At 39.8% G+C, this 72,089-nt stretch overlaps 2 protein-coding genes across 4 annotated transcripts; one reads left to right on the top strand and one right to left on the bottom strand.

The window, feature by feature from the left end:
- Window positions 1-311: 311 nt before the first annotated feature.
- On the bottom strand, window positions 312-6,148 carry nr4a2b (nuclear receptor subfamily 4, group A, member 2b). The gene is made up of 8 exons (XM_017480738.3): window positions 6,003-6,148; window positions 5,798-5,870; window positions 4,704-5,557; window positions 2,918-3,047; window positions 2,649-2,812; window positions 2,349-2,551; window positions 2,040-2,218; window positions 312-1,912 (listed from the first exon to the last, which is right to left on the bottom strand). The coding sequence occupies exons 3-8, from the start codon at window positions 5,553-5,555 to the stop codon at window positions 1,677-1,679; spliced, it is 1,764 nt and encodes a 587-aa protein (XP_017336227.1). The 5' UTR covers window positions 5,556-5,557; window positions 5,798-5,870; window positions 6,003-6,148; the 3' UTR covers window positions 312-1,676.
- Window positions 6,149-14,964: 8,816 nt separating this feature from the next.
- On the top strand, window positions 14,965-55,187 carry gpd2 (glycerol-3-phosphate dehydrogenase 2 (mitochondrial)). Of its 3 annotated transcripts, XM_017482213.3 has the most exons (19): window positions 14,965-15,064; window positions 19,344-19,448; window positions 22,695-22,703; window positions 24,677-24,848; window positions 26,428-26,552; window positions 27,592-27,689; window positions 30,787-30,950; window positions 34,549-34,713; window positions 35,562-35,706; window positions 36,160-36,353; window positions 44,378-44,512; window positions 45,227-45,402; window positions 46,956-47,087; window positions 47,913-48,071; window positions 49,466-49,578; window positions 49,658-49,736; window positions 50,643-50,741; window positions 51,298-51,452; window positions 52,596-55,187. In XM_017482213.3, exons 2-18 carry the CDS (start codon window positions 19,350-19,352, stop codon window positions 51,421-51,423), a joined length of 2,190 nt encoding a protein of 729 aa, XP_017337702.1. In that variant the 5' UTR covers window positions 14,965-15,064; window positions 19,344-19,349; the 3' UTR covers window positions 51,424-51,452; window positions 52,596-55,187. The 3 variants fall into 3 exon arrangements, with proteins under 3 accessions (XP_017337702.1, XP_017337701.1, XP_017337703.1); XM_017482212.3 differs by having other exon boundaries at window positions 51,298-55,187; XM_017482214.3 differs by lacking the exon at window positions 22,695-22,703 and having other exon boundaries at window positions 51,298-55,187.
- The last annotated feature ends 16,902 nt before the right edge of the window (window positions 55,188-72,089 follow it).

Raw genomic sequence — 72,089 nt, 5'->3', positions numbered from 1 at the left:
TTGTGTTTATTAATTTGAATTTCATTAGCCTGTCTATATAAGTTAATCAAATGAGTTCAGACAAAGCAAATGTTTAGCTCTAAACAGTGGGGCTCATAGAGCTGGAGATATGAAATGTAGACATTTTTAATGATAGATATTTATATAAGATATTTAGCCTAAAGGAGCCGAATATTGGCCAAAGAATTAAAGCGACTTGTTCATTTTGCGCAAATCTTCTGACAGAAAATAGCGTGAGATTTTGGTTTGTTTGTTTTTTTTGGGTTTTTTTTTTATTTTATTTTATAGATATAGGCCTATATATAAGAAAATATAAGTCATATTTATTAATTCACAAGTTTATTTAGCAAAGCACGAGAGATTGGTATTCATATCGGCTTCCTTTATATAAGATATACACAATGCAGAGATGCAGAAATGACATCCTTAAAAAAAAACAATAAACAAACAAAAAAAATTACCCCGTCGCTATGATGTTAATGATAAACTGAAAAGTAAAATATTATTAAAAAATTATTTCAATATGAAATGAAAAGTGGTTTAAGAGCTCATCATGTCCATGCCTAAAAAAGGCGATGCGGTAGAAATGACAAAGCTTTATACACTGTTAAATCATAAACACAACAATAACAAATAAAAACCTAGGTAGATTATTTAAAGGAATAATCGGTGTAAGTGTTGTCTGTCTTCCTTTCTGATTTCTTCTCTTTCATTCTTTTTGTCTGAAGGCGGAAACGCAAACGACGCAAACGACTCAAACCCGCCTTTCATTAGACGCGCTTTTTTATTTAATTTAAATCGGGGCTTTTGAGAGATAAAGCAACATCTTTTCCAGAGAAGGAAAGTAAAGTGTTTTATCGTATTCAGGCTGTGAGTATGGCCTTTTAAATGAGTGAAATGGCATAAAGACTTTAAATCGGGGGGGGCGCAAAAGCTGCGTTCATACAGTATCATCACGTGGTCACATTACCGCGGCAATAACACCAGGTTTCGCACCACAACAAAAGAATCAAAAAGCAATAAACTAATATGTAACAGTTTATTTGCCAAATAAATGTAGGTATAGGTAGTGATGACTCCACTGTGTGTGTGTATAGTCAGAGGAATCTTAACTCAAAGTTTCTGTGATCTCTAAATTAAAAAATATGACTGCTTTTTTTTTATCCATTCCTGTCATAATTCACTTTTTATAACTATTTTGTTGAGATAAATTAGTCAAATAAGTTGTGTAATCCAAAACAAAACCTGTTTCGTCCTGTGCTCTCTCTCTTTCTATAAATGCATAGATGCATAACGATAGCTTAAATATTTTTCATCTGCATTATTGTATTATTGATTGGTTTTTAATTAATAACCCCTTAAATTCCCAAATCCAAGCTTATTATTCAGTTATAAAGAATATTATTATGTGATAGTGAAAGGTATGCAGGTATGGAGTTATGAAGAAGACGTTTGGAAGTTTAAGGGGTAAATAAATGATTAACAAGCTCGTATGATTTCCTTTCCAAAACTAGAACAGAAAAATAACCAAAAAAAAAAAAGGCTACTCCTTAGATCTGCTTATAGCTCTTGTGCTGTTGTGCTGCAGACTTCGTAGATGCTTTTAGTCCAAGGAGAGTGGAAGAAAATCTCCTCTGCTTGAGTAATGTATAAAACTCTGATAAAGTTCCATGTGTTCAGAACGGTAACGTGTCACGAAAGAGCTTCTCGATGATGGCGGGCGTCGGAACCAAGTCTTCGAGCTTCAGGTAAAAGATACGCTGAAGTCCTTGTGTGCACAGCGTGCGTAGCTCGGGCAACTTGGCCAGCAGTTTCGAAAGATGGCCACTGCAGGTCACGTGATCCTTCAGGCAGGTTAAAATCTTGCTCTGAAGCTCCTCCATCTTTTTGGGCTCCTTGAGGCCATGCCTCTCTGTAGAATTTTTTTTAAAGAGAGAGAGAGAGAGAGAGAGAGAGAGAGAGAGCTTTAATGTGACATAACGAGAAAAGGAGGGAGAAAAGGGAGAAACGGTTGTGTGGTGCGAATTCCTTCAAGTCACCTGTGATTATAGTGAGAGCAGCCATGCAGGAGAACACCGGGATGTCAATGCGCATGCTCTGGAGGCTTGAGGAGAATTCTGCGATCGAGTCGATCCACTCTCCGAACGCTCGCATGCACTGCAGCCTGTGCAAGACGACGCCGCTGCAGAAAACAAGCTTGTCCTCCATCAGGTTGGATCTGGATGGAAAAATTGCACGTGAGAAGCATCGTACGCTATTAGCTTGAGTTTGTGATTGACAGACGACTGTAAAGCTGTCAGAGAGAAGAGCAAAGAACTTAAACGCAATAACTGCAATATAAATGTCACCTGTACGCCAAGCGCAAGACGAAAAGCTCCAGGAACGCTGAATCAAACAGCAGCTCCTGGTCGCATTTTGGGAGCTCGGTGAAACCAGGCATTTTCTCCGCCCAGCCACGGATGATGCTCATGGAGCCCATTAGGAGGTCGTAAAACTGCTGGATGTGAAGGGTCTCGTCTCCGGCGCTGTGGTAGTCCGGGTTGGGCTGAAACTGGACAGAAAATTATTCTGTCATTCTGTAAATTTGATTGTTGCCAAATCAACAAACAACGCATTTACTTTTTCTTATCATTAGCTTAGTGACTCACTTTGGAGTAATCCAGGCGGCCTGCGGAGGGGTTGGAGTCCATGTGGGCCCTCACCAGAGCGCTCAGCAGATTGGCAGGTGATAAGGAGGCGGGGATGTCCTGGGGGCCTTTGGGTTTGGATGGGAGACGACCTCGTCGACCTTTTAAACTGTCCGTTCTTACGACTATAAATTAGATCCCCCCCCAAAAAACCCTCATGAGACTAAAACCAGGATTTTATTTATCGCACGCACATGACGAGAGGATGCTATCAAGAATGTCGGCTGTACCTTCTTTTACCATCCCGACGACGAGGCACTTCTGAAAGCGGCAGTACTGGCACCGGTTCCTCCGCCGCTTATCGACAGGGCAGTTTTTGTTCGCCAGACACACATATTTGGCGTTTTTCTGCACCGTGCGCTACAGAAAGACAACACCAATTAGTAAGAACTTATAACTTGACAGAGCACAGTTTCATCAAAAGCAAAAGAGGCTCTCGAGTCTGCGCTCAACAAAGCAAAGCTGGCTAATACATTCAGGAGCAGGACGGGGCACACGTCGGGTAAATACAGAATCGTGGATCGACATAATTCGGGGGTCCCACGGCACTGACTCTATGACCTCTCTTGTCGGATTAGCGCAATTATCCCATCACGGCATGGCGAGCTAAAGAGGCGGCTGGGAATTTCGTTCTCCCTTTACTCCCCCCACACCCCCACCCCTTGTCGAAACATGAAATTTCTATTTATGAAATGAACACAGTCACATCGCCCAGGTGCTTAGAGATACTGTAGACTTTTCCTTCCAGCTTTATTCACCTCATGAAGGGAATGATAAGGACATAAATTCATGACATAAATCTGGTGTGTTGAGTGAAGGAAATCCAACGCCAAATCTCAAAACTATGAGTTGGGATTATTTTGGAAAAATTTCCTCCTTTCTTGAGTGCCAACAATTTAGGATTCTTGACATTCCTCTTCAGTTATGTTCTTTGTTTAATAAGATTTAAACCAAGTTTCCAAAATAGATGTTTCTTTTTTAGACTTTTATTTTATTTAAAAAAAACATTTTTTCTTCCAACAGCCTCATAATAAAGAGTACTAAACTGTACTTTTCCTTGTCACCAGAGTGGTACCCACAATATTTTACCTGGAAAGGTGTATGTGTACCTTTAACGTTAACTCTAAAAGGTCATTTTAAAATCCAATGAAATAATTTTTATAGGTGCAATATCTCCATGGAGATACAAAAGACAAGGGACAAGGAAAGGTACAGTTTAGTACCCTTTTTATGCAATCCATTTTTGGCAAGATATCAAATGAACTTCATTATTTAAACTAGCAAAAGTGGACACAAATAGGTTTGCTGATCAAGTTCTTTTTAAACAGATACAATTTTTTGTTATTCTTTTCTATTCTTCCATGAAGTATAGAAAACGCTCAGTTCAGAAATAAACGCTCCAAACAAAATTACTTTTGCGTTTGCTCGGGTGGGTCCATCAAATATATATATATATATATATATATATATATATATATATATATATATATATATATATATCTTTACACCTTTAAAATATTTTGAGGGTACATAACTGGACCGCTTAAGGACCACTTTTACGCACTTTTAAAGCTTTAATTTATAAAAATGAATAAAGGTACACCATGTGAACTTTCCCACGTAAAAGACAGTAAAAATAATAAAGGTGTACCCTTGAGGTATCATGCCAATGCTGAGGAACAGTACCTTTATTTCTTGAATATTCATTTAAAAAGGGGTACTAAACTGTACCTTTACTTGTGTTTACGTTTAAGAGTACACCTTTCGTACCTTTAGTATGTGTCTTTCATCTATCATCCAGTTAAACGTGGATATAACGTCAAAGCTGATTTAAGGTAAATAATAAGTTTTTTGAGTAAAGTTTTAAACGATGCACCTTTCTAGGCATAATGCAGATAATAAAGGTACTCTTAAGGGTACAGAACAACAAGGAAAGGTACAGTTTAATACCCTAGTGTAGCTACCGACTTGTGTTAAAAAGAAGGGGGGAAAAAATGAAAATACATCGGAGCATACCTTGAAGAACCCCTTGCAGCCTTCGCAAGTGCGCACTCCATAGTGCTGACACGCCGCGTTATCCCCGCACACCGCGCACAGACCGTCTCCATGCGCGGGGCCACGCGTGGCGGTCGGAGAGCACGAGGAAGACGAAGAAGAGGCCACGGGGCTCTCCATCAGCATTCGTCCGTGACTGATGTGCAGGCTGTGATGCGCGAATCCCAGGCTGTGGTGTTGTTGTGCGTGTTGCTGCTGCTGAAGCTGCTGCTTCCTCAGCGGCGCGAATCCGTGCTGCGCGGCGCTGTCGAAGCGCATGTGACACGCGGAGACGTGCGCGCTCGACGCGGACGGCTTGAGCGAGAAGAAGCGCGTCACGGCGCTCTTACGCTGCTGCTCCATCAGGTAGCTCGGATGGAAGCCGTGCAAAGGCGACGCGTCGTCCCACGCCGGAGCGAAGCTCGAATGACACGGTTTGTAGTAGGACGCAGCAGCGGCAGCGGCAGCAGAGGCGACGGCGGGGTCCTCTGCGTGCTGCGCGTGCTGTTGCTGCTGCTGGTGGTGCGCGTAGTTAGCGTGCGCTGCGGTTCCGTCCTCTGACTTGACCGAGAGAGATTCGGCGCAGTGGGGAAGCTGGTACAGGCACGGCGGCTTGGCGTCGTAGCTCGCGGCGCCACCGGCTGAGTCGGAGAACGTGCTGAAGCTGGGCAACGACGAAGACGCGGCGGCGAGCTCCGCGTTCGTCAGGTCCATGCTGAACTTCACGAACTCGGGGGTCAGGAAATCGCAGCTGTACTCGCTGTAGCTGTAGCTCTGACACGCAGGACTGGCACCCGGAGGAGAGGTGCCATACTGAGTCTGCACGCAGGGCATCTCTGAGGAAAAGAGCGGAGAGCAGAGGGCAAACAACAAAATCAACTCAGGCTCCCAAACTTGGTCCAGGAGAACCTTCCTCCCGTCCTGCGTGTGTGTAGTGTTCACACAGCTCTAACGCGCAGGACAGGAGGGTTCTACACGACACTTTACGCGTCATAGCCTTGTACAGACATATAGATGGCGTGTGTGTATGGTTTTTTTTTTTTTTAAAGTATTATTATTTATTCCAGTTTACACACCTGCTGATTGGGGTTTTCGTGAAATCGCTGCGGTTCGCTGGCTGCACTGGTGCGTCTCCTAGTTTTTTCTTTCCTGCGGATTAAAAAAAAATCTATTATTCTGTATTCCCGAAATTGTAATATTAAATTCAGATCATTAGTGAGAGAGAGAGAGAGAGAGAGAGAGAATGAGAGAGAGAGAGAGAGCACAACATTTATTCCTTACCTCAATTTCAGCTCCTAAATATTCCTAGCGCTTTGTCCATCTCATAAAGACCTTTACAAAAAGAAATAAATATCAAATAAAAAGCAGGTTGCACGGCGTCCCCGGTGCGTCCTAGCTCCCCGGCGTTAACGCAACTGGCGCTCGAGCGCAACGTGGCTTTGTTTATGGGCTCGGAACGCCGCAGCCCACGTGCCAAAGATGCAGACGTCATCGGCGTCAACCCCTGACGCGCTCCGTGCAGGAGAACAGAAAGCCACTTGTGTTTATGCAGCACTTGTCTTGGGTGGCGCACTTGTTCAGACTAAAAGGACTCAGCTACAGACACTCACAGCAGGGTCGAAATAGTCTGTACTTCTCTGACGCACTACTAAGTCCTCTTTTCTGCCAACTGGAACACGTCCGAGTTGCAAATGATGTTGATCTTGTAGCTATTATACGCATGGACACTTTATTTATTTATTTATTTATTTATTTATTTATTTATTTATTTATTCTTATGTTTTCCCCTCAAGGTTTAACTGCACTCTCAGGTAAAAGGGTACTAGATTGCACCAATCCTCTGGCATGGTGGCTGGCATGGTACCATCAAGGAAGGGTACAGTACACCGCTAGTACCTTTAGTGCACACCTGGGAAAGTACAGTAAAAATTTGCTTTAAGAGTAAAGCTTTGAAGACAACCCTAATTGTCCTTAAGCTCTAATTATGTACCCTTAAAATATTTTTTAAAGGTGAATGATAATAAGGTATAACAGAAGGTACTCTTGATGGCAGTGCCTTTATTGGTATCTTTATTTCCAGATGCATACAGTGTAACATTAAAACTTTATTTTAAAAGGTAGTTAAAGTTTTCTATCCATATTTCTCGAGAACGTGAAAGAAACAGGTGTAAAAGTTAAGGGTACTGAGGAAAAGTACAGTTTGTCTGAGAGTGTGAGGAGTTTGAGTCAGAAATTTAGTGTGGGAGGATTGACAGATACTCCCTTTTTTATTTTCATTCCCAGACGGTGTACGCGAAGATGTAAGATAGTAATAAATATTGTGTAATACCTTGTTTAACCTCTCTGTGCATTTTTTTGAGTACTACAACTAATAATATCATTTTCTTTTTGGTTTTCCTTCACTATTATTATCCAATAATAACATGCACCATTTAAACATTTAATGTTACTTAATAATGATAATAATATATTGGGGGGGGGGGGGTCGACGACAAAACATAACAGAACAAAATGATAGCAGTTCTAAAATTTGCATCTGTTTCTACATGTTTGCGAATGTGTAATAAAATATTCCTATAACTTGCATAACCTCTTTGCACATCTTTTGACACTCTCAGATTAAATCCCCATTAATGATCTACCTAACCTCTCTTATAGATATTTAACATGTACAGACTATTCGGAGAAATCAGAAAACAGATATCAGGTTTTTTTTTTTTTCCAGATGACAGATCTAACATGTTGTTATAAGACCCGTTATAAGACCTGTAGTGTCTGATATTTCACTGTCATTTCACTGCCTTTTATTATTATTTGCATTGCAATTTCACCTTTGAAAATACAGTGAGACGTCAGAAAGATGTGGCGTGAGCTAATACGCTGATTCAGATCCAATCAGTTCTGCATCACATTATATTTATAATTTAGCGGTACTGCATCACAGCTCCAGGGTCACCAGTTTGATCCTGAGCTCTGTTTACCATCTGTTTTGGTTTCCTCTGGGTTCCCCAGTTTCTTCCAACCTCCCAAAAACATGTCAGGCGGATTGGCAATGCTACATTGCCCCAAGGTTTAATTTATTATAACCGTACTATAAATTGTACACATTTTACATCATTACTTCATATCGTTTAGAAAATATGTATTGTAGCTTTAAAGTTTTAAGTTTAAATACCTTTCCAGATAAAAGAAGGACATTAAAGGTATAAAAGATTAAAATGTGGCCTAATAAAATAAAATTCTTGAAGTGTATAACTGGAAAAGAACCCAACAAATATGCCATCTTGGTCAAATTTCCAAGCACACCTTAGACTGGGAAGATTTAAAAAAAAAAAAAAAAAAAAAGAATTCTCCAAAATTACTTAATGCATGTGTTGAGGAAATTCCATGGACAGTTATCCAAGTTCATGTGCTGAACAGACACAACACCCAAACCCAAAGGTTTCAAAATACAATCGTTTGCACTTGGATCAAGTTAAAACAGGATTTTCTTGTGTTTGTCAAATGACCAGTTCCTTTTCTAGAGTGCAGTGTAGATGTGTGTGTGTGTGTGTGTGTGTGTGTGTGTGTGTGTGTGTGTGTGTGTGTGTGTGTGTGTGTGTGTGTGTGTGTGTGTGTGGTTAGGCCTTCCCATGGCTCATTGTGCAGAACAGAAGTAGGTTATGGCCCTTGTATCAGAAACGTAATGATGACGTGTTTGGATGCTTTGCCTCGTTATCACGTTTTAGGGGAAGTTTCAGTAATTTGGGATGTTGTTTAATCTGAGACCAGGCACAGCATTTGAGCTGAAGGCTGTCCATTGTGCAGAGGGAATCCCGAGCTGACAGAGGCCACTTTGTTCAGCCTGTGGCGTATTGCGTCACCAGTGACGTCAACGGGAGATACCCATGAACTGAGCTGAGCTCAGGAGCTCACCTGCATCCTGGCTTACAACGCTGGAGCAAGAAGACACCCGTGTGAGGAAAAACATCAACAGTGCAAAGTGATTTGTGTCACACCTGTTCTTCTGAACGTCACAAATCTGTAATGAATATGAAATGTCACTGAAATTCATTATAAGTCACTTATAAAGTCATTTATGTGGTTTAAATATAAAACCAGAAAACAGTCCACAATCTCAAAAATCAATCAGTAAACTCAAAAATAATATTGTTCATCACAGAGGTGGGTTAATTTGACCCCTTAGATACCTTTTTTGTACCTATTTGCACCTTTGACAGCTCTTTCATAGTCTCACAACCTTGTAGTTTTTACACATGTGTAATGCAGGGACCATATTTCATACATTTTTCATGTGTATAGGGTGAGTTCAGCAGAAGTGGAACATCAGGTAAAGTGGGATAAAGCCATTTCATGCTATAGCTAGTCCTTTAAATATCAAGAGCCAATACATTTTTATAGCCAGGAATAATTACCACAAGCGTCTTTGTCATTGCCTAAATGTTTTCATGTGCCTGACAACATCATTGAGGGCATAATCTGGTTCAAAATCTACCTGGTATCAGCAAGAACTTGGTAAGTCCACTGACAAATGAGAATGGCCTTCTTAAACATAAGCCTCTATAAAGAAGAGAAATCATAAAAACCAAAAGGATATTCAAGCGGAAATTCAAGCCCGCAATTCCATCGATGGTGATGGGGAACGGGAATTCACTTACTAACAAGACTGATGAGCTGGCTGCCCTTGTAAGAAATCTGAAGTTGTATAGGGAATGTAGCCTGATATGCCTTACGGAGACGTGGCTAACTAGCTGCATCCCCACTGTTAACGTTGAACTGCATGGCTTTAATGTGGCTCGTCTGGACAGAGACATTAAACTTTCTGGAAAAAAGAAGGGAGGTGGATTGGTGATGTACATTAACAACAGATAGTGCAATCCCGGCCATGTTACAGTTAAAGAGACTGTATGTTGTAAGGATGTGGAGTTAATGGCGGTTAGTCTTCGACCGTACTACATGCTGAGGGAGTTTTCGCATGCCATTGTTGTCTGTGTTTACGTTCCGCCACGAGCCCTTCCGGACATGGCGTGTGACGTCATTTATTCTACAATTGCAAGGCTCCAAACTCAACACACAGATGCTTTTTTGCGATCTCTGGAGACTTCTACCCTCACTAATTTCTACCAGTTTGTTGATCACCCAACCAGGAAGAACAGGACAATAGACCTCATGTATGCAAACGTGAGGGATGCATACAGTGCCAACCCCCTACCCCCACTGGGAAAGTCAGACCACAACCTCATTTATCTTCAACCATTGTACAAACCAAAAGTACAAAGGCTATCGGTTGTCACTCGCACCTTCAGAAGTGGACAACAGGAGTGGATGAGGCTTTGAGAGACTGTTTTGAGTCCACTGACTGGAGCGTGCTACAAAATGGAGAGCATTTGGAGGAGGTCACACATTGTACAACTGACTACCTGAACTTCTGTATGGACATAGTTGTTCCCACAAGAACTGTACGCTGCTTTCCAAAAAACAAGCCTTGGATAACCAGCAATGTCAAGACCCTTCTCAATAGGAAAAAGATGGCGTTCAGAGAGGGGGATCAGGCAGAGCTGAGGTGCTTACAGGGGGAACTCAAAGCCAGAAAGAAGGTGGAACAGAAGTTGCAGGAGAACAATGTGAAGGAGGTCTGGGATGGAATGAAGACCATCACTGGACTGAGGAAGAGTGGTAGCTCTGTGGAGGGAGACCTGGATAGAGCGAATCAGTTGAACCACTTTTACAATAAGTTCGACTGCCCTGTTCCAGCTCCAATGGCAGTGGACTGTCCACTACCCTCTGCTGATTAAGACACTGCTCGTGCTTGCTTGCCTGTTCAACTCACACCTCCCCCTGCACTTTCGGTGCACCACGTAGCCCCACCATCAAAGGCTGATGTATTCTTCCCACACAAGGTGACAATGAACAATGTGACTACACCGACGTTGGTCACTAGTCACCAGTCTTCAGACACCAGACACCTCCTGCAGGCGCACCCATCCCCTCCCCTCTTCACTCTCCCTCTCGTCTTCCCCCATATAATCACGGCAGATCAAGTTAAAGGACAGCTGAGGAAACTCCGCCCCAGGAAGGCAGCCGGGCCTGACGGACTGCGTCCAAGGCTGCTCAGGGTCTGTGCTTCTGAACTGGGGGAGCCACTGAAGCACATCTTCAACCTGAGTCTTCGTCTTGGAAGAGTTCCAACATTGTGGAAGACATCATGTCTTATCCCTGTCCCGAAGAAGTCACATCCAAGTGAGCTCAATGATTACAGGCCAGTCACTCTAACATCACATGTGATGAAGACCATGGAGCGGCTGGTTTTGGGGATACTTAAACCCCAGGTACGTCTTGCACTAGACCCGCTACAGCTGCATACCAGGAGAGAGTGGGCGTGGACGATGCCATCACATATCTCCTGCACAGGATGCATGCTTACCTGGACAAAGGGAAATGTGCTGTGAGAATCATGTTCTTTGATTTCTCCAGCGCTTTTAATATCATTCAACACCTCAGACTGGGTGACAAGCTCCTGCAGAGGGGTGTGGATGCTCACCTAGTATCCTGGATTGCAGACTATCTGACAGAGCGGCCACAGTTCGTCAGACTGAAGAACTGCCTCTCTGACACTGCGATCAGTAGCACCGGAGCTCCACAGGGAACAGTGCTCTCTCCAGTCCTGTTCACCCTGTACACGTCTGACTTTTGCTACAACACAGACTCATGCCACATGCAGGTTTTCGGACGATACTGAAATTGTGGGGCATATCAGGGATGGGCAGGAGGAGGAGTACAGGAGCCTGGTGGAGGACTTTGTGCAGTGGTGCAAACTCAACCACCTACAACTCAACACTGCTAAGACCAAGGAGATGGTGGTAGATTTTCAGAAGTCTAAGCCTGCTCTGCTGCCAGTCACCATTGAGGGGGTAAAGGTGGAGGTGGTGAACACTTACAAGTATCTGGGAATACATTTGGACAATAAACTGGACTGGCCATTAAACACTGAAGCACTCTACAAGAAAGGGCAGAGCAGGTTGTACTTCCTGAGGAGGCTGCGGTCCTTTAATGTCTGCAGCAAGCTGCTCTGGATGTTCTACCAGTCTGCTGTTGCCAGCGTCCTCTTCTATGCTGTGGTATGCTGGGGAGGAAGCATTAAGAAGAAGGATGCTGGACGACTGGACAGGCTGGTAAGGAAAGCTGGCTTTGTTGTGGGAGCGGAACTGGAGTGTATCACTTCAGTGTCAGACAAAAGGACCTTGAGCAAATTGATTAATATTTTGGACAATGATTGTCATCCACTCCATAACACTATCATAAAGCGAAAGAGCTTGATCAGTTGGAGGCTACACTCACTGTCATGCACAACTGACAGGCTGAGGAAGTCTTTTGTCCCTAGGGCTATACCACTCTTCAATGCTTCACTTAAAGGAAGAGGTGAGATAGACTTCTCTGCATAGTCTATCTGCCTCTTCACCTTTTCATGTATTCTCATACACTTCCATGACCTCTTACAACAACGTTGTGTACTGGCTCACTGTGTGACTGTTTTCCTGTTTACACTGTTTATGGACTATATTAGCCCACATGTACAACCCCTACCTCTATTTCCCAGTCTGTGGATCCTTGATTTGGTATATTTTACTGTTTTTTTATTAGTTATTCTTTTAACATCCTGCTTATACTTTATTGTATGTTGTATTGTGTGTGATGTCTTGAGCTACTGGGACCTTGAATTTCCCCTTGGGGATCAATAAAGTATCTATCTATCTATCTATCTATCTATCTATCTATCTATCTATCTATCTATCTATCTATCTATCTATCTATCTATCTATCTATCTAAATTATATTATTATATTTATATTTAATAAATGTTAGTATATTTATTAAATGATTCTTGGATTGTCAGTTACAAAGAATATCAGTTGTTGTAAACTTTGCGAATTCGTGTTTTAATTATCTAACATGTCAGATAAAGTGGGACCGTAGCTTTCAGGTAAAGTCGGACACTTTTAAAAGCCAGTATTATGGAGTTTGATTATTGATTATCATACAATTCTGAGCTAGCATGTCATGAACCATGTTATAAAACAGTTATAAATTCATATTATATTGTATATATTCTGGTTTTACATTATTAAGGTTTCATGTGGAATCTTGTGGCAGAGAGACGTAGCCTAATTTGAAGAAAAAAAAAAAACTTTGATCACTTTTTCACTTTGCCAACCACCTCTGAGCAGCATCATTCAAATAACTTGTTGTTAGGCTAAAAAGAAGACTGGGCATGAAGAAGCCCAGAGCCAAGTCACCGTCATAGATTCTAACAAGCCCAGAACACTTTAGGTATATAGAAAATTCAAAACAAGAAATAAATAAACAAACAAATAAATGAATAACACAACAGAATGACCACAAGCACCTCAGATGAATGCAAAGGCTGCCACAGAAAATCTGGTTCCATTGATGATCCAAAAGCAGAAGAAGATGTCATTTTAAATGCTGGTGTGTTTTTCTAAAAACAGTGTTTATGGAGATATAGATTTATATATTTATTATAAAGCATACTCAACTAAATGGATTACTGTATGTTTTTGTTTAAAAGGCCTATTAATTTTCACAATTAGGCAGTTTTTCAGTCAGAACTGGGTTACCCACCATTTAAAAAGGATGATTGTGTGTGTTTGTGCCTTTTGTAACAATTAAATTGCAGCCAAAATATTGTTTTTATTAACTTAAAATCACTGTCCCACTTTTACTGATGATCTCTCCTACTTTATCTGAAAATACTACTCTTTCAGTGAAAATCAGTGCCTAAGGGTGTTCCGATGTCTATCATTATCACATAAAAGCTATATCAAATATTTTTTTCAATACATTTACATTTAGGGCTGTGTCTTTACAAAAAAATCACAGGCTAGCAGTAGAACACTTTTGTCATTGGGCTGTGGTGAATCTACCATAAACTGTCCCACTTTTGCATTGTTCACTCTAGTGCATGCAGTTTCATAATTAATATGATGTCATTGCAGAACAGAAAGTCACATGACTAACCACATGATGCATATGTTGTATTTTTACATGGTTCACATGGCTTCTTTGTGTGTGTGTGTGTGTGTGTGTATGTGTGTGTGTGTTTGTGTGTGTGTTTGTGTCTGTGTGTATATATATATATATATATATATATATATATATATATATATATATATATATATATATATATATATATATAAACTTATTGTCCACATTTTACATTAATTTTTCACATGTAGCCTAGGGCTTTTTTTCTTTCATTTTTCCCACACACGATTCCACACATTTTATTCATATCATGAAAAGTCACATGGGTATGATTCACATGTAATCTTCACATTTTTACGTAAAGCTTTTTTATTTATCCATCCATCCATTTTCTGTACAGTTTATCCCACACAGAGTCCCAGGGAGCCTGGAGCCTTTCTCAGGGGACTCGGGGGAACGAGGCTGGGGACACCCTGGACAGAGGGCCAGCCCATCACAGGGCACAATCACACACACATTCACACAATATGGACAATTTAGAGATGCCAATCAGCCTACAGTGGATGTTTTTGGACTGGGGGAGGAAACCAGAATACCCAGAGGAAACCCCTGGAATACAGGGAGAACATGCAAGTTCCATGCACACATGGCGGAGTCAGGAATCGAATCCCCAATCCCAGAGGTGCTTATAATTCAAACAAACACTAAAAAGACCTAGAAATAAAAGCCAATACAAAAAAGACTTTTCCACCTTTATTTATTTATTTATTTATTTATTATTTATTAATGGGTCTTTATATGGGCCACTATTTATTTCCTTTTATTTTTAAAAAAAAAATACACTACCTATTTAAGTAACAAAAGAAAGACACACTTAAAGTATAAGTGGCCTTAAGTAGTTTCAGAAAACAAGTACAAATTACTGAGCACTTATTAGTAATTAATTAATTGCTACATATTCATAACATACTTTTTTAAAACCAATGTCAATACCCCCCACCCCCCACCCCAATACTATATTTCCTTTGTCTGTATTCCCTTATCTCCAACAACGCCATCCCATCATCTAACCTATGCAACAGTTTTATCTCTATATAAACATAAAAAATTCTGCATTTCTCAACCCTGCATTCTTTACTGCGTCAGAAGAACACGCCTCCTCCCCTTCCCTGAACATGATTGGACAAGACTGAGGATATCGCGTTCTGATTGGTTCATTCTCGTGCCTGTCAAACTCAAAGTGATCGCGCAGTACTTCCTGGATAAGAAAGACCGAAAGCAGCGGTGCCGTTGCCTTCAGCTGTCTATGCTTCTTTTATGCTTCAGCATTTCGTCTAATAGTAAGTACAGCGTGTATTCTTTGGTTCTTATGTTCATCTTTATCTTAAAGCCAAGAGAATGAGAGTGAGAGAGAGAAGGATATAGAAGTGGCAGCGTTTACATTATCACGTTTTGTCCATCCCTATGAGCTGCTGTCACGCCTTATAGTACATAATGATGAGTTTGTAATGAACTGTATTGCATCATAATGCTGTTCTGTTCAAAATCAAAGAGAGAATTGCAACCCAAAGCCTTGATCCTTACCAAGAACATGCCTGATGCTGAGATTTGCACTTACTAATCTCCCATGAGAGGTTTCCCTTTCATAAACAAGTGCATCTACAGTAAGACAAGTGCAAAAATAGCCCTGGTTAAAATACACACTGTTTATCTCTTGTGCATGCTTTACCCTTTAAGTAATTGGGGGCAATATTTTTTGACATGCCCAGAAAAATCTTAAATGTCTTGATAAGGGGTGCAAATATTGATTTATTTATTTGCCATGGCCAGAATAAACTTAAATGTCTTGTTTAACATCATGAATGATGTCTTAATAATTGTGGAATTGATGTGTAATAGGCTGGAAAGGTTCAGCCGAGTCTGCACTCTCAGGATAAAGGGTACTGAACTGTACCGTAAATATAGTACTCTTATCTTTTCTACCTTTAATGTACTGTATATTTCGCCTTGAAACGTAGATATCAAACACAACAAGTGAAAATGAAAGGTAAAGCACCCTTTTTTCTGAACATGTCTATGACTCATTAACAAAAGGTGACAAACAGAAATTCATGCAAATTCACCAAAGTGGGATTGGTTTGTCTATGAAGCAGTAGGCGTGGAGGCCAAAGCTGCTTTTCAGTTAGATATAAAACAGGCTTGCAACCTGCAATTGAGTTATTTTTGCTCGCAGAAGCACACAGCAAGTGAAACGCCTTGTTTAAAACTTTTAAGGAATGGATTATGGGCTGAGCGATGTGACAAAAATATCATATCATGCATACGTATTTCAGGGCATTTCTACGACGCATGATATGTAGCTGTCAGCAAAATATTAGTGTGTAAAATAATAGTGCATTTAAAAAACAAACCTTAATAATAATAATAATTGCATAATAAACATTAATAAAAAAAAGCGTATTGTGACATAATTTATCATGATATTGATATGATATCGTCGCATGGCCAATCTCCAGGGTTCTGTGAAACAAAACTGCTACTTTTAATCAATATTTTTTACTAAGTTGAGTATAAATGGGTTGAAAGTCGGCTGATAAATAATGCTAAATTGGACGTCATGAGTTCTGTCAGTGAGCTAAAAAGCTCTATGACTTCAATAAGTAATGAATACATTTAAATAATGAACCACATTATTTGAAAAATGGATTATAAAATAAATCTGTGCTGAAGGGAAATTCTTTTACAGTTATAGGATTGCCTGTAATCAAAAAATTGAGATCCATTAATCTAGAATAAAAAAAATCTAAGTTAGAAAATCACATTTTGTGTTACAGTTAATATTAACACTGTCTAATATCTGTAGCAGCTACACTAAACAGGTGTGCTTACCTTTAATGCCTTTAATAAAACACTCGTGTAGAGTTCTGTTAGAAAATTTGCATATTCAGTGTTATGCTTGAGTCCTTTTTTTCCAGTAAACTGTAATAAAACATAAATAAAAAGCCTAAACAACTCGACATGTTCAAAACCTTTAGACTGTTAATATATGTGGAATAGTACTACTCATCTGATAAAGACAGACACATGCCGTTTGGGTTCACCATGCTACAGCCATGCGTAGGATGCATGATAACAAATGGTTATAAAAATGATAACACACACACACACACACACACAGACGCACACGCTCAGAGTCACGGCAGGTGCCTCCAGCATGGTGTGAGAATGTACAAGCGGCAGCTGTAAAGTCAAATGTTTGCTATTTCTGTCGTACGGTCACGTCGGTGTCTCCACTGACTCGCAGATATGAAGGGAGACCTTTTGGTGAAAGAGACAAATATAAACAAGAGGTTGGATGAGAAATGGAGTGCAGGACATATACACACATATAGACACATATACATGCATATACACACATATACACACATATACATACATATACACACATATACATACATATACACACATATACAGACATATACACGTATATATGTAGTTTATTTTTGGTAAATGTAACCTTTTGGAGATCCCCAGAGCTGCTATATACAGTATATGTGTACAGTTACTGACTGTAGATCATCTGTTGCTCTGGACATTTTTCCACTTTTTTAAACTTGTCCATCAATGCAAATGGAGCTCTACTAATCATTAGCATTAATTGTTTTTTCCTCAGTACAGAGTGATGTTTCTCATTACTGCATTTTGTCATAAGCATGCATCAGTACCATTTTCCCTGCCAGAGTAGGATTATATCGGGGGTTTTTTTGGTACTTGCTGATACAATTCTTAGTATTAATCAATCAATCAGTGATATTTTCCTCCATTTTCTCCTTAATTTAGTCTTGGCCAATTCCCCCCCAGCAGCCAGATCTGCCCTATCATATGACAGCTACTAATTGGAGCGGGTGAAAGCTATCACACGCTTCTTCTCAGACACGATAACCAACCAAATGTGTCTTTCCGATCTGCTGCTCATGCTGCATCACAAGGCAGTGTAACACACTCTAGTGTAACTGTGATTGACAGCCGGAGAGAAAGTTTGCCCCTCCCATCTAGAGAGGCAGACAAGTTTTTGCTCTCTAGGACTCCCGGCCAGGGACAGCTGTGGGATTGTCGGGATTCAAACTCATTATTTTCAAATGATAATGTTTTTCTATTGCGATAATGACCATTAATTGTGTGCGTTCCTGCACTTAGACTATTAGACTCATTATTTATAGTATAATGAGTATAACGTTATAGTATAAGTATAGTATTAGAGGGAGAAAAAAAGAGAGGATGGTGATGGAATGACTGTTTATAGCTGCTATAACTTAAGTGTGAATTTGTTTCTCAGACGTGACGTTCCACAACATTAAATGTAACTACAAATACAGTAGAAAAAACACAGTGTTTGTGTGTGTGTGTGTGTGTGTGTGTGTGTTAGTACTGAAGCATTGATAGATGTCAGTTTTTGATGATGGCATCCCGGTTAGATGGAACCCTGGCCTTACACACACTACCATGTCAGTGTCACTGCTGAACTGAGAATACATCAGTAGTGCTCCTACGCTGGTCAGTCTGGATAAATAATCACAGTGAAATGAGCTAATAAACAACTATTAATGTATAAAATGTGTCTGCTAGATGCTGTCAGTGTAAATCTAAATGTAAATATATGTGTGGACGGGATGTGGTTAATGAATAAATCACCTGGAGTGGACTGGGAAGTCAAAAAACGAACAACAAACAATGAATAATCCAGTGGAGATTATCGTTGCATTCTATAATTCTATAGCTATAATGTTGCATTCTCTCTACTATATATATATATATATATATATATATATATATATATATATATATATATATATATATACACCAGCTTTTTTATTCACCATACTATAGTATATTTTATTAAACTTATTTTATCTCCTATTCTGTGCTATATCATACTGTACTATACTATACTATACTATACTGCATCCCAGCTTTGGAGGATGATAGGACAAAATTAAGTGCACTCACTTACATGTATACATGTTGTTACTTTTCATTTACCTTTCATACTTATTATTTTAAAACACTGCTATTTTCCTGTTATAATTATTTTTCTATTCTTACTATCATGCCACTGTAATTCTTGTAAATTCCTGATGAGGGATTAATCAAAATTGATCTGATCTTTATTCTTCACAGTGTAGGCTGTAGTGTATGGAAATCCCCTGAATAATTGCTTTACATCCAACAACAGCTCATTTCATTTTCCATTAAATTTTGTATTCAGTGTTCTCTATTTATTAACACTTAAATGCCTTTTCATTTATATTTATATTTATTTTATTCTGTGCCTAAATACCTGCCGGTTGTATAGTGCTCTGTTATTATTACTGCAGGAGATATTGTTTAGTTTTCATAATGCACCAAATTTATTGTTGTTCTGTTTTTGACATTTTTATTTTTAGATTTTGAAGATTTCAGTTTCATTGTTTTCACAAAAATTAACATGAAGTGAATCTTATTAACATGTCTTGTATGTTTACTTTATTTTATAGGTTTTAAAAGTGTATAAAAATACATAAATAAATAAATAAAAGAAATCCTTATTCGCTAGCATTTTATTTTATTGCCTGTATCCAGGGATTAATGGCGTTTCGGAAAGCAGTGAAAGGGACCCTGATAGGGGGCGGAGCCATAGCTACAGCCTTTGGCCTATCACAATTCATGGAATACAGGAGGAATCAGGTAAGTGTTTATGATAGCGGTATGATAAATTATAGTTGTAAATTGTAACATATGCTATAAAATAAGCTCCCTGGACAAAAATGAGTCACATTCACCAATAGGTGCATCATTTTGTTGTGTACTGTCAAACATTTTGTGCACCAGGATGAATGTAATTTAATTTGTTGGTCAGACTCTGGGGTTTTGTTTCATTTTTCATTTGCGAGAGAGCAGCAGGAGGAGGAGTAGCTGAATCTCTGGGCAACTCGTTTTACTACATGTCTGAGCTTAACCTAGGAATGTGTCGCTTTTGTGCACCTTCTATAACATTCCTCCACACTTACAAGTCAAAGTCAAGTAACTATAAACAAACTGAACACTGCCATTAATTATTATATATTTATTAACACTCTGTGTCGTTCTGTTATCGGAAAATAATCAATAATCATGCAGACCTACTGTTATAACACTTGTATACACTTATAGCAGCACGGCCATGAGTGTTTTTATTCTTCGCATTGCACAGCAGTTTTACATTTTTTTTGGTACTTGGTACATTTAGTTAGTTTAGTTAGTCAAGTCTGCCAGAAGCAAACTTTATGGTATTATAATGAACTCCAGTCAGAGCTGCTGACCTTCTGATATAATGATGAATTATGTTCTTACAAGACAGCAGAAAATAAATGGAAACCCAAGAAACGCCTTAGAGATGCTTCGTGATTCGAGACAGGCGTCTGTTATTCTCTGTACCTCGCTCTTAACGCCGTTGTCTTATCATCAGCTCGTATTTGCCGAAGCAACACGGTACGTAAAGAATACCAAACAAATTGTTCCTCACTTGAATATGAAATCATTAACAATTTCATCCCCATTCAAGCCACCAGGGACCGCAGCGCTCATCACAATGTACCTGTGTTTAGACTGGCAAGAGCCCTAGGGGGTGCAAGGTCTCATCTTGTCTGGATGCAGCGCTAAATAACTTAAGGTCAAGTAGATTAAGATAATCAACAAGGCCTTCGGAAACAAACGGGGGTGGGGGGGACAGGGCTCGCACATACTCTTGAAGACCAACGGGGGTCCTGATTTACTCTCTCATCAGCTATTCAAATCCGCCACAAACCGTTTTTGTCCTTTATTCTCCTGTGTTCGGTGCTCCGGCTCAGACTCCGGGGAATGAGAGAATTACGCCCTCTCAAGCATTCGGTTGCCAAGGAGCTGCATAATGCGGTCAACATGCGGTTAAATGACAGAGTGGATTTACGAAAGAACAGTGTGAGATTTCACAAACAGAAGTGTTGCGTGTTGTTTGAGGTAGCTGAATCATTTCTCTGTTGTATGGAGAGTGTGTCTGCGTGCTACTGTGGCAAGTGTGGTTCTCATCACGTCAGCGTTCGATGGTTCCTGACAGGAAATAAAAGTATAAGTGCGAATACTTTTTCTTAAAAAAAAAAAAAAACCCCAACAAACAAAATAAAAAACAGCGAGGCAGCGCTACTTTTTTCACATTTACATTACTCCAGGATCATTGTGTTCATCTGTTCAGCTGTTTAAAGTCAAACCTCAGTGTAAGACTAAAGCTATGTCATTATTTGCTTTTCAGTACTCATGCAGCACCAGTCTTCTGCATTTTCAGTACAAGTCATGTGGCTTGGACTCCAGTCAAGTATTCAGTAACTTTAGATTTGACTTGTGACTCGAAAAATCTCTCGCTTTAAAAGCGGAGCTGTGCATCAGTTTTAAATAAAGATCACTGATGGAGATGCAACAAGCCACAGTCAGCCTGGTGAACAAAACACTTGTTTCAATGTATTTTTTGTTGGTTAATAATAAATAAGTTGTCATTTTTATACACTTTTTATACTACATTCACTTTACTGTGCATTTTGTCTTAGGACTTGACTTCTTAGCCTCAGATGCTCTGCATACTGCATACAGAGTGTCTGATATCCAGATCATAATCACAGGATTAACCAAATACAGAATATTTATTTATTTATTTACATATAACTGTATTTATTTATTTATTTGACACGATAACTAGCTTTCTTTCTTTCTTTCTTTCTTTTTTTCTTTCTTTCTTTCTTTCTATGACTAGCTTTTGTATGTCTTTAATATTGAATATTTCTTTTAATTTAATTTGTCTATTTAATGCTTCAACTAGCTTTACTTATTTATTTGTCATGATAACTAGATTTACTTTGTTTGTTTTTAACATGACCACTGCCTTTCTTTTTTCTTTCTTTAATTCATGATATAGTGTTAGTGGCTTAGTGGTTAACACGTTCGCCTTACACTTCCAGGGTTGGGGGTTTGATTCCCACCACAACCCTTTGTGTGCGGAGTTTGCATGTTCTCACTGTGCTGCGTGGGTTTTCACCACCAGTCCAAAGACATGCGCTGATCGGCATGTCCAAAAGTGTCTGTAGTGTGTCTGTTGTGCCCTGTGATGGATTGGTACCCTGTCCAGGGTGTACCCTGCCTTGTGCCCCATGCCTCCTGGGATAGGCTCCAGGTTCCCTGTGACCCTGAAGGATAAGCAGTATAGAAAATGGGTGGATGGATCATGATAACTTTTTTTTTTCTTTCTATGACTAGATTTATTTATTTATCATAACCTTTGTTCTTTCTTTCTTACTTTCTTTCTATGGCTAGATTTATTTATTTATCATGACATCTTTCTTTTACTTTCTATCTATCTATCTATCTATCTATCTATCTATCTATCTATCTTCCTATGACTAGATTTATTTATTTATCATGATAACTTCTTTCTTTTTCTTTCTTTGTTTCTTGGTTACTTTCTTTCTCTGACTAGCATATTTCTTTATTTATTTAACATAATAAATAACTCTATTTTTATTTATGCAGGATGACTAGCTTTATTTATTAGTTTATTTGTATATTCATTGATTTAATAATTTGATACATAGGAATCAACTAATATTGAAAATATTATTTAAAAAATATTTAATTTTTTTTTTTTATATATAGTTTTAAAGACTATTTCATCTGCACCGGTCCTGCAAAACTAATCATCCAGTTACATCTAGTTTAGACTAACCCTGACCCCTAACCCTAACCCCTTACCCTATGTCTCCACCGACATGTTCGATGTAATCACTGAGCTTTACATGTGGGTGAAAAACACCACGTTGTGTTCACATTCACGAACTCTCATTAACACAAACTTTTGTTCTGTCTCTTGATGTTATTTTTCCCCATCTGTTTATTCATCCATCTGCCTGCTGCATTCCCTCAACAACACAGCCTAAATGGGTAAGCTGAAGGAAAGACGAAAAGAACAGAAAAAAAAAAGATTCAGATTTTTAAAAATTAATCTGCAATCATGCATGTGTCAGAGACTAATCTTTGAGATTGTGATGTTAATTTGATGTGTGTGTGTGTGTGTGTGTGTGTGTGTGTGTGAGTGTGTTTGTCTCCTCTATGGCAAGGGCACTGTCACACGAGCTGGCTATCTGGCTAAGTGTCGCTCGGCGGTGGCCGATTGCGTATTTGCATGAAATTCATCGTTGTCTCCGTGTACTTGCAGGCGTGATTGCAGGACAGCCTTTCAATTAATTGTCTGTGGATGTTTTAAATAAAATGTCCGTCCTTGGAAACAGACACTAATTATTGAATCTTGTTTTTACATGCTGTTACGGTCTAAATTGCAAATGTCTGGCTTCATTTGGTCATTTGCAAGTCAAATGCACCCCACAGGCTTTCGAAGGGGATAGATTGATGTAATCATTTAGACCGAATGCTAACGACAAAATGAATAAAAAACGTTCCATAATGACTAAATATTGCTCGATATCTCGCTTTCCCGCATAGTGTCTTGTCTTAGTGAATTTTTTTCGATGTTTTCTTTGTCTCTTTACCGAGGACACCATGAGACAAACACGCTTCATCTTCTTAACAATACGGACTTTGAGAACTTACTCAAGTGTGTGTGTGTGTGAGTGTGCATGTGCGTGTGTGTGTATGAGAGATTGGGAAAGTCAGAGGTTTAAAATGGTGGATTATTTTGTGTTTTATTTCTATCACTTCTATTTGCACCCAGCTCAGCTATGTTCACGCTCAAAGACGCAAAAATATATTAATAAACTACTAACATTTAAACGCTTACATGACACAACTAATTGCTACATCCTTAGTGCCACATCCACATCATTTAGCAGCTGTTTGACGTGCATATAACAAGCTAGCTAATGTTAGTCTAAGCCCTGTAATAAAAAAAAGCACAAGCAAGCGAGTTAACATTAGCTATTAACATTCAGCTATTATCCTGTGCAAGCTCAGATAAGCGAGCTAATTAACCAATAAATCAGCAGCCAAGCTAGCTAATAATATTAAGCTATCTGTTATACAGTATTGTGTAGCCTTATTTTGAGCAAGCTAGCTTACCTTAAGCTAATTATTTAAGTAAGTGAGTCATGTTCTAGCAAACTATCTAACAATTATATTTAGTAAAATATTAGCTAGTGTCAATAACAAGACAGATAACATTAGGCTAACTATTATATTGACTAAATCAGTAGCCAATGTCGCTAGCAAGCTAGCTAACGATTTGGGCTAACTATAATATTGGCAGAGAATTAGCCAGGCTTGCTCACAAGCTCGTTGATATTAGCCTGACAGTTATATTAGCAAAACGATTAGGCGAGGCTAATTGTTACATTGAATACATTACTAGCCAAAGTCACTAGCAAGCTAGCTAACACTAAGCTAACTATTATGTTGACTAAAACAGTAGCCAAGCAAGCTAGTAGTAAGCTAATTATTATAATTTACAAACTAGTAGCATAGAGTTTTAGCAAGCTGTGTAGCAATAGGCTAACTCATCTTTAGCCAGATGGGAATTGGCAATGATTAATAATTAATTGGGTGAAAATAGTATTAGGTTTTATTTTGATCTATTTTATAGACATATACAGGTGTAAACTGTGTCCAATGCAGTTGTTTTAGAAGATTTTAGTTTTCTTCAGAGGTTTGCTAGGATTTTAAATAATTTTTAAGATCCTGTATTTTTTTTCAGTTTCACACTGAGTGGATAGCTTAACATGCTAACTAGCCTGAACATTAACCTGTTTAACTTTTACTTCCTCACTTTACATCACTTTGTTTTATCACAGTGAAAATTATTAAATGATTAATGCTGCATGCAACAACCTTTTAATTCTCCTAATTTCCCACATTTCAGCCAGTTCATGTTTATTTGCTGAGATGTTGTGTTTGAACGTGATCAGGCTCGGCTGGCGTACATGGAGGCAGAAGGGAAGCTGAAGATGCCGTTCGAGGACAGGTTGCCGACACGTGAGGAACAGCTCGCAGCGCTGCAGGACACGCCCGAATTCGACGTGTTGGTCGTGGGGGGTGGAGCTACGGGATCAGGATGCGCTTTAGACGCAGTCACGCGCAGTGAGAGCAACTTTATTATCTTTTAAATCTTGTCAAATTGACACAAACAAGTCACGAGCAGTGTGCACGGTTCAAAATTGTAGAATGCTATAATTTAGTATCATAATTTCAAATGTGTATTATTAAATTGTCTAAAAGAATTAAGTTAAAGCTTCAGTTTAGAGCTGCAACTAATCGATAAAATCGATAATAATCGATTATGAAAATCATTGTCAATGACGGGGGAGATTTACACATTACGTTACTTCTGTTCCGGAAACACGCTTCATAGAGTAAATACTAAAGTTGTGTCTTAAATGAAGTACTAGCCACTTACTAGTCGACGGCGCATGACATCATACTCACGTAATGCGACGCCGCTACAGAGTCACAGACAATAACATTCTTGTTTACTGTTTATGTCAACACTACCTTAATAAAAAGTAATGCATAAATACTATTATATAATATAAACTTATATATATATATATATATATATATATATATATATATATATATATATATATAAGTATTTATGCATCCTTTTTTATGGATGCACAAAAAGCATTCATTAAACTACAGCCTTTAATGAATAATATATATTCTGGTGTGTCTGTGTGTACTGGCTTCTTTTCAGTCTTATATAATTGGACAAACAGTTGTGCAAAATTTCAGACTGAAGTTTATATTTGTAACACTCAGTTTGTGGATTTTATTTTAAGCAAACAAAAAAACGGTACTGAAAGCTTGCCCAAGCTTATATATAAATATATAAATATATATATATAGATAGATAGATATATATATATATATATATATATATAGATAGATAGATAGATAGATATACACGCAGAGTTATGTAGTGATATTTTATTTTTAAAGCATTTTTTTATTTTGCCTTTATTTAAGCAGGGAAGCAACAAAAAAAAATATACAAAGATAATTGTTTTGTGGAAGCAAAAATAAAAATGTGTATAGTAAATAAATGCAACATAGATCTTGCTATTTATAATTTCTATAATTTTTCATTAAAAGGTGCTTGAATTTTACAGTTTGTGTTCATACTACAGTAAAGCCTTTCGAAAATATTATTTAAAAAAAATGATTATTAATATCAGTATTAGTAATGATGGCTTTGCTCTTTAAACTTGAGGTATTTAACTTTAATTTTCAGGATTTTCACGAATGTCACGCACTTTTTTTTTTGGTTTGTTTGAGTCATCGTTTACCTTCATCTACATTTCATCCTGATATTTGAATAGTGGTTTAAACGTTTTACTAAAACATCATGCTTCATCCTGCCTGTTTTTTTGGGTGATAATGAATAAAAATGTCCCTTTACTGTCACCCTGGCCTCTCCAGAAAGCAATATAGAGCTGACGCCGGCCGAATGCAATATGCATGCTCTGATCTTTCCGTCCTCATGCATATTACAGACAGTAGGGAAATCCGTATGAAAATGACACAGAGCGCAGTCTAAATATTTGGAGCCGTGGGAGCTGGAAATGCCAGTGCGCCACTTAATCTGTTTCCCCCCCTCTTCCTCTTCCTCCGCTTCCTCCTCCTCCTCCTCCTCATCCTCCTCCTCTTCCTCGCTCAGATCTGAAGACGGCCCTGGTGGAGAGGAGCGACTTCTCATCAGGCACCAGCAGCAGGAGCACCAAGCTGATCCACGGAGGAGTGCGTTATCTGCAGAAGGCCATCATGAAGCTAGATTATGAACAGGTGAAGGTCTTTAGGTTTTTATTCCATTTACCTGTGTGTTAGAAAAAGCAATTGTGATGAGGCACGATCGAGGACTTTGACGTTTCGTGCATCTATCCGGGAAAAAATGAAGAAAGTCAGCAGTACTTGAAGAAACGAAACGTTTCAGAAGCGAAAAGAATAGTTTGTTTCAAATCTAAACCCTATATTCAGCTTCAGGGACTTAAGTTCAAAAGTAAAAATTACTTACACATAAAAAGTTCTCCATATTTAGACTCATCTCACGAAGGTATTACAGTTAATTCCAGTTTTAATTCTTCGAGGTTGCCAGATTTGTCCTTAATCAACCATAGAAAGTAATGAAAAAGTATTTAAATGACACTTTTATTAAAACCGGACTGTCATCGATTTATATATGTCTTTAACAAAACAACTGAAGGATCCATTCCTTTGTGAAAATGAAAATCAGTTTTATATAAATACAATGCAGATTTTGATGTTAATAAGAATTTTCACTATGGGGGAAAAATTCTGGATTTATTTTATTTTTATGAAATCTTTATGAAACCCTGTGTATTGGTCAGTCCCTGTCCTGAATCAGTCTGTACAGGATATTTTTTTTGTGATTGTTGGGGCCAAAAACGCTTGATTTAGCTGCATCTATTTTTCAAAATTCGCGATGCGGTTTGCTGTGCTTTTTTTTTTTTGCACAGTCTTTCGCAGTGATGTTTATTGGTAAATGAGACCTTTTAGCTGTACTCATGTTCGACACACAGGAATCGAAGAGGGCTTTGACCGAATGCGTACTATGATGACGCCACATGGCGCGTCTTGGCTCAAACCTGCGAAAAATCTGTGGGAATTTTGAAAAATTGCAATCTCCTCCAAACATTTGCTTAGTTTTGCGTTCATTTCTGCGATCCCAAAACCACGGAGTCTCGGAGGGACTGAGAAATCAACGCGCTCACAACGAATCAGTGCATATGATGATGCCGGTTCTTACGTAAGTCTTTAATCTACTCCAAACACCTACCTATCTGTACTTTTTTCTTTTTTTCAGTACATGATGGTGAAAGAGGCACTACATGAGCGTGCTAACCTTCTGGAAATCGCTCCTCACCTGTCCGCTCCACTACCCATCATGCTCCCTGTTTACAAGTAAGACTCATCGTTTCCACAGTAATTACAGTATCAATTGCTTTGTTTAATGTATTTACACTTCACATATTGATTTATAATTACCTCAGAAATTCAGGTAGCACTTTACTTATGAACAGTGTTCATAAGGCTACATAAGCACTTGACATATACGTACAAAAACTTGTAGAAAGGCATATTCCAGCAGACATCTGCATCATTTAAAGATTAAAAGACTGCTTTCTTAAAATTAATTTGGACATAAACCCAAGGCAGTCAGGGAATTTTGAATTTTGATGACATTCTTGGACTGACATTCATTAGCCCCTCAGGACTGCGGTGTGAAAGTTGGGCATAACGATGATATACAAGCACATTCTTTTTAACACTGTTACATAGTGAAGGTTTTGATAGTTATACACATTAGCACTACATAAGCGCCTCATAACACTTGACGTACACCTACACAACCATTTATTAAGGCATATTCCAACATTGTAAAGACTGGATGCCTTCATTTGGGTGTCACGTTGACATTAGCCAAGGAATTTAGAATTTTGTTGAGATAGGGTTGTGTTATGACACTTTATAGACTGATATACATTATGACAGCTGACTTTGAATATCAGTGTCAGAGTCATAATAGCGGTGTGAATATTGGGCACAACATTGATATATCTATAGAAAACCTACTGTTTAACATTGTTACATAGTGAAGGTTTTGACATTAGCACTACGTAAGCACTTCGTGACACTTGACATAACCTTCCTAAGCATTTTCTAAGTAGTTACTGCAGCCGGCTTGAGTGTCAGAAAGACTGCTTTAACTTAATGTGACGATGACATTACACCTGAGTTAAGTGATTTAGAATTTTGTAGACATAGGGGTGTGTTATGACACTTATAGACATACATACATTAGCATTTCATGACCTCTGACGTTGTATCCTAGTGTCAGAGCCATAAGGGTGGTGAGTTTTACTGGAAAGATGGTGATAACATCAACATATAAACAATATTGACATATTGAAATATAATCTTCTGTTTAACACTGTTGCATAGTAAAGCCTTTGACATTAGGACTATGTAAGCACTTCATAACACTTGACATGACATTCATAAACATTTTTAAACACTTATTGCAGCCGGCATCAGCGTCATATGACACGTTATAACAAATTCATAAACAGTAATAACAGAGTTGTGTATGCTATATTTCCACAGGAAATACAGGCTTTTTACAGATAAAATGAGTTGCATAACATTTTTATGAACGCTTTTAGCAATATCATGCTGCTATAATGATAGCGTACATAACATAGTGTACATACACTGTATAACAAGTGTTATAACGTACGCTGAGATATTGAGGAATGTTCCAGCGTGTGGAATCGTTCAGAGTCTTCGTGTTTTCTGTCTTCTAACCCCGAGTCCCACAGAGTTCAGACACGAGCTCGAATTCGCCGCCATGGCCATCTCTAATTACTCCTGGCATTTAGGCTCGGCTCTGATATTTAAACGACTGTGAGTGATGTCGAGGGCTTACGGAACACCACGACCTCATGATCACATCACATTTCTGTCAGACATCACAAAAATCTGTCGCAAGCGTGTTGCAAGGTCTCATGGGACCGGACATTAAAAAAAAAAGACCAAGTACGAGAAGAACTTGGCGCACTTTTACAGTTTTACCTGGATCTCGATGCCGAGGAGGGCTGAGTGGATGACTGCTGCTAATTTGGTTGACGCGTCCAGAAATGTTTAATGTGCAGGTTTCAGATTGCTGAACATGTCTTAAAAGTGGTGAATTATCAGAAATTCAGTATGATATCAAAATTGACTTTATATTTGTGGAGTTATTAAGAGTGGAGTCTGACATCTTCAGAAAAAATGTTACATATTGGAAAATCAGATCCTGTTACAAATGGCAAAGATTGGAATTGGATTTGGAAGAGGAATGTATTTTTAGAACTGGAAATTGACTTGTCTGTTTGTTTTATTTTATTTTATTAGTATGGATTATTATCTTTGTAATTTATACTTAATTATATTTACAATGGAAGTGATTTTTGCGTGAAAGACTTTAACTGTGAAGTTAAATAAAATAAACTTTATAATGCTTTTTTAATGAAAGCTGAATCATAGAATGAAGTTTAAAAAATACAGTATGCTCAGAATTTCGTTTTGAAGGTGCTCTTTGGTGGGGGGGGGGGGGGGGGGGGGGGGTGTAATCCAAAAAAAAGGTAATCCAAGACACAGTTCCAGTTTAGATTGTTAAAAAGCCTTTGTTTAAATGGCGATTTCATTTGCCCGTTTGAGGCAGCTTTATGTTTGTGGGGGCTGCATCCTGAAGAAGACTTTGCACTCAAGTCTCCTTTAGTGAACAGTGGACTAGTTCATCAAAACAGACTTCATATAAACCCATAATGAACTTCCCTTTACTTTCACATATCCGATGTTACCAGATGAGGACGGGTTTCCTTCTGAGTCTGGTTCCTCTCAAGATTTCTTCCTCATTTCATCTTAGGGAGTTTTTCCTCGCCACCGTCGCCACCAGCTTGCTCAACAGGGATAAATTCACACACTTAAAATCTCTATCCAGTGTTTATATGCTTCTGTAAAGGTGCTTCGAGACAATGTCCATTGTTAAAAGCGCTATGGAAATAATAATTGAATTGAATTGAATTGAAGAAAGCATTTCTGCCCGAAACGTGTGGGCGTGCGCAGTCCCTTACCCCATCTTATTTTCAGATTTCTACTACGAAATAGCTATTTAAATAAAGGCTTTTAACAAATCTAAATTGGACCGAATCATATCGGCTGGGTCTCGGTATCTAGTCATACTCAAGGTTTCAGTATAGGTATCAGGGCCGGAAAAGAAAAAGTGCATCGTATAGTGCCGTCTTTAAATATAAATGTTTTTACCAAGTTCCTCTGAACAGCATCATCTATGAAGCGTCATTATTTTCCTATAACAACGCGCCGAATTTCCGTAATTCCAGTACAGCTCACATGAGAAGAAGTCCTCTAAAGTATACCTCATTCTTGTGGTGAGTGTGTCAACCTATGAGTCAAATTCGCTGTCTTTGCGTAAAGTCCCTGTTATGTGTGTGAGCAGGTGGTGGCAGCTGCCGTATTACTGGGCCGGTATAAAGATGTATGACCTGGTGGCTGGAACTCAGTGCCTGAAGAGCAGCTACATCCTGAGCAAGAGCAAAGCCCTGGAGCTTTTCCCCATGCTGAAGAAGGACAAGCTGGTCGGCGCCATCGTCTACTACGATGGTGAGAAAATCGAAGGCTTTGTTGTTGTTTTTCCTGCAAACTTCGTTGTTTGAATTTTAGAATATTGTATAAACATGGCGTATATATGCATAAATACGCCATTATTATTGCGAATCATTAATAGCAGCGCTGTCGAATTCTGGATTCTGATTGGTCAGAAGACAAGGTGTTTATTCATTTTCGGTCGTTCTAATACGTTATCATTTCTGTAGTAACAGCTCATTCACAAGGACCGTGAATTTCCACTACAAAGTACAAACAATATAACTATACAGAGAACCGCATCCAAAACGTTCTCCAAAATTCACGATACTGAGGTCTTTACTTCCTGGTCACGGAGCTGTCGATCCAAATCTCACTAGCCAATGAGAGTAGAGCGGTGGAACGTAAACTTGATAAAGCATAAACCATGATTAGCGAATACCATGTTCAATTGTTGTTGTTTTTTTCAGTTTCAGAGTGTTTTTCTGATTTCTCATTGTATATTCTTGTTCGTTTCTTGAAAAGTAACGTTCAATACTTTTGGCACAAATTTCATTCCATAAGTGCTCCGTATGAGGCATTCTGCACCCACGTATTTTACTCAAGCTAAACTCTACCACTGTGCTATTCGAACAAGATGTTTGTTCTGAGAATTCTTTACGATACTGAGAACACAGAGACGTTACACGTTTTGAAAATATCTACGTTACTGTACCACGTTACCACGTGACATAAAAGGAATACAACACTCTTGTCTTGTTTGTGTTTTACTCCTTCCTTACGTAAAACTGGAAATATTTACTAAAAGTAATATTACATTTTACCAGGCACTTAAAGAGTTAGTCACTCAAATAAATTCCAAAGCTCCGTTTATACATGCGCCGTTATACACGCGCTGAGCACGTATAGTGAATAGGACGCCATTTTGGGACTTACTGTGTTGGAGGGAAAGTTTCAGGATGGCTGGGATTATTTTTTTAAATCCGTGGCATGAAACGTAACGTGAAACACGTAACTATCTGAACGTAAATATTTTTATTTTTAGTAGTTAAAATTCAACATAGATTTGAAAGAATTTTCAGAAATCAGAAATGAGAAGAATTTCGATTTGTGCTATTTTTATTGGTCGATCGATCGTTTTTAGTTTACCAGCAAGGATTTGTTTTTCTTTTGTGGTCTTCTGCATCGTAATAATAATCTCAGCTGGAGGAAATGCCACGGGTGTTCACCGTGTGTGTGTGTGTGTGTGTGTATGCAGTGCCTCCATATGCTCCTGGTTAGTCGACGTGTCTCAAGCCTGTCCCTTTTATTCAAGGTCTCCTCCTTGGCGAGGGAAAAAAAAAGGCACCCTCCTCGTGCTGGCTGCCTGCGAGGGCTTCCTGTCAGGCCGGATTTGGCGCACGCTGATACACGCGAGCGTAAAGGCGGCATATTTGCGGAGGGAATACGGCGGCTATCTGAGCAGGGATCTGTCACATCATGTCACTCGGTAGAGGGAGAGCAGGACAAGGAGACGGTCGATCTCTCCATGCGGCGTCGGCACTAAGCCACGTGTGTGTGTGTGTGTGTGTGTGTGTGTGTGTGTGTGTGAGAGAGAGAGAGAGAGAGAGAGAGAGAGAGAGAGAGAGAGAGATCCTGAAATAGGGCCACTGTAATGACAGTTTAGAGATGCGTTTTATTCGTTTTATCCCCCCTCCCACACACACACACACACACAACCCCTCTTCCCCATCCCTCCTTCTTCTTCCTCCAAGTTGTCAGCTGGCTTTTCTTTCCAATTATTCAATCTGGAACAATCACGGCCGTGACATTTCCGAATCTGACCTTCTCGGCTGGAGATCGCGGCTCTGCCTGACGCTATTTGCCTCCCTCTATTTCTGCCTCACCCCCTTTTCTCTCTCTCTCTCTCCCTCTCTCTCTCTTTCAATCTTTCTCCCTTCCCTTCATACCTGTCTTCTTCTTCCCTTCTCCCGTTTTTCATAGTATCTCTCCGTCGTTTATTCTTCTCCTTTCTCGCTCTGACAAAACTTCACTTTAATACGCTGAGACCTTTGCTAATCTGTGATGTGCCATTCTTTTCTCTGCGATGGATTTTCTTTACTTATTTTTTTTTTCCCATTTGATCTGATTTGATGAACCCCTTTATCTTTGTGTGTCTGTTTTTCTGTCATAAATTACACTGACAATGAATTTCATCGGTCTTTAGGTTTCTCTCCGTCATGGTCCAGGAACAGAAAAAAGTCTCGTGTTTCTGACATGAATATGTTAAATGTATTAAAGCTCTTATTTCTAGCGCGCGTGGTTTTTAGCGATTAGTTCTGTAACGCTCATCGTGAATGTGCCGTTTTCAGGATGTCTTTGTCCCACTATATAGCTCATGCAGTCACTAGCAGCAAAGGTTCATGGGATGTCTAACGGAGCGCGCCGGTCTCATCGCTGCTCGTAATTCATTCGAAAATTTGCCCTTTAAAGGGGCTCCTCGGTTGCGCTATTACTTTATTGTCTGCTGGAGTTGCCGTGAGCATGTGTTAGCATTAGACACGGTTCTGTGAGTAACGCAGCCCTCTGGTACCATCGACAATGTACTCCTCGCTTCTGGTGCCTTTTAAACTATACAGCAAAAAAAAGTCCCACTACCTAGTCCCACTTCAGCTGTGACTAAAACTCCCTCAGTGTTAAGGAATAAAACAATCACTGTGGCGCTGTTATAGGAACATAATCAATGTTAGGCTGGTGTGATGAAGCGGAGTTACTGTAGTTACTGAAATTGATTATTTTCCTATAACAGCATGTGCTAAAGTGTTTTATTCCTCTAAATAATAAAATAATGACGCATCATACTTTTTAAGCATTTATAGTAACATTTAATGTTAAGAAACGTCCACAAAACAAGCCGGTTCCTGTTATCACTTATGTTATAGCAGCTATAAACAGTCGCTCCCTCACTAGCCTCTCTTTTTTAGTTAATAAGACCTTTTACTAAAGAAACCATAAACCATCAACGCCGGTCCGAATCCAGAACCCAACAGCACTGTGTGTAAGTGTATAATTGAGATCTTCTTTCATTTTCCTTTTGCCATTTATTTATTAAACCAATCTTTCCATAATGAAATGTCTCTGCCACACCGAAACTGTTTTAGATGAGGAAAAATGTTATAAATAGCTTATGAGATGAATCTCAAGATTAAAGGTGAAAATTTAAGAAGTCACAATCTCTCACACTGCTGGTTTAGATTATATACGCGGCAGTTTGGGGCTCTGTCTCCGTTTCTCAGTACTTCCAGTGCGAAACTGATTTGGGGGCGGGGTCGTGCGTGTAGTGATGTCACAACGTATGCTCCATGCTTTGGTCCAATCACGTCAGCATCCTAAATCTTTTAGCTGCAGAATGTACAGTATATTCTTAACAGAAGTAGCTTCTTTAATCAGAATGGAAAACGACGATGTAAGTCAAGACTCTGGTATGAAAAACATTTTACGCACGTCATCCTGTGACAAATACGAGCTATTTAACTGTATCAGCTAGTTTACAAGCTAGTTTCCAGGCATGCCGAGCAAGTGTTAAGGAGTACAGATGTTCCTAACATGCTGTGACGTTGTTCTCATGATGTTGCAGGCCAGCACAACGATTCCCGCATGAATTTAGCTATCGCTCTGACGGCGGCTCGCTACGGCGCCGCTATCGCTAACTACACAGAGGTGATGCAGCTGCTGAAGGCTACAGACCCGGTCACAGGGAAAGAGAAAGTGTGCGGAGCGCGCTGCCGAGACGTGATCACGGGTACGGACACGCACACACACTGACATACATACATATATATTTTTATTCGTATTCATTCATTCATTCACTTACATTCAGCACACCTTATTTGATCTCTATTAATTAAATATCTAATAAATAAGTAAAGCATGAAATGCCTCATAGGCGCTGTAAATAAAAAATGTATCAGAATAGTTTTATATTTAATAAATACTAGTTAAAGCAGAAAGAAGAAATTCGGTGAAATTAAAGAAGCAGTTTGTCATTTTTAGTGACCTCTGCTATCTCAGAGGTGAATTTCAGGAAATTTAGAAAAGGATTTAATTTTTTTTGGACAAATCTTGTCTTTCTCCATCTTATCTATCCAACTCTACATGCATCGTCAGTGTTTTTTAAAGGGTAAAAGTCAGGGCTGAGGAGTTCCACTTGTGGGCAGATCTAATTTCTGATCCAAAAAAATTGCAACAAAAATAGACAAAACTAGTCAACTATGTTTTTTTTAATATAGGTATTGCGATATCAAAGTTTTTTAAAAAGTTTATTTGAGTGTAATGAAGCATGTTGAAAGTTACAGACTAAAGCTAAATATAATTCATATATCTGTAGCATTTTGGGCTTTTTTTGCACTGTGTAGCTGGAAAACATTAGCAGTAAACGTTCATCAGGCTTCATTTATCACTTCAGAAAACAGCTAAAATGATTATTTTAAAAAAATATTTTTTATAGGCACGTTACTTTTATGTTACTTTTTTTTAACTATTTGATTACGATTGGCGTCACTGATGTTCACACCCCGGGTCAGTTTAATGCGAGTGATTTCAGGCTGCTCGTGGAGTCCTCTCTCATTTTCTAATTCTTGCTGATTGCAGGCCGGGAGTTTAACGTGCGTGCCAAGTGCGTCATCAATGCCACGGGCCCCTTCACCGACTCGCTGCGCAAAATGGACAACGAGAAGACGGCCAACATCTGCCAGCCGAGCGCCGGAGTGCACATCGTCATCCCCGGATACTACAGGTCACATCCACCAATCACATCCCACTCTCTGTCATTTTACACACCATCTTTTAGTATATTAAATCAAATACAGCGACGTATATTAATACATACAGACTCATTCTTTATGAAGAATGACTCATTCTTTATGAGGTAATAAAATTATACCGTGATACATGTTATAATTCAGCAAATCCATCATTATAGGCTTCAATCAATCAGCCAGGAAATAACTTCATTAAAGTATCAATCTATACATTTTGTAAACAATAAAGAGACAGATTTATTGAAGGATATTACGCTTTATGATACAGATGAAGTTCTGAGCTTCCTTTAGGTTGAGTTTTTCTAATTAGACAAAATATATATTTAATTCAGTTCTTTGATAAAGTGATTTAATATACACATTTAATTTCATATAATATATTAAACTAAAATAAACAAATCTTGTGTTTTGTACCAAACATCTCGCAGCCCGGACAACATGGGGCTTTTGGATCCTGCCACCAGCGATGGGCGTGTCATCTTCTTCCTGCCCTGGGAGAAAATGACTATCGCCGGGACAACAGACACACCCACCGACGTGACAGCCCATCCCATCCCCATGGAGGAGGACATCAACTTCATCCTGAGCGAGGTCCGACATTACCTCAGCCCTGACGTGGAAGGTACGTACAGCACCGCCTTCACACCAAGTCAGTGACATGGCACATCCTAAAAGAAGCATTTTAATGAGCTTAGTAAATGATTCAAATGGTAAGACTGGGTTTTGGGTGTGGTTTAGGCATATAGATAGATAGACAGGTAGATAAACAGATAGATAGATAGATAGAAAGATAGATAGATGAAAAATGTCTTTATGTGTACTGTAACTAACTGTAAACACGAGAGGAATTAAACCTTTAACTAAGGTGAATTTCTATTTTTTTTATATTAATAACATAATACCCTAATCAAAGATTCTATACGGTTCATACTGTTAAAACAGAGAATTTTGCAGACGTGTAGCAAGCTCGAATTCTTATTATTTATTTATTTTAATCTAAATTACAGCGCATTCACACTTGGCATTTTATTCTAATCCACCAGCACACTTGTTCACATAATCTTTTGGTGGAATGTGTCCGCTTTTAAAAAGTTTCAGAAAAGTACTGAGACATCACATGCCTTAAATTTTTTTCCCCCCTTGTTACTGAGCAAATAAGAGGAGATTTACGACATTACACTGAATCGAAAAAATGTGTATTCAATGTCCCAACGTACGTGACATCGCATTCCAGCCGTAGTACTATCAGGTCACACGAGCAACTCATTTTCTGCTTCTAAAGCTACAGTACAGTGAATACAAACCAGCTTCCTCATCACCAGACTTACACCAAGCTTTATTTCATCTGCATGACTGACAATAATTCATCTAATCTAATCTAATCTAATCCAGAGAACAGGCTGGACAAGTTAGTAAGCCTATAGTAGCTAGGTCTGGGATGCAGTAATGCTTTATAGCTTGATATAATTTATCAATTAGCCTGATTATTATTCTTTTTTAATTGCCAGGATGTGCCTTTGTATGTGTTGTGTTTATTTCACAGCTTCTTCACATTCAGATTACTCCTTGGTTCAGAAAGATAAAGGGAAAGTTTTAATACACAGCACTCACATAACAAAGTTTTCACTCTTACAGACTATAAACATCGATTAGTGGAAACGACTCTTACGACCAAGACATTATCACACATTTCACCCCGAGCCTCTCTGGCACCCTGCTTTCCACCTGTGTGCCCTGTGTGTATCCTCCAGTGAGTTGTGGATGATGCTGCAGATAGACAGACAGACAGGCAGGCAGGCAGACAGGCAGGCAGGCAGGCTTGCGAGCGAATAAACGAAGGCTTTATTGTAATAGCTAACTGCACTGGATCATCATCAGAGAGCGGAGCTATTGATTTTCGGAGCATCCCTCTTAATTGGACGGAGTGCCTCGGCTGATTGTCGGATTGATTGAGCTGATAGAAGTAGACCTCTTCCTGAATCAGAAGCGGATTAGCTGGATTAGCGGCACTGCGTCCTGTCAGGGTTAAGCGTCTCGTTAGTCACCACTCTGGTCATATGGCAGCTCTCCGGAGGATGGAAAGTGAGCTGCAGCGGATTCAGCTTTAGCTTTAGCTAGCATCAATGTCAAGACACTTATGGGGAGACGTAGACGTGTGAATAAAGCATCGTGATGGAGAGATAGATAGAGGCAGTGGACGAGTGAATGGATGACAGAGACACCTTGCCTGTGGCTGTGGACAGCTTCAGGGGTTAAACCGTAGTGGACAAGTCCCTCAAATCTGGGGGACAAAGAACCGCTCTGTTTGTCTTTTTCTCTTGCACATCTTTTCTTCATTTTTTTTTTAATCTCTAAAAAAACAATTGCAACCAAACTATACATGATTTGATGAAAATCCTCCTAATAATCATTTCAAATAATTCAGTACTTTCAGTAACCTCTGAAACTGAAAACTGGGACAAAAGAATTAATTTAGTTATTTTTTGCCGCATCGTGATTCTCTCTTGAGTGATTTTTAACTGAACGGTGTCCCCAGTAAGAAAGTCCTAGACTATTTACTAAGTAATGTCATAATCAGCATCCAAAGATGAATTATTTTCTGACAATGCCACATCCCGGAGTGGTTTATTTCTCTTATACTTATATATTGATTCATTAAAGGATGACAGATCATACTTTTTATATATTTAGAGTTAAGAGTATGCTATACATTATAGCAGACGTGAGAGAAATCTTAAAGTTACAGCTCTACCTCTGCCTGTTACAAAGCACTGATACTGGAGACTCCTTCCATAAAAGTTAAATAAACATCTCCTCGCCACGGAGAAAACTTCACAGTATCAACGAATACACATGTTCCCTTTCAAAGGGAACTTCGACGTTGCGTTTAGCATAACACTATGGGAGCGCCCTTGTGCGCGTGACCGGTATCTGAAGCTTGTGTAAAATTATGCCTCTATTTATAGGCCTGCCATGATCAGGTGTTGTGGCAATTAAGCGCGTCACGTGATATAAATATGGCACCTGTGAACCACGCCGTCAGCCTTATTATCTTCAGCAAGACTGCATGTCGGTTGTTTATGTAAAGAAACAAAAAGACGATTCATTTTCTCTCTATCTTTTCTCAAAATCTCAGAACTTTTTATCCTTTAAAAAAAAGAGAAAAAAAGAAGGAATGAGCGAGAGAGAAAAATATGAGTGAGAGAATTCAGGAAATGTGTTACGGCTTGCTCCCGTTTCATCACGGGGAATAGTGCACACTTTCTGGGTGAAGTGTCTAGGGGGTGTAGCATGCGATGGCAGCCTCGAGAGGCTGCGCATGGTAATGCCTACATTAGAACGCGACTCGTGCTCTTCTCGGAAGCCGAAGTGAGTTGGGTTTCAGAGCCTCACGGATCTGGGCCTGGGTCTCAGGTCCGGGGGATCTCTTATGGATCCGGAAGAAGAGCCGGAGATGAGCGCTGCTCTATCTCTTGCTCTGTCTTCCGGGTCCTGCTCTCCACTGGATTTGGAGCTCGCTTCGCAACTCCGCTTTCCGCTATGGAAAGGCAAAAGGGAAAGAGAGAGAGGAAAAAAAAAACACACACACACACACAAAAATGATAATAATAATTCCTCTCTGACTCCGAGGAGCCAGAAGGATGTGCTAAAAACTGAGAGCAGAATATAAAGAGCTGCTTGAAGTGATTACTAAGGCTGGATGAGCCTTTTTCTCCCCAGTGAAAGTAAATCCCTCACACTGCAGAAAACTTCCCTTTCTTCCAGAATTGCATGACAAAATATCGGCCTTCTGGGGGAAAACCATGCATAAGCCGTATTTATAACCCCACGATGTTGGATTATTCGGCCATTGTGGGGAATGAATGGCATGGCTATTTAGCTATGCTGAAGGTGGAAGAGGCGCTTGCGATCTACCTCTCTCCTTCGACGGCAGGTAATTAGAGGGGCTGGCTTTGCCATCCAAGCCACCGTGTAAGGCCACTGTGGCATTGGTGAGCAAGGCCTATGCAGTAGTAGTCTTGCTTGTGGGTCACTTCAGACAATGACATTGTTGCAGGCCTACCAAGCAGACCTGCTGAGTGAGCTTGACATATGGCAGCATTCAGCCAGTTCATTCCCTGTTGTGTCGAGTTCACCTGGGCATCCACGAGTGGAGCCCGGGCCAGCGCTAGTGCAAGGGAGACACAGAAGGCAAGTATGGCAGCCCTCCAACCTCCGCAGACAGCCAGGGGAACCGGGCGGCCACAGTCACGGCCTGCTACTAGGCCTGATCTGAGAATGGTCATAAAGCCTAAGCAGTCAAAGAAGAGCGGTCGTGCGGGGCCGTGGAGGGACGTATCAGGGGACATGAGGTTGTTAGGGCAGTTAGCCCCTAGTGCTACTGTAAGGCCTCCCCTAACCAAGGCTGTCCCAAGTTTTCAGTGTTCTCTGGTCAGCGAGCCGTCACAGGGCAATGAAAATCTGATGCTTTCCCTCAAATAGAATGTGGAATAATTAATATCACTAAAAGACCGTCTGGCAACGTGGAAACTACTGCCAAATGTGTCTCCATGGGTTCTGTCTACCGTAGAAAAGGGTTAGTGGGTCCAGTTTAGAGCTCGACCCCCCCGTTCAGACGTGTGCTCACCACAGTAGTCAGCACAGACCAGAGCCCGACGTTAGCGCAAGAAGTAAGATCTCTCTTGGACAAAGGGGCCATAGAATATGTACCCCGTTTCGTTTTACAGCCGTTATTTCCTGGTCCCCAAAAAATAGAGGAGTATGTGGCCAATTTTAGATCTGCGTCATCTGAACTGTACTCTTTGGACATACAGGTTCAAGATGCCGACCAGCTTATCGTTCCACAGATTCAGTTTGAGGACTGGTTTGTGATGATAGATCTAAAAGGTGCATATTTCCAAATAGAAATATCGCTAGCTTTATCCCCTCGCACCTTCACAAAGTGCATAGATGTCACTATGGCTCCATTGTGACTCCAGGGCATCCGTGTACTAAACTACCTGGACGACTGGTTAATTCTAGCATGATCCAGGGAATTGGCGGTTCAACATCTTGATGTTGTTATCGCCCACATGAAGAGCTTGGGGCTCAGGTTGAACCTCAGAAAAATATGCTTTTCCCAGTGCAGTGGACAGCTTTTCTAGGGGTTATAAGGATTCTTCTACGATGAGAGCGTTTCTATCCCCAACATGCGTAGGGTGAATCCTATCAACACTGAGCAAGATAAAGCTGGATCTGGAACTGAGGTCGTAGAGACCTTGTTAAACGCTAGAGCACCATCCACAAGGAAATTGTATGCACTCAAGTGGCGGCTTTTTGTCTTGTGGTGTGAGGAACATCAGCTAGACCCAGTGAACTACACAATAGCTACAGTTCTGGAGTTCTTACAAGAACTTTTCTCAGCAGGGTGGGCTCCTTCTACAATCACGGTTTACGTGGCCGCCATTTCAGCCAGCCATGCCGTTGTTGATGAAGCCTCTGTGGGGCAACATCCTCTAACTTCGAGGTTCATGCGTGGTGTCAGGCAGCTGAGTCCCATCTGCAGGCTGCGCATACCTTCGTGGGACCTTTCTGTGGTCCTGGAAGGTCTGTCAGGGACCCCATTTGAGCACTTAGAGTCAGCCTCTGAGAAGCTTATGACTCTAAAGGTAGCTCTTCTGCTGGCCCTGACATCTCTCAAGCGAGTAGGAGATCTACAAGCTCTCTCTGTTGCCCCTTGCTTCTTGACTTTGCCCCTAGATTAGGCAAGGCCTTCCTGTATCCAATGCCAGATTATATTCCTAAGGTGCCTACATCGTCTGCCCACCCTGTGGTGTTGCAGGCTTTCTGCCCTCCTCCATTCCCCACACCAGAACAAGAGAGAATGCACCTGCTGTGTCCAGTAAGGGCTCTCTGTACTTACGTCCATCGCTCCAGCCAGTGGCGTAAGTCAGAGCAGCTGCTGGTCTGCTTTGTCGGTGACAGTAGAGGTGATGCTGTGTCAAAGCAGTGCGTCTCTAATTGGAAAGTGGAAGCAATCTCTATTGCTTATGAGGTGTGCGGTCTCGCTACGCCTCTGGGCATAAGGGCTCATTCCACTAGAGCGGTTGCCTCCGCCAAGGCTTTGTCCAAAGGGGTATCCTTACAAGATGTATGTGCTGCTGCAGGGTGGTCTACGCCACACACATTCATTCGTTATTACAGCCTGGATATTCATTCCACCCCGGGCTCGAGTGTCTTGCAGTGACCCTCGGGCTTGGGTCTTTTTACCTTCGGTGTGACGGAGTGGGTATTCTTGTTCCCATAGTGTTATGCTAAATACAGCGTCGGAGTTCCCTTTGAAAGGGAACGTCTGGGTTACGCATGTATCCCTGTTCCCTGAGAAGGGAACAAGACATTGTGTAGCTTTGTCATACCACGGCAGGCCTGTGAATTGCGTCTTAGAGGCTGACGGTGTGGTTCATAGGTACCATATTTATATCACATGATGCGCTTAATTTCCACGTCACCTGACCATGGCAAGCCTATAAATAGAGGCATGATATTAAACAAGTTTCAGATACGTTTCAGTCACGCGTGCAAGGGCGCTCCCATAGTGTTATGCTAAACGCAACACCTCGTTCCATTCTCAGGGATCAGGGTTATATGCGTAACCCAGACGTTTTTTTTTTTTACCTTTTTACATGGACCTTCAACGCCTGACAAATCAGAATCGTTCTGATCATTCAGTGTGATTATGTAAAAAATGTAATGTTGTAATGTAAAATATAAAAACTGAGATGTATCAAGAATCAGTTTATAATTGCCTGAATTGAACGGTGAGATCATGTAGACTGTGTGTGAGTGTGTGTGTGTGTGTGTGTGTGTGTGTGTGTGTGTGTGTGTGTGTTATTGCCTTCTCAAGCCTGCTGTCTGCTCAGCTGCCCAGCCTTGTCATAAATGTTTCAGAGATGCCCTTTGATAATGAGGCTGCCGTCTTTCTTTCTATCTATCTTTCTTTCTTTCTTTTTTTTTTTTTTGTTGCACCCATTCAGAAATATCAGCCTGCATATTACAGTGGCAGGTGCGTTCTTGATCGAAATGCGACTCAGTTTTAATAATTAATGCCGGAGATGTCACCGCAATAGCGAGATTGATTCAGGACTCGTTCACGGCGTGAGATGGAGTTCAAAATCAACACGAGGGGATATGCGTCAGGAGTGCAGCCGTTATGTCTTTGTGGTTTTGTTGTTTACGTGCAAACGGACTGATTTTAATGCACGCAGCTAGGGTTTCAAGACGAGAGCTCACATTGCAACCTGTGGTATATTGTAAGCTCCCAAAATCCAGAATTCAAAACTCATACTCCTCAAAAGAAGGAATTTTTCCCAGTTGTGAGATGGGAATAACGGTTATTTCCAACCGATTTCTTACAAAGAATAATTTGCTGTTTGTGAAGGGTGCTTGTACACTGCAGATCACCAATTGCACCTATTATTATTATTATTACTACTACTATCGTAGTAGTAGTAGTAGTATGTCACTTTTTTAGGTTGGATTTTACACAATAAGACTTTTAACTTAATATTTACTCACTTAACACCAACAAAGGCTACACAAACGAAGGTGGGAATAACAAGTCAGTATAATGCAAGGTGGGAATAACGGAAAGTGGGAATAATGGAAGGTCAGTATAATGGAAGGTAGGAATAAAGGAAAGTGGGAATAACGGAAAGTGGGAATAACGGAAAATCAGTATACTGAAAGGTGGGAATAAAGGAAAGTGGGAATAAGGGAAGGCGGGAATAACGGAAGGTCAGTATAAAGGAATGTGGGAATAAAGGAAGGTGTTAATAACGGAAGGTCAGTATAATGGAAGGTGGGAATAAAGGAAAGAAGCAATAACAGAAAGTGGGGATAACGGGAAGCAGCAATAACAGAAAGTAGGAATAACGGAAGATGGGAATACAATGTGAATGCAGTTCCATTTTTTTACAAATAACTTCTGCCTTTAATAATTATTTGCTGTTTGTGAAGGGTGCTTGGACCCCGCAGACCGCTACTTGAACTTATTATTATTATTATTTATTATTATGTCACTTTTTTACGTTGGATTTTACCCATTAAGACTTTTAACTCCATATTTACACACTTAACACCAACAAAGACTACACAACAGAAGGTGGGAATAACAGAAGGTGGGAATACAATATGAATGCAGCACCAATTTGTTGCAAATAACTTCTGCCTTTAATTATTATTCACTGTTTGCAAAAGGTGCTTGGACCTCGCACTTGCAGCTATTATCATTATTATTATTTTTATGTTAATGTTTCAGGTCAAAATGTTACACAATAAGGCTTTTAACTCCACACGTGCTCATTTAATGCCAACAAAAGGGATGGTGCATCACACTCAGGGGCGTGTCTCTGTCTCCTACGAACGACTGGCTAGTTGTCTTCTATATCCTAATATATGAAAAAGGAGTGTTTTCCCTACAAACATCTTCTCTGTTTGTTGATGTTATAGTTACATTGTCATTGTGTGTATGTGTGGTCCATCAGCTGCTTCAGAATCTAGGTAAACACCAGACTTGGCTTCTTCATGAGTGCTGGAATCAGTCTACTCATATCCGTGACATTTCCTCTGCTCTGTGTGTGTGTGTGTGTGTGTTCTCTGTCGTCTCAGTGCGGAGAGGAGATGTCCTGGCAGCCTGGAGCGGCATCCGTCCACTAGTCACTGACCCCAACTCTAAAGACACCCAGTCCATCTGCCGCAACCACATCGTCAACATCAGTGAGAGCGGCCTGGTCACCATCGCCGGTCAGTTCGGACGAAAACAATCACGTCTTTGTTGTAGCCGCTTGAGGAAATAAGTCCTGTTACGTGTTTTTGAGCGGCTCTGGTGTCGAATGTGCAGTGGGTTTCTGTGTTTCTGTCAGTCCCATCGTCAGAAGTGACGCATGAGTGTCATTCACTTAGATCTGTATTATATCAATTCATCGCTTAGAATAAAAGGGTGCTTGAAGGGTTCTTTCAAACCCAAAAACGCACCAAAAAAAGAATGCACCGACTTGTTACAGGAAAGCTTTTTTAATTTCTTGAATGGAAAAAATTGTTGCAAATGTAATTATGTAGTGCTGTAGAAAGTGGAAAGAATTTTTCATTTTTTAATTTTTTTCAGCTGCTTAGACCCCTTTCTGATATACTCTGTCGTAGGGTTCTAGTTAGGAACTTTAAGGGTTTCCGAAAAGCCTTTAATGGGTCGAATGTTTTTGTCTTTTAAATCTGAAAATATTTTGATGATGAGATTGGTAACGGTTCTGACAGCTCTAATGGATATATTCACACTGGAGGGAATCAAAGACTTAGGGTCATGCTGTTCTAGGAATATAATCAGTGACAGGTTGGTGCGATGACGCTGACAACGGTTACAATTTCCAATGAATAAAAGAATGACATGGCATACCTTTTATCCATTTATAGTTACATTTAATGTATATTTCGAGCGTTTAGATGTTGATTGTGTCCTTCAAGGTGGCAAGTGGACCACCTATCGCTCGATGGCTGAGGAGACCCTGGACGCTGCGATAAAGGAACACAAGCTTCACGCCGGACCGAGCAGAACCGTGGGTCTGACGCTGGATGGAGGGAAGGACTGGACCCCAACCCTCTACATCAGACTGGTCCAGGACTACGGTCTGGAGAACGAGGTCAGCTTTCAGAACCAAGAAGGCACTAATTACTACTGACTGAATTATTGTTAACACTTTATTTAAGGGCGGTGCTCATAAGGCTACGTGAAACCTACATAATCCCTTCATGACACCTCACACAAACCTATCTAAACATTTATAAATGCTTATTCCAGCATATGTTAACTGACTGTTTTGTCACTTTTGATGTCAAGTTGACATTACACCTGAGTTGACATAAGATAGTGTTATAGCATTCATGTTCAGGTGTTATAACAACTGACTTTGTAGCTCAGTTACTATTGCTGTGATGTGAAATGACAAAAACAAAAACAAGCGTGTAGAGAATATACATCCAGCTGTCATTATGGTGCCATGACATTATTCACTGACATAATTATTCATATCGCATTCCTCAACGGTCATAACTCTGTCATGAGAGAAGTGTCACAGCATTGCGATCAGTGTTCAGTATTTTGTTATAGGCGTTTATATCCCAACACTGTTGTATTCTCGATTCTGATTGGTCAGAAGGTGTTGATAAATTTTCCATAACAGCAGCTCTGACAAATCACAGGTTTAAACAGTATTAACACGCTTGTTCTAATACGTTGTCGTTTCTACAGTAACAGCGCATCCACGGGGACTTGTACACTTGTACAGCGGACGCTCCACTAAAAATAAATGGATTATAAACATGTGTGTTTGTCAATATGGTGGAGTTTTCTGTAACATTTACAGAAAGAGTCTCCAGTGTCAGCACTTTGCAACCCTTTTTCAGTAACAAGCTGAACCTGAGCGAGAACCTGTTTCACGGACGAAACTATAACCGGATAAAAAGTACAGCATATCGTTCTTTAATGAATGAAAAATTTGAACCATTTTATTCCTTACTGTACTTATGACACGTTATATCGCACTCATAATGTTTTCTGCTAAGCACAGTCCAGAGTTTGCTAGCTTTGCTAGCTCAGGAACATTGTTCCTCTGAGAGAATCAGCCCAATTATATAGAGTTTTATAAGCCGAAGAGCTTTCCCTCAGAGTCACTTATTATTTTCCGATTGCTTTATGATACCAGTCGAAAATGGACAGAAGAAGCGAGTCGTCCTTTTCCTCTGATCGCCACTCTGCGAGTAGATTGACTCCAGTTTGCTGTCGTCTCCTGGGGTTCATTCGGGATAGAAAGGCCGGCATCGCCCTCGTTAGGATCCGGGATGAGCTCAGTGAAGCCCTGGCCTGTACGACAGGCGCTGTTTTTGCGGCATATTTAAAAAGGTCAGCATGCAGATATTTCTGACAGCACTTGACCTTTGGTGGAAGGCTTTGAATCGAAGTAAGTGCCGCGGTTTGTTTTGTTTTTGTTTTTTTTTTCTTCTCTTTTTTTCGTCCAAACGTTTAACGAAGCACCGGGCGTGTATGAGGAACACCGTCAGCTGATTCACCTGGACAAAAAAACAACGACGGTGTCCAAACACAGAGGAGAGGATTCAACAGAAATGTGTGACTTTGGAGGATGTGTGGGAATGACATGTCTCGCTCTTGCTCAGCTGATACACACTCTGTTCACAGGTTGCCCAGCACCTCGCAGCTACCTACGGAGGGAGGGCGTTTGAAGTCGCCAAGATAGCGCAGGTCACAGGAAAGAGATGGCCCATAGTGGGAAAGCGGCTCGTATCAGAATTCCCTTACATCGAGAGTGAGGTACATGAGCTGAAGTTGTGAATAATATATACACGTGTATATGTGTTTATTATTTTGTCTATTGCCATCTAGGAAAGTGAGAACTAAAAGTGGTGCTAGTGGTGAGAAAGAAAAAAAAACTAAAGAAACAAGGCTGTGCAGTCTGTACACGATATTCCATCATTACACAGAGCACTGAAAAGTGCAAATAGCTCTGAAAGAATGAAAGAAAGAAAAGGGGAACAGAATCAAAAAGCAAAAAAAATATGCAGGTATTAACGGCAAAAATTTATAATAAAGAATAAAAATGGAAATAAGAAAGAAAGAAAAATGAAGGAAGGAAAAAAGAAAGAGAAAAAGGAAAAAAGAAAGGAAAAGATAGTCAAATGAAGAAAATAGGGGGAAACATTTAAGTAAAGGGAGAAAAAAGAAAATCTAAAGAACGAAGTGAAACAGGAAAAAGAGAAAAAGGGAAACATGAGAAAAGAAATAAAGAAAAAATGTTAAAAAAGAAAACAAAAACATATGCAGGGTGTGTGCTGTCCGGCATTAAAGAGTACTGATTGTGTGTATGTGTGTGTGTGTGTGTGTGTGTGTGTGTGTGTGTGTGTGTGTGTGTGTGTGTAGGTGATGTTTGATGTATGGTATTAAAGAGTACTCATGGTGTGTTTGTGTGTGTGTGTGTGTGTGTGTGTGTGTGTGTGTGTGTGTGTGTGGGTGATGTATGATGTATGGTATTAAGAGTACTCATGGTGTGTGTGTGTGTGTGTGTGTGTGTGTGTGTGGGTGATGTATGATGTATGGTATTAAAGAGTACTCATAGTGTGTGTTTGTGTGTGTGAGTAGGTGATGTACGCTATTAAAGAGTACGCATGCACAGCGATTGATATGATCTCTCGGAGGACGCGGCTGGGTTTCCTGAATGTCCAGGCTGCTGATGAAGCTCTTCCACGCATCGTCGAGATCATGGCCAAGGAGCTGAAGTGGAGCGAGGAGAAGAAGAAAGTACGTCATTCCTTCACTCGTTTATTAAAACAACAGAAACGTCATCCATCTGTGTTTTAAGGTCAAATTGTTGCAGTACAATTTTTACTACTGTGTGTGTGTGTGTGTGTGTGTGTTCCTTCACCAGATTGTGAGTTTGTTTGCTTTGCAATACTCGCTCTTTTATTGTTTTCAAAACACTCTGTTTTTTTTTCCTGCACAATGCCCTCGGGAGCGCACACCAAAGGTCTCGGCCCGGTTATGTGAACACAGTCGCTCGAGAGCTGAGCTATTGTTAACACCAGCACTAAATTTACCGCTTTAAATAGTCACACAATTGAATTACACACAATATCAGCTGCGTACCGTACCTGCGTCTTACGTAGGTGTATGAGGGGGTATATCCCAGCATCCATGTGTGAGGGTGTGTGTGAGAGTGCGTGTGCGTGTGTGTGTGTGAGGGGGTGATAGAGTTACATGCAGATGCAAGGTTTCCTGTCAAAACAAAACGTCTAATAATAGCGCAAATTGGTGCACTGCTTCCCAGGAGTTAAACACTTGGTCCTTCTCGAAGCACACAATACAGGTGCACCACACCCTATACACACACACACACACACACACCCTACACACACATACACACACTGTTTCTCATACACTGAGGTTTGCGCTTATTAGGAATGAAATAATTTTGTTTAACGATCTATTTTTTTCATTTAGTACTTCCCTTCAGACGCTAAATAAGATAGTTACATGTATCCCAGAGGACAAAATACTAACAGTTTACACCGATCATCCTTTTCAAAAGTTTACACCCCCCTGGTTCTTAATGTATCGTATTGCCTTCTTGAGCATCAGTGAATATTTGCACCTTATGTAATAGTCATGAACGAGTCCCTCAGTTGTCCTCAGTGTGAAAAGATGGATCTCAGCATCACGTAGCCACTCTTGGAAAGGGCTCAAATATGAAGAAGATGCTGGAAAAGTAAAGAATATGCAGGACCTGGAGGATTTTTCTGAAGAACAGTGGGCAGTTTAACTGCTCAGGACAAACAAGAGACTCGTGAACAACTATCACAAAACATAAACACAGTCGTGGATCATCCAGGTAACAACACACAGTATTAAGACTCAAGCGTGTGTAAACTTTTGAACAGGGTAATTTTGATAAACTATTATATTGTCTTGTGGACTATATGTAAACATCTGTTATGTGAAATAGCTTATTCAGGACAGTACTAAATAAATAACAACATGGGTTTTTTTATGGTCAATCATATTTTGTTAATAGTATAAGATTTATCAGATTCTCCCAGGGGTATGCAAACTTTTGGGCACAACTGTATATTTGCAGAGTAACAGCATTTTTGGAAACCGTGTTTGTGTGTGTGTGTGTGTGTGTGTGTGTTTTGCAGGAGCAAATGGAGGCTGCTAAACAGTTCCTGTACCAGGAGATGGGCTATAAAGCTCGCTCCGAACAGCTCACCAAGACGTCCGAGATCTCACTCACGCACGAGCAGGTGGCCAGGTACACTCTGTGTGTGTGTGTGTGAGTGTGTGTGTGTGTGTGTTTATTAACGGCACTAAGTCTCGGTTATGATTTCCAGATATAAGAAGCGTTTCTACAAATTTGACAAAGATAGCAAAGGCTTCATCACAACATTGGATGTGCAGCAAGTCCTAGAGGTGAGGGCAGTACCAAACTTACAGTATGTAATGACTTGTATACCACAGCGCTGCTGAATTCTGGATTGCCGTTGGTCAGAAGGCGTTGATTAATTTTCTATAACAGCAGCTCTGACAGTAGCGCAGCTGCAAATCGCAGCTTTATATTAACCCTCTTGTTCTAATACATTACTGTTTCTATGGTAACGGCTCATTCACAGGGACAGCATACGGATATGGATTCAAAATAATCGCTGTCGCTGCTTTGTAACAGTCAGAGGTGAAGCTGTAACTTTAAGTTTCTCGAAATGATGTTTAGGGGCGTCCTTCCATCTGTCCGTCTGAGATTCTCGTCAGCGTGATACCTCAGGAACGAGCGGTTGAACGGTGGTAAGATTTACAAGGAACGATCGTTGTGACCAGCAGATGAACCGATTAGATTTTGAAATTGCTCCAGACAGCATCAAGGTCACAGCAAGGTCAAATAGTTTTTCTTCGATAGCTTCCTTCATGTTTGAAGTATATTTGAAGGCTATTTCTGCCACACAAGAAGGACTAGACTTGTTGTCGGTGGAGAAATTCCCATCCACATTATTGATGTCGAGATCCACTTGTTTTTAATCTATTTATTATTAGTCTTAATTTACTGTGGAGCATATGTCCACCATACAGATCCCTGTTACTATAGAAACGATAATGTATTAGAATGAGTGCCCTGATATAAACACATGATTTGAGTTGTCATAAAAGCGGATAAATAAAACTATTTATAATCACTAATTTGCATTCATTAACATAATTTATATATCATGGATATGAAAGTTGTTTCTTTCCTGGCTATAAGAAAAAAAAAATATTTTAGTTCCATGTGTCTTACGAATGCTTATTTTGTTGCTGTTTATTTTCTTCTTCTTTTTTTACCATCAGAAACTGAGCATTCAGATCGACGAGAACGCCCTGCACGAGATCCTCAACGAGGTCGATCTGAACAAGAACGGACAGGTGGAACTGGACGAGTTTCTGCAGGTATGACGTCTCGGAGAGAGCATGGAGTCAGCTTTACATAGACACAATTAATGATTACATTACAGCTGCGGTATTCATAGCTCATAGATCTTTCAAAGTGCCTCATTAACTGTCTTTTGTTCCACCTTTATTTGAGTTTAAGAAGCACCACTTGATAGAAACTCCTGCTGAGGGAGACGAAGGTGTGGACACTTAACTGTTGCGTATGCTGTGTCCTGACCCGAGTCCTGACAGGCCAGCCGTAATTAAAAGCACTGAAATGTCCTCATGGCAGTTAGAATAATGAGCATGTGGTAAATTAGCGTGAGGCATGTGGATTTTTGTCTGCTGGTAACCAAGCATGAATTAGATTACGGGTGTAATTGATAGGAACCAGAGGACAGGTGTTAAAGTAAGAAAATCACTGTCTGTTTTAATTTAGACTTAATGAGAAGCCACCAGTGGCGTGTGCGTGAGACAATGTTGTGTCACATGACATAGACAGGACTGTACGCCAAAAAAAAAGTTCCTTTACTAGATATGCATCTCATAAGATCTGCTCTTCTAATTGGCTTAGCTCATGAGTGCCGTTCAGAGGGGACAAATCTCAGACAGCCGATTGGCCATCCTGATGAGGACAGTGGAGGAAGGGTTGGACTCCAGAGGACCGGTGTCGGTGGACCGCAGTGGTGGAGGAGTGTGAGGCCCGAGAACTTACAACCAGAACCACAGGTCTGAACCACAGGTGTCCACTGAAAATCACATTTAAAAAAAAACAAAAAAACACCTGAGTTCTTTTATTATCGTTCATTTTTATGTTGCTTTGCATTTATTTAAAGCAGTTTTTTAACAGTATAAACTTTTGGATATATCTGAAAGCATTCTTTTAATCACTGGGGGAGACACCGGAGCGAATTCAGACAATATAATAGTGTGCCGGTAACGCATCGTCATGACCTGACACCATCTAAACAGTCAGAAATATTAAGTTTAGCTATGCTTTAAAATGTTTTGAAACACACGAACTAACATCGTGGCAAGTTTAAAATGAGATTTTCTGTATTACATACACGACTAATGGCATGCTGCCGGGTTTGTTCTTCGTTAACGTAGTTGTAATCGACGCCTGGGGATGCTTGATGTTCACACCATTTTATAAAATGCATGATTTTGTCTATTTTCTATAAGAACTGATGGCAAAAAAAACAATCCACAAACATCATAAAATGTCACTAAAGCATATTTGGATAGCGATATCTACGTTAGAGTGACATGGGGTGACTGATTTTGTGGGTTTCTTCTTCTAAGAACCTAAACGTTTTTTGATAAAATAACATTGTGAACTGTGAATATTTAGCACTACAATCATAATATTATGGCTTACATGAGGTGAGGCCCATTTAATTATGACACTCTTGGACATTTTTTCCCCAAGGGATGTGACTATTAGCAGCAACATTTCTAAGCACTTTTCCAAACTATTTATTGCTTCGCAACTGCTGGAATTGTGGAATTGTTTAAAAAAAAAAAACAACATCTGTACACCTCATGGAGCTGTTATAACCGAAACACTGGTTATTATTGACCTTCACGCAGCTGTTGTAGAAAACAGGTCCGTGTTGAATATCTGGCGAAATAGGGACAGAGACATTTACACACCTTGCTTGAGTGAAAATTTGGTGTGATCTGCCTGTTGTAGGCTGGCTCAGTACATGGAGCAATACTGAAGTGCTGTGCAGGGAATATTTCTTGAAACGTTTTTACAACATGGCTGTGCCCTCGGTTCAGCATGCGCAAGTTTCATGCTTTTATTTTGTCTTCAAACTCACTCTCTGTCCCAGGAATTTTTAAAAAGTACATTACTGTACTATTTAGGGGTCCAGGCCCAGCTGACAAGAAAAGGTCCTCAGGACGTACCCCTAAATGGCCTCTACGAACGTCCCCCGAACATCCATGTGTACGGTCCATAGGACGTCGAAGGGGACGTTCACAGGATGTCCAGCGGCTTAGGGGACTTTCGCTGAAATTAACACATTCTGTAGTGTTATGATTTGATATCGTCTGACGTCCTCGGAACGTCCACCAGCGAACGTTATAAACCCCGGGACCAAATACGGACCTAAATGGACATTCGCGACATCCCAGGGACGTCCCGTGTTTGCTGGGGTGACACTATAGTGATATTATGTTGTCTTATTCCTCTTCTTATTCTTCTTCTTATTATTAATATTAAATATATGCAATGGTTATCTATAGCAGCCAAGAGACTTGGAATATCGAATATGGCACACTGAATCAGTCCCAAACTGATATCTTCTTAACCGTTTTTGGATATCTCTGATTCTTACTCTGTCGAGTGGCACTAACAGGCAAAAGCTGGACACATGTTTAATTCCACAACTCTGGAACTGCTCCAATTTTAACGGTTCTGTAGGTCATCGATGGTTACAATTGCTTCAAGGTCCACCGTATTGGAATGGCCGCCATCTTGTGAAACCTCCTACGGATCTGGTCATCATGAATCTCGAATTACATGATCATGAGACTAGGCCTGAAAGAAAAGCTAACCCTAAGGATACTCATAATTGATGACCAATAACAGAATAACAAAATTAATAGCAATGGCGCCAAACAAAAAGTGAGTCTGTATCTGTTTTTCGCCAAACTACGTAGGTGGATTTAAGACCATGACCTAAATGTCATTCCACCTTCAAAGGTGCGGTTTAATTAAAAGATAACATCAGACGCTCATGAAAATGTCTCCCAAAATAAAAAATAAATAAATAAAAAATGAATCATCATGAAAGCGAACAAACGGTTGTAACTTCTAGGTCAAGCAAGTCCATCACTTAGTGCTTGGACCTTTTAATCGCTGGTGCATTTCTATACAATTTGGTATTCAGAACTATTCAGCAGTAACACAATAGCCAAGTTAAAAGCAATGATGCCATACAAGAAGTAACCCACTATCTCTTACCATGAACTTGGTAGGTGGGTTTAAGACCATACCCTAAAGATCGCCAATCAGTGTTGTGTCATTTTACCAATAAGTGGTGCTATAATTAACTATAATGAGCATTACATTCTCATGAAATGTCTCACCTCCCTTATGACATTAAAATGTCCATCATTTGACTCTTTATGGAACCAAATAAAAAGTCCTAACTTCTACATCACATAGTGCTCAGACACTGCTGAATGTAAGATTTTCCGCCATTCCGGTATCCACAAGTAAATTTGATGAAGTCGCGTGTATCAGTGTGTACACCACTGTGTGTAATACTCTAGTTAACGAATTCAGAATTGCTGCTTTTTAATCTTGTGCAATAATAATAATATTCTGCTGTGTTGTATTTTGTTGCTGTATTGTTGCTCTGTCATGGATGCATGCAGTGCCATTAGCGTTCCTTGCTGGTTAGCATGACCAGTGTGTGACGAGTGCCGTCCTAGTGTCCTAGCACCTGTTATAGTTTTTTTTAGCTGTGCCATTTGTGCCGTTCATACGCTGTGATTGTACAAGGACACGCCTGAACGGTCGCGGCATGAACGCGTGCGAGATACTGTTGGCCGAGCTACTGTGATGCACTTTTCCTGCACGTCTTCTCCTTTTCCTGTTCAAGTTTGCACTCGCTGCACAATTGTACACATGCACTGATACTGATTTCCCAGCACTCCTGCCATGTCATTGGTCTATATGTCACTTTTTCTCAGGCAATAGTCAAAGTATGGAACCAAATGAAAAGGACGGTCTGTCACTTAGTGCTTGGACCCTCTAATCGCTTAATAGTACAGTGCTATAGTATTCACTTGTGGTTATTTTATTTTATTTTATTTTTTTGCATTGCTCTATTAGATCTTTTTATGCTATTGAATTAATGGGGTTTTTTTCCACTTCAATACGCACAATGTTTCCATTCCGTTTCATTCGATCAAAAAGAAAATTCATTTTGTTGTCTTAAATCTTTACGATTTGTTACTGGTTGTGTGCTTTATTATAATTTCAATCAAATTATTATTATTATTATCATTATTATTATTGTGCTTCTGCAATCTTTAGGATGTGCTAGCTTTAAACATTTATAACGAATACATTTAATGTGCCTTGTTTTCTATCAAGAGAACACTGTAATAATACCGTATATTTTACTATTTTAATTTCTTTGTGTATATTATTACTATTATTATTATTATTTAGACAGTAAATTTTGAGAAATGGCTACTTTTATGTGCCCGGATCTCTGGACGCTGTGTGACAGCTGTTCCAGTGTGAACATGTGATACAACAGGAGTAAATGATTGATTTGTCTGTTGTATGTTGTGGCTGGATGAAATATCACACTGTTCCTGACTGAAAGAGTTGTGTTTGAGCAAAAAAATTTTTAAATTACTCTGCAACACCTGAGTAATGTAATTACGGAATTAAGTATAATTAAACACTATTAAACATATCTGATTGCATCAATTAGGGTTTGGGATCTTCTTCCGTTCATTTGTGTTTGACGAGGTCATATTTTCAACATGTCAGCTGATGCAGGTACATCTCATCTCTCTCTCACTCACACACACACACACACACACACACACACACACACACATATACAGTTCTTCGCTATTCTAAACTAATTGACTTTAAATCCATCGTCTAAATCTATTACACCCTAATTTTGCTGATTGATGAGAATCACAGATACGTGGCCCATCCAGGCTTCTTCATCTCTGGGGTGTCCCTTTATCTGCCTGTCCAATAATCCCTCGGACGTACTGGCCACGGCGGTGCGATCAGTGCCCCGCACAATGCAATTAAACCAGCAGTGCAGCACAGAGCTGCCGCTAATCCTCGGCCTCGCCTGAGCAGCTGTAAGACTAGCCGTGTCAATCCGGCATGATTGCTTGATTATAATAACCATAATAACCTCAGTATGAGCCTTCGCAGGATCTGTGGCCAGAGCAGCCAGAACTGGAAACAGTGTAGGTCAGGAAATCAGAGATGAATAACTGCTTCAGGCAGTTTAGAGTAACAAGTGATCCTGCGTCTTACTCGCTAAGAGCCGATACGATACATAACCACAGCGAAGATTATTTTTTCATAACGGTATATGCAAAAGTGTTTTATTCCATTTGATCTGTTTATAGTTATATTGAATGGTGTGGAACTTCCTCCAAACAAGTTCTGTTCTCACTTATGTTATAGCTATAAACAATGCAAAAAAAAACACAGCTTGTCATGTTACAGAGAAACCACAAAGCGTACACTCCTCTGTCCTGAAGATGTCAGAAAACTTAAAGTTACATCTTTTACTCTGAGTGTTACAAAGCGCTGAAACTGGAGACTCCTTCCATAAATGTTAAACAAACACATTTCTTCTTATTGAAAACTTCACCACATCAACGATTTCATAATCCAGTTATCCGTCGGTCAAATCTATGTGTAAATTGTTACTATTGAAACAATAACATATTAGAACGATCGCATTAACATTAAGCCGTGACTTGCTGCACTATTGTCAGAGCTGCTGTTACAGAAAATTAATCAATACCTTCTGACCAATCGCAATCCAGAATTCAGCAGCACTGAGGTAAAAGATATGCTTTTTTCCCTGTATTCCTAAACTCCTTCATCCAGTGATGAAACAATTCTATCCTGGTAGTCGTGGCTTCTTCTGGTATGAGCCCGCCCACATCCTGATTGAATGGCTTGATGAGGATAAAAATGATGTAAATCATATGCTATAGTTTTCACAGTCACCAGATCTCAACCCAATCCAACAGTAATGAGAGATTTCAGAGTGACATGTAAGACAGCGACAGGGCTCTCATCACGTTGCTCAGAGACGTGTATAATCTGTACCAAGATGTATTAATGATGTTTTGCTGTCTCTGCATGGCCCATTTTTGTCTGTATCTCACACAAGTGAGTACACCCCTCACATTTTTGTAAATATTTGATTATATCTTTTAATGTGACAACACTGAAGAAATGACACTTTGCTACAATGTAAAGTAGTGAGTGTACAGCTTGTGTAACAGTGTAAATTTGCTGTCCCCTCAAAATAACTCAACACACAGACATTGATGTCTAAACCGCTGGCAACAAAAGTGAGTACACCCCTAAGTGAAAATGTCCAAATTGGGCCCAAAGTGTAAATGTTTTGTGTGGCCACCATTATTTTCAGCACTGCCTTAACCCTCTTGGGCATGGAGTTCACCAGATCTTCACAGGTTGCCACTGGAGTCCTCTTCCACTCCTCCATGACGACATCACGGAGCTGGTGGATGTTAGAGACCTTGTGCTCCTCCACCTTCCGTTTGAGGATGCCCCACAGACGCTCAATAGGGTTTAGGTCTGGAGACATGCTTGGCCAGTCCATCGCCTTCACCCTCAGCTTCTTTAGCAAGGCAGTGGTCGTCTTGGAGGTGTGTTTGGGGTCGTTATCATGCTTCTCCGAAGGGAGGGGATCATGTTCTGCTTCAGTATGTCCCAGTACATGTTGGCATTCATGGTTCCCTTAATGAACTGTATCTCCCCAGTGCCGGCAGCACTCATGCAGCCCCAGACCATGACACTCCCACCACCATGCTTGACTGTAGGCAAGACACACTTGTCTTTGTACTCCTCACCTGGTTGCCCCCACGCACGCTTGACACCATCTGAGCCAAATAAGTTTATCTTGGTCTCATCAGAGCACAGGACATGGTTCCAGTAATCCATGTCCTTAGTCTGCTTGTCTTCAGCAAACTGTTTGCGGGCTTTCTTGTGCATCATCTTTAGAACAGGCTTCCTTCTGGCCATGCGGACCAATGTGATGCAGTGTGCGGCGTATGGTCTGAGCACTGATAGGCTGACCCCCCACCCCTTCAACCTCTGCAGCAATGCTGGCAGCACTCATCCGTCTATTTCCCAAAGACAACCTCTGGAAATGACGCTGAGCACGTGCACTCAACTTCTTCGGTCGACCATGACGAGGCCTGTTCTGAGTGGAACCTGTCCTGTTAAACCGCTGTATGGTCTTGGCCACCGTGCTACAGCTCAGTGTCAGGGTCTTGGCAATCTTCTTATAGCCTAGGCCAACTTTATGTAGAGCAACAATTCTTTTTTTCAGATCCTCAGAGAGTTCTTTGCCATGAGGTGCCATGTTGAACTTCCAGTGACCAGTATGAGGGCGTGTGAGAGCGATGACACCAAATTTAACACACCTGCTCCCCATTCACACCTGAGACCTTGTAACACTAACAAGTCACATGACACCGGGGAGAGAAACTGGCTAATTGTGCCCAATTTGGACATTTTCACTTAGGGGTGTACTCACTTTTGTTGCCAGCGGTTTAGACATTAATGTCTGTGTGTTGAGTTATTTTGAGGGACAGCAAATTTACACTGTTACACAAGCTGTACACTCACTACTTTACATTGTAGCAAAGTGTCATTTCTTCAGTGTTGTCACATGAAAAGGTATAATCAAATATTTACACAAATGTGAGGGGTGCACTCACTTTTGTGAGATTCTGTATATATATATATATATCATACACACCTTCATCGAAATTGTTACCACATGTTTTTTTTAATATATTTAAAGCCTCTCAAATGTAAATAACAAAATATTTGTGTCATGATTTGGGCTTATCCCTGAACAAGAGAGGTCAGAAGGATTTCCCTGGTTGAAAAACGGCATTGTGGGTAGTGAAGGAATGCGCGCTCTTGATTCCTTTCAGAAATATCTCGGAGCTGTCCCGCACTGAGCTCAAGGCCACTTTTTGTTTTGGCGAAACATGTTTTTCTCTTCCCACATGCTCCATCAGACAGTGGTGGGAAATTGTCGCAGTTATCCGACCCACATGAATGATTTACACTGAAATATACGCGGTGTGTGTAAACCTATTGGAACTAGTTAACACACTTATAAAGTGTAGTATATAAAGTGTGTGCTTTTCAGGAAGTGTGATTAGACGTACCAGGTTCATGAACCTGATCTCCCCTTCTCTTCAAACACAGACGGGTTTGCAAGTCACGTCGTAACGTGATACGGTAACGCAGGATTTTTTGAAATGCAGGAAGTGTCTGCTTTCTCAGTATCCTAAAGAATTTACTGGATTAAAATCTACATTTTGAAAATACCCACATTACATTAAGACATTTGTCTTATTAGTATCAAAAGGGAGAAAAAAAACTGGTGAGGCTGGTGAGGAAATGCCTATTTATAACTGTTTATAGCTGCTATGACGTAAGTGAGCACACTTTCCTGTATGACGTTTCATTCTGAAAGGTTATTTTTTAATATGACATTATTGGCAAAATGATGTGGTTTAAAAGGAATAAAACACTTGTAATGTAATGGGAAAATAAACTTTGTGCTGTAACAAGTTACTCCACTTCATCACATCACACCATTGTCAAGTATTTTCCTGTTACTGCATGACATGGAGTGTTTTATTCTTTACATATGGTGCTAATAACTGAGACCCTTATTGCATGTAATGGATATTTTTAAATAATTAATTCTAACTATTTTGCTGTTAACAGTAACACAGACTACGTTTACATGGACAGCAGTAATGTAATTATTGACCTTATTCTGAATAAGACGATATTGTTATTAAGGTGTTTACATGAGTCGCTTTTAGAATATTCCTGTAATGTTCCCGCTTTACATGGTATAGAGCGCATGGTATATATTAACGGCACACGTCATCACGTCCCCACGCCACGCCGTCCGACGTTCCCTCCCGAATTTCACGTATTAACATACAGTTCGTCTTCGTCAGGATACCGTATAGTTTTGGGTGTTTCATTTTTAATTTTACGAAAGCTTCAAGTGCAGGTAATTATTTGTTATAATTCGATTTGTGTTTACTTCAAGTATGAATTTAGTCGGATTGAGGTAATCAATAATCGTTGTTTACATGCTAGTTTCTTAATCAGAGTATTGTCTTAATTAGGTAAATATCAGATTATTGTTGTCCATGTAAACGTACTGAGTGATTTCTCTCCTTTTTATTACTTTTAAATACTTTTTACCTTTGACTCTGTACTTTTGGAAGATGCTCCTATCCAAAGAGACGTATTAAATAAAACTCCAGAATGAGCTGAAAGTTCTAAACTGAAAGATAAAATTCTACATAAAACTCCATCTGCTCTGTAATGGCGCAGTTATATGCCAGTATGTGAGGACGAGGTTAGATCGGAGCGGGCTGCAGACTCTGGGCCGAGGCGCTGACAGACCCGTCACTACCTGAGCCAGGAAAAAAAAACAGATTAGATCCCAATTAAAGCTCTTTCTCATGCCGCTGTTAAAAGCAGGAGAGTTGAAGCTTGAGTAAAGGTCATCAGGAGATTTGAATGACAGCTCCGACGTCCTCGCCTCCTAATTTCCACTGTTGTCTGGACATGTCTTCGTGCACCAGATCCAACAAACGCCATTAATTTCCAGGAATAACGGGTTACAGAGCTGGCTGACGTACGGAGATGTGTTCTCCAGCCACAGCAAGTGTCAAGAAGGGATTAGGGAGCGTGTAAGTGCAGTGGGGATCAAACCTGTGGACTTCTGGTCATACATTACAGCCGAGCTGCCCTAAACCACCTCAGACCACCTCCTAGAACATGTATGGAGAACCATCAAACATGGAGGAACTCTGATATAACTACGAGGCACGTTGGGTGTTTGATACGTGAGCCTGAGACTTTGCAAAGCACAGCAGGGTTATATGTAACTCTCAATTCAAAACATTTGTCCCTTTGAAGTCCATTCTATTTATGTAAATCAACATGAAGTGCTTATATACTACGGGTGTAACCGAATACATATGCATTATTCGGATTGAACAGATAGAGCATCCTGAACGAATACAAATACGAGTATTCTGTTTGTTTGGGAGTTGTTGGGGTTTTTTTTTTTTTTGAAAGCTTGCCAGCTTCAGGGACTGAGATACCGCTGTACAAAACCCAAAAAGAAAGAAAAGTGGTGTTTGTGTTAATGTTGAGCTGTAAGAAATGGGTCACAGCGGATTGCAGCCAGAATTCCCAACTCAAAAAATTCACAAAACAATTGAAACCAACCCAAGAATGTTGGGGAGCAGGAAAAGGTACATGTGTTCTTCTTTTTTCAGTCTTTTTTTTAGGGGAAACAAATGAACAGTTTGAGTATATACACTGATCAGCCAGAACATTAATACCCCCTGCCTAATATTGTGTAGGTCTCCCTTTTGCTGCCAAAACAGCTCTGAACCAACGAGGCATGGGCTCCACCAAGATATTCCTGTAAGTTGTGAGGTGGGGCCTCCATGGATCAGACTTGTTTGTTCAGCACATCCCACAGATGCTAGATCGGATTGAGATCTGGGGAATTTGGAGGCAACACCTTGAACTCTTTGTCATGTTCCTCAAACCATTCCTGAACAATTTTTGTAGAGTGGCAGGGTGCATTATCCTGCTGATAGAGGCCGCTGACGCTAGGGAATACCGTTCCTATGAAGGGGTGTACTTGGTCTGCAACAATGTTTAGGTAGGTTGTACATGCATCAAGGAGCCTTGGGTGCTGGTTCACCGCTTGTCCTTCCTTGGACCACTTTTGGTAGGTACTAACCACTCCATACTGGGAACACCCCAGTCCACTCCAGACCTGCCATTTTGGAGACGCTCTAACCCAGTCGTCTAGACATCCAAATTTGGCCCTTGTCAAAATCGCTCTGATCCTTACACTTACCCACTTTTCCTGCTTCCAACACATCCACTTCGAGAACTGACTGTTCACTTGCTGCCAGATATATCCCACCCTTTGACAAGTGCCATTGTAACAAGATAATGTTATTAATAATGTTATTCACGTCACCTGTCAGTGGTTTTAATGTTTTAACTGATCAGTATATATACAACAAGCAAGCATTATACTAGAAACCTGACAACCCTGCCCATGAAACTAAAAAAGGAACAAGTTCATTAACATGATAGGAACGGGAAATGAATTATTATTCGGTTTTAGCCCTGAATGCCTTACTGAGTTCCAGACAACAAAAGCGTATTTCTTCCATATTTCTGTACAAACTAAAGAAATAGACTTTCCTATTTTAACAGGTGGCTCTCCAAAAAATTAACCATTCAGTTCATTTTTAAAATATTGTAAAACTTGTCCTTTCATTGCCTGCCATTCTTAAACGATCATTTTCCAATGTTATTGAAAGCAATTTTTTTCAGAAATTCATAATGAATAATGAAATGCAGCTTAAAGGATCTCATTTTGACTCTCAGCAGCACTGTAAACACGTCTCAGCTTTACAATAGATACTCATCACGTGTCCTGTGATTTTTCTGTTCTTTCTGAAATGTAACAAACCTAGAAACTTTAATCTGACCAAAAAGTTAATCTGTCCAAATATTATCAGATGGTTGTTGTTGTCACTGCAGCCTAAATAACAATCGGATTTGGCAAAAACATTGTTGTTTTGAAGTGTTGTTAGTCACATTAGATAGAAGACAGCTTTCCAGAAAGTTCCTCAGGTAGGAACAGGCTTCAGGAGCAGAATACATGGTGCGTTCAAGTCAAGTCGGAAAGATCATATTTAAATATACTTCTATGTATGTACTTCATACTTCTAGTATGTTACGATATTAATGTAAAAAAGTGTATTGTATATTACATTAAAATTCTATTTTCAAATACTGTTTTTCTTTTGAAATAATACACTTACATTCACATGTATGAAAAAAACATTAAGATATATTTCTTTACACTTACATTTTGATGATGTGAATTTATTAAATCCTAATTTAAAATGCTGTTTTTTGTTTTTTTGTTTTTAAAGATTTTAGTGATAATAATCATGTGAATAACTGTGTGAAATCAAAGTATTTTTTCCTGTAACTACATTTTTTTTCTTTAAAACTTTATTTTTGATTGACAGTTTAAAAATTATTTCTAGGCAAACCATATTTGTGCTAGGAGATCTTTATTTGTAAATAAACAAATAAATAAATAAACTTGGCTACATCGAGGGCCTGAGGAAAAAGTTGTTAGTTTCCTGACAGACATGTAAAATCAGATCTTTGAGATTTTGAGTATTGAAGGCGTGAGTGCACACCATTATGCCTGCTATTAATAGTCAAACTGTTTTATTAGAGGCTTGAGATAAGAGCCGTGGAACTCGGCGCCACTATTGTGAGCGCTTATATTTCTTGCAAGTGTTAGGCTCCTATTTATTTTGCATTATCTTCATCACCACCACCACCATCATCATCATCATCATCATCATCATTATTATTACTAGTATTATTATCCTTGGATAATGCTTCAGTCGTCCAGCCTGAGCTAAAGGAGCGGTGAGGGAAAATAATAACGTCTGTACCGGAAGTTGCCTGAGTCAACAATGCTAGCTCTGAGGTGATGACGTCAACGGGACTGGAATAGCCGTGGGCTAATGTGTGCGAATAGTGGGGGGAGGAAAGCCTTAAAAAATGAAAGTAAAGGATTTACTATATTCAATTCAATTCAATGTTATTTGTATGGTGCTTTTAACAATGGACATTGTCACAAAGCAGCTTTACAGAAACATATACAGTACATTTTAAATGTATAAATGTATCACTAATGAGCAAGCCAGAGGCAATGGTGTTGAGGAAAATCTCCCTGAGACGATATGAGGAAGAAACCTTGAGAGGAACCACACTCAAAAGGGAACCCATCCTAATCTGGATGACACCAGATAGTGTGATTATAAATAAATAAATCCCTTCTATAAAGGTGTACTACATGCTCAAATAGTGCAGTTGTGTAACCAGGAAATTCATTCAAGTTTTCACATGAAGTCTGTTTTGCTGAACTTCCCCACTGTTCACTGATGGAGACTTGAGTGCAAAACTATTGTCGTTGTAATTGTAGTCCTAAGCCATCTTCATGGTTTTTAAGTGGTACAATCCTCAGTAATCTCAATGATCTTCAGGCTGTACCATGTGGGGTCATCCTCAGCAACAGAGAGTGATTTCCAAGTAATGAGAACTCCAACCAGAAGCAGGGCATCAGGATGGATCAGGCAGGTCCGGAGAGCAGAAGGGGTAAGGGTCAATATGGTACAATATGGATTTAAATGCAAGAACACAATTGGTAGAGTTTGGTGTTTTTCTGCACACAATACTTTATTAAAAGGAAAATTCCACCCTGAATATGTTTGTATTGAAATATCCGTGACGTGTTCAGTGATCCCGGGGGTAATTTGTTGGTTGGTGTTGTATTAACGTAATTCCTGTGAGAAGATTCACAAAAACAAATCACAAGCATGAGCGATTGCTGAAGAGCAAAAGCTTCTTTTCTCACTGTTTTCCAGCGATGGCAAAATTGCAAAATCCCAGAATGCAATGAAGCTAAAGTTCTACACATTGAGTTATGTCACACCCAGCTACGAGATGATGATGAAGCTGTTTGAGCAGAGTGCTGCGCAGATGAGATGAGAGGAGGTGAGCGAGCTGAACAGACTCAGCCGGCTTTCACACTGGCAATTTAGTCCGAAACAGAGCACGGTCTGCATCAAAAATTGCTGATGTGAAAGCTGTGATGCGGGTCTGGACGTTGCACTACGGTACCGAACCCGAGACCGCCTGTAGGAGGCGTTCTAAGTTCGGTTGCACTGGAACCGAGCTGCGATTCCCGTGAATGTGAACGCAACTCATACTTGGGTCGCACTTGTTCAGGAAGTAAAGTAACGTGTGTTTCAGCCGATGACGACGCCATTCGTTTCCATAACACATGTACCATGAGTGGCAGGGGAACGCTGTGGGACACAGATAAGGTCCACTGCTGCGCATAATAACACAGAAATACATTTTTTTAAAATGTAAAATACGGTGAGTAGTGTTGTTCTCAATGCATGTTTGTGATGACGCAAGATGAACATAAATGCACCGGGGTTCAATGGAATCAAGTGAGTCTGAAACCAGACCAACGCTGTGGGAACAACTGCACTCGGATTTGGACCGCAGCAAGCATACACAGTGTGAAATCCAACCAAAGGACTAAAGCGCCGCTGCATTTTCTATTTAGATAGAGATGAACTGAGAGTTAAATCACAGACGTTGTAGATCACATGTTCATTATAAAGATTAATACGCTTAAGTCTTTTAGGTGGATTTTCACAAAGCTTGTTCCTTAAAGGTGATGTTCAGTCATAATCTGCATGGGTAAATATTATTAAAACAGAGCTGTGTTTGAGTTGGCAGCTCTAAAGGGCTCAAAATTGAGACGTTGTCGGTCAGGCAGAGCGGATTCTGTACAGTCGGGGTCATTAGGGGTTCCTGTGAGTAATTGTGCAAGGTTGAATAAAAATCTCAATCCCATTTCTTCTGCTTAAACACACACACCCACACCCACACACACACACTTGCAGAGGGCACTGGTGTGTCAGGTGCTCCTAATTGCTAAGGAGCAGGTCTTAATTTACCAGGCGTGACAGAGGTCATTATCATGCGAGCCACAGCCATCTGGGATGTTTGCATAGCTATCACAGGCCTTCTCATAAACGAGACTTTAATTAGTCTTAATTAGAATTAGCCAGAGTCAGCAGGGAATGCCGGGCCCCAACAAAACGCAATCGCAATCCTAATAATAATAATAGCATCCGGCTCATTCTCCGCTTTGTGTTGGCAAGGGAGCGACAAAAAGTCTCTCGCTGGCTAAACTGATTTGGTCAGAATGAATATTCTCATGGCATTAATTAAACAGGGAAACATCTCGTTATGGAGTGCGGGGAAGAAAAGACACTGGTGACCACACGTTCTCCATCACATCATATTAACACACTCACACACACTCTCTCACACACACACACACACACACACACACACTTAAACATGTGAGCTGTCTGCCTCTTCTCCAATTTACTTACAAGTTATTTAAAATGACATTCATTTACATCACGTATAAGTCGTTAGGTTTCTCAGACAGTGTGAAAAGTAACTATAATCGGATAAAAAGCATGATGTACAGTTACAATCAACATGATTCCACCCCCATTGCAAATCAGGTTTATTGTCAAAATGTACAGACTTTCAGCTGTTTGCAATGAACAAATCAAACAAAGGCCATTGAAATAGTTCAACACAATGAATGCGTCAAGTGGTTTCCCAAATTCAACTGAAAATGCAACTTATAATGATTTCTCCAGTTTCAAAATTATTCAACCCCCTGAATAGAATCCCTCACAACAGCACAAAAAGGTGTTGTCTCAAGCACACCTGATGCAACTAATCAAGGGCTTCATTAATTGCACTAATACACCAGGTGTGCTTGAGATGGATCACATGAAATACCTGCAGAAAATTAATGCAATTCCTGGACGGGGCATAAAAAGGAAGCTATTGACGGCTGCAAGCAGATTTCTGAGAAGGCAGGTTGTGAAAAACCCTCGAGTGACTGCAAAAGACCTGCAGCAAGACTTGGTGGCAACAGGCACTGAGGTTTCAGTGAGCACAGTAAGGCACGTACTAAACGCAGAAGGTTTCCATGCCAGAACTCCAAGATGTACACCACTACTGACCCAAAAGCACAAGAAAATTCGTCTCAAAATCATATAAATAATCGACATTTTGGGATTCTGTTCTGTGGAGCAATGAAACAAAACTGGAACTTTTCTGCGATGGTTCAGCAATATGTCTGGAGGAAGAAGAATGAAGAAAGAACACTCTGTCCACAGTTAAGCATGGTGGTGGCTCGGTGATGCTCTGGGGCTGCTTTGCATCCTCTGGCACTGGAAACCTGCAGCGTGTGGAAGGCGAGATGGAATCATTGAAGTATCAGGATATCCTAGGAGAAAACATCAGGCCGTCTGTGAGGAAGCTGAAGCTTGGGCATCATTGGATCTTCCAACAGGACAATGATCCCAAGCTTACCTCAAATTCCACCAAGGCTTGGTTATAGAAGAAGTCCTTTAAGATTCTACAGGGCCATCACAGTCACCTGACTTGAACCCCATAGAAAATCTCTGGTGGGATTTGAAGAAGGCGGTTGCAGCACACAAACCCAAGAATATTACAGAACTAGGAGGCCATTGCTCATGAGGAATGGGCTACGACTGCTCAGGAACGCTGCCAGAAGCTGGTGTCTGGCTATGCATCTCGTTTGCTGCAGGTCATAACAGTTGCATTTTCAGTTGAATTTGGGGAACTACTTGAAGCATTCATTGTGTTGAACTATTTCAATTGCTTTTGTTTGATTTGTTCATTGCAAACAGCTGAAATTCTGTAAATTTTGACACATAAACCTGATTTGCAATAGTATGACATTCTATAATCAATAACAATTTGCAACTATTGGCAAGTTGCTATGGTATAAGAGGAATAAAACGCCTATGATGGTTTAATAGGAAAATAATGTGCTCTGCTTCATCGCAACATCCCGTTGTTGATTAGTTTCCTTTAAGAGTATGAAACAGAGTACTTTATGCCTCACTTACTGAATATAAACCTTACAGTCACGTTCCCTCACTCTTTCTTTCAATTCCTCGAGGAAGTGTGTGACGCTCCGGTCAAAAGAAACGTCTGGTAGAAATGTAGAGCTGCTCTTCTCTCAGCAGCTGTCACTCTTTATTAGCCAAGACATCATGGCATGTGCGCACGTGTGTGTGTGTGTGTGTGTGTGTGTGTGTACCTGCTGGTTGTACCCTATGGTACCAAACAGGAAAACATGGTCGCATCATATACTTCACATCAATACTTTTCATCTTCATGATCCACAACAATTTTTAGGCTTCATTCAGAACTATGGCTTTGATCATAATTAAATATGGAAATTACAGAGAAATGAAACTAAATCTTAACGTAAAATTAACTACTTGTTAATGTGAGTAACGAGTTTTTGAGTGTTACAAATGTACAACACCGGAAGCATGTTGTCTAACACAGGAAAACATTGTGTAGTCGTTGATATGGTGACGTTTTCTATAAGGAGATGTTTATTAGACATTTATGGGAGGAGTTTAACTTTGTACGTGTAACGTGTAACTTTATGCTTTCCAATACGTTCAGGCCAGATGAGTTTACGCTTGTAGCGCTTTTTCATTAACAAGCTGCACTGTTTTGTCTTCAAAAGAGAGAAAATGAAGTCGTGACTGTTTATAGCTGCTATAACGTGAATGAGAACACAAACTTGTTCCATGGATGATCCACAAAATGAAATGTAAATATAAACGGAAAAATGACGTCATTCTTTAATAAATAAAAATAGTAAATTGTTGTCTAGTAGCCGTGGTATAAGAGGGATAAAAAACACTGAGATGTGCTGTTACAGGAAACTAATCAGTGTAACGTGTGTAATCCTGTTACTGAGTATGAACAGACCAGGGATGTCCGTTCAGTAAGACCTGAAATTGGTCTACAAAACAGTCCGTACAGGATTTTGCTGAGGTTTTTTTTGTGATTGTTGCTACGGCTTTTTAATAAATTTGCAATGATATTTGCTTCTTTTTTTTTTTTGCAGAAATTTACTTGAATTGGTGAAATCGCAATTGCATGAAATAGTTTTGAAATAGTCTTTCTCAGTGAAGTTTGTTGGTAAAAGAGCTGTACCTTTTAGCTGTATTCATTCTTATATTTTAGACGCACGTGAATGGAAGCGGGTTTTGGCTGAATGCACGTTGTGATGATGTCACATGATGCATCTTGGCCCAAATCTGAAAATCTGCAGTAATTTTGAAAAATTGCAAGCTCCTACGAATATTGCTACATTTGATTGATTTTGTGTTCAATTCTGCGATCGCAAAAATTCCTGGAGGGGCTGGTAAAAGGACAAAGTAGTTTGTTTTGTAGTTCGTAAAAAGGGAGCACTTAAATATATACTGTATATATATATATATATATATATATATATATATATATATATATATATATATATATATATAGTATTTTAGTCTATAGTCATTCTGAAATGGGACCGATTTACTGGATTCCCCCAAACATCCAATATGCACTCACACTTTCACGTCCTTAAATGTTTTTGATCTCACTGGGTCCAAGGTGAAACGATTCCCAGACATTGAGCCGTGTCTCCTCATACCTCAGTTTCAGTCGCTCTCTTCCTGTAGGCCAGGATTTCAGCCTTCATTTTGTATGTATGGGAAAGAGCAAAACTTTATTACCTAGGGTCTGATTAACATCGTAATTGGCCAGGCTCAGACCTGCAGAGCCAGTCATATCCAGGGAATATGGGCATTAGCATGGTTTAATTGGGGTTTTTTATGAGGAGACTGGTATTTGGTGGTGAGAGAAGAGCCTGAGAGAGAGAATGAGTGTTAAGTCATTATCAACTACAGACACTATTCCAATTCCCTTACTAATGTCTGAGGAACAGTCTGAGAACTTGTTGAATTTCTTGCTTTGACTGCCAAAGGTAGAGAAGATTGCTTGTTGAAACTGGATTCCGATCGGTCGGAAGGTATGGATTAATTTTGGATAATCATTTTGAGTTTTATTGTCATGCGCATAAAGAGTGCTCTAATAAGCCCATCCAGGATTTCATGATTTTGCGATCAAAGAAATGAACGCAAAATTCAGCAAACGCCACAATATTGGGAGGGGCTTGCAAATTTTCAATACGACTGCAAATTTGGGCCAAGACGCGTCATGTGACATCATCACAACACGCATACAGCCAAAGCCCTCTTCGAGTCATGTGTGTCGAACATGAATACAGCTAGAAGATCTGGTTTACCAACAAACATCAATGTGAAAGACTGCGCGAAACAATTTAGTGCAATCGCCAATTCAAGTAGTTTTACGGCAAAAAAAAAGCACAAAATCTCTGCAAGTTCCATCACAAAAATAAATAAATAAATAAATAAATAAATATATAAATAAAGCAGCAAAATCAAGCATTTTTGCCCACAACAATCACTGCCCTGTATGGACTGTATAAGCATGTATATACTATATAACAAAATTCTTGTGCTGCAGTTGCACACTCCTCCAAAGACACAGCGCACACATTTATAAATAAACTCTAAACTACAAGAATAAGGAAAAAACAGACAAAAGGTCAGTGCAGAATTATAAATGTACTCTAAGCTAGTAAAAATAATAATAATCCGCAGCAGGTTGATATTAATGCGCTCATACTAAAACATTATTGTTTCTTTAATACCAACATACATATAGATATACTCATTGATATGGTGAAGTTTTCTGGAAGGAGTCTCCCGTGTCAGCACTTTGTAACAGTCAGTAACACTTGAACGTCCTCAGGACAGAGGAGTCTACGGCTTGCGGTTCCACTGTAGCGCGGCAGGATACTTTTTTTTCCGGTCTTATTCATTTCGAGAGAAAGACTGCTGAGAGGGAACGACTGTGTGAGCTGCTATAACACAGTCACTGGAGTTGCACAACATAAAATTCAATCGAAACTGCTTAAAATGATGACATCATTCATTAATACGCTAAAAATAAAAATTGTCATCGTTGCCATATTGAAGCAGTAGAAGAGAAATAAAACACTTCTGGACGTACTGTTTTGGGGAAAATATTGGGAAAAATTCGTTTTGGGGGGAAAAAATTATTCCTTATTTTTTCTCCTTTCTAATATATTTGACTTTACACGTTGTCCTGAGCCCTGGTGCTTTATTTATGATGATTAACCCCCGTGTGCTGTCGATGTGCGTCTTTATGTTTGTGTTTTTCCAGATTTTTCTCTTTGGTCCATTATGGTGTCCGTTAATAACCGTCTCAGTCACTGCTTTCAGAAAAAAAAACATCGTCCAGAACCTCTTTGATCCTCTAATACATAAACAAGCACTCGCTAATAGATCTCTCATCTCTGCCTTAACAGCGCTCCAGCATTATTAAGAGCTGCTGTGCTTTTGTGGAGGAAAGGCTGCTTTTCCTCGTCCAAACCTGACGTACAGTAGTTCCATGTAAAAGACACAACATATGGAATGAGCGCATGTGTAATAATTATTCTGTGTGTTGTGTGTGTAGATGTACTGTATAGTCATGTGGATTGCAAACAGCACCACAGTCACTTTGGCTCGGGGCACACTTAGTTAAAGTCAGGTCTCGTTCATTAGGAGTGGAGATTTTGGAGTAAAAGCTGCGGTTTTATCAGGGCAGGACCTGAGGAACGTTCCAGAGTCCTCAAGGAACAAACAATTCCCGACAGGAAGTCTAGAGCAAGACATCGCTTTAACGTTAACATTAACGTCCTCATTAACCTGCTCACCTTCCCCCGAAGACCAATTAGGAGATGCACACACACACACACACTCACACACACACACACACACACACATACACACACTCACACACAATGATATCTCAACAAGTGAAAGCATATAGAAAAATATGTCGTATATTTCTTATTATGAGCTTATATAATGCAAGAAACACAGAACTTTTTCACAGATTTTTTTTCAAGCTTGAAATTGATGCATTATATTCATTGATCATTTTGATTGTTTTAAGGGATTATTCTTTGAAAAAATATTTTTCAATATCTGCCAATTTAACAGGTTTAACAGTTTAAAATGTAAAAAAATATATATATTTCAAATATTTAACAAAAACAAGCTTTGGGTGAGAATGCAGTGTGTTTTTTAATGTGTTTTTAATGTGTTAATAGCATGCATGTTATTAATATTTTATGTAAAAAAATAATAATAATAATAAATCCAACACACACACACACACACACACACACACACACACACACACACACACACACACACACACAGAGCAATATCTTACCAAGAGAAAGCATATAGGAAAACATATTGTATATATTTTTTATTAGGAGATTTTAATAAAAGAATTAGAACTGTTTGTAAACTTTATTGAAGCTTGAATGCCTTACTATTATATTCACTATATTGATTTAGTTTCTTTTAAGCTTTTGTTTCTTTTTTTAAAATTTGCCAATCAAATAAGACAAGCTTGAAAATGAATGTGAGTTATGAATATGAGATTTAAAACTGAAATATTTGACATTTTTATGCTTTTTCTTTGGCACGTGCTTGAACACAAACTCCAGGCTGATATTTATTACAATATTAAATAACATTAGTAATTTTATAGCGTGCATTTTACTGATATTTATTTTTTCAAAAACCCAGAATGTTTAGAATATAATTGGAGGTTTTTTTTAAAACTGAAGCGACTAAAGACATGAGTATAATTCTTTATGCTAAGCTCAGAGTTAGGTAAGACCACCACTATTTTTTTCTTTTATAGTAATTTTTTTTTTTTATGTACTCTTACATCCTGTAATTCAGCCTATTTTTAAGCACCCTAATTATGAAGATGAAAGAACAGGGCTGCCATAGCAACTCGATAAACACACACATTATAGCGAGCTAGGCCATATCTCGCTTCCCTCACCCCTCATGTGTCCGAATCTTACAGCATTTAAA

This window comes from Ictalurus punctatus, chromosome 12 (assembly GCF_001660625.3).
Source record: "Ictalurus punctatus breed USDA103 chromosome 12, Coco_2.0, whole genome shotgun sequence".
Taxonomy (NCBI): domain Eukaryota; kingdom Metazoa; phylum Chordata; class Actinopteri; order Siluriformes; family Ictaluridae; genus Ictalurus; species Ictalurus punctatus.
This window is presented reverse-complemented; position numbering and strand designations above follow the sequence as displayed.

Excerpts from the sequence above, each read along its gene's own strand:
- nr4a2b (XM_017480738.3), bottom strand. The coding sequence starts at position 5,555 with ATGCCCTGCGTGCAGACTCAGTATGGCACCTCTCCTCCGGGTGCCAGT. Across the intron at positions 2,219-2,348 it reads GTCTTGCGCTTGGCGTACAG|ATCCAACCTGATGGAGGACA; the intron begins GTGACATTTATA and ends TTTTCCATCCAG. Across the intron at positions 1,913-2,039 it reads TGCTCTCACTATAATCACAG|AGAGGCATGGCCTCAAGGAG; the intron begins GTGACTTGAAGG and ends AAAATTCTACAG.
- gpd2 (XM_017482213.3), top strand. The coding sequence starts at position 19,350 with ATGGCGTTTCGGAAAGCAGTGAAAGGGACCCTGATAGGGGGCGGAGCC. Across the intron at positions 27,690-30,786 it reads ATCATGCTCCCTGTTTACAA|GTGGTGGCAGCTGCCGTATT; the intron begins GTAAGACTCATC and ends GTGTGTGAGCAG. Across the intron at positions 30,951-34,548 it reads CGCCATCGTCTACTACGATG|GCCAGCACAACGATTCCCGC; the intron begins GTGAGAAAATCG and ends ATGATGTTGCAG.